Source organism: Ochotona princeps, chromosome 1 (genome assembly GCF_030435755.1).
Source record: "Ochotona princeps isolate mOchPri1 chromosome 1, mOchPri1.hap1, whole genome shotgun sequence".
In the NCBI taxonomy this organism is placed as follows: domain Eukaryota; kingdom Metazoa; phylum Chordata; class Mammalia; order Lagomorpha; family Ochotonidae; genus Ochotona; species Ochotona princeps.
Genome location: NC_080832.1, coordinates 110,604,703 through 110,665,650, shown reverse-complemented (window position 1 = coordinate 110,665,650; position 60,948 = coordinate 110,604,703). Strand labels below are relative to the sequence as shown.

At 53.7% G+C, this 60,948-nt stretch overlaps 1 protein-coding gene across 1 annotated transcript; it reads left to right on the top strand.

The window, feature by feature from the left end:
* The first annotated feature begins 346 nt into the window (after positions 1–346).
* Positions 347–18,328, top strand: FGD2 (FYVE, RhoGEF and PH domain containing 2). Its single transcript, XM_004590483.2, has 16 exons — positions 347–533; positions 2,803–3,037; positions 4,420–4,497; positions 4,843–4,991; positions 7,030–7,186; positions 7,286–7,424; positions 7,818–7,876; positions 8,053–8,199; positions 8,962–9,054; positions 12,886–12,965; positions 13,049–13,079; positions 13,457–13,549; positions 13,989–14,120; positions 16,403–16,549; positions 17,523–17,669; positions 18,010–18,328. The coding sequence occupies exons 1-16, from the start codon at positions 466–468 to the stop codon at positions 18,223–18,225; spliced, it is 1,971 nt and encodes a 656-aa protein (XP_004590540.2). The 5' UTR covers positions 347–465; the 3' UTR covers positions 18,226–18,328.
* Positions 18,329–60,948: the final 42,620 nt, after the last annotated feature.

Genomic DNA, 60,948 nt, shown 5'->3' with positions numbered 1-60,948 from the left:
TTTGTGACAAAAGCAAACTGCTCCTGCAGCCTGAGCAGGGGCCAATGTAGAACTGAAGCTTAACGAGAAAGGGATCAAGGGCAGGCCAATGCTCCACGTGAGGGACAGCGTGGGGCTGGGCTGAGCCTCCCAGGCCAAGAACGTGGCTCCAGAACTTCCTCTGGCCAGGTTGTTCCCAGGAGCCTGGATCCTTGGTGCTGGATGGCGGGGAGGCTACTGGAGTGGCAGGTGTGCCCAGACCAATGAAGGAGGGGTGGGGCTTGAACAGGCTCCACCCCCTGTGGGGACAAGACTGTTTCCCTGTGGGGCTGACTCCCAGGCCACTTCCTCCTTCTCTCTAGAGCCTCCAGAGCCACAGGAAAGATGGGAGTGGATTCCAGGGTGTCTTGAGTGACTGAGCATGCTGACTGCAGGCTGTCCTCTCTGCTCCAGGGGTAGCTGAGAACTGCTGTGTGGGCCTGCAGCATGGAGGGGGCAAGGGAAGAGGAGCTGACTTCTATGTCCAGCCTGGTGACGGTGTTCGAGCACAGCAGGTACTGGGTGGCTGTGGTGGGAAGCGGTAGATGGATAGCACCTTTAATTCCCTTTCCAGAGGTCCCCTGGAGCAAAACATGGGATCAGGTCCAAGGCCATCTTGGCCCCCAGACAGCAAGTATCTGGTGGTTGTACCCACATGCCTTGGTCACGGATGCCTCAGAGAGCCGGAGGGCACTGGGTGTGTGTGTGAGGTCTTGCTCGACACAGTCCATGCACGCATGCAGTGGTGAGCAAGCTTGGGCCCAACCCAGGCTAGGTTTGGGGGCCCTCCTTAGCTCCTCCAGCCCCTCACAGGATCACCAGCTAAAACTTAACCAAGCTCTGACTCCCTGTGGGCAGGCTGGCCATGTAATTCACCACTTAAATCAGTGCCTGACTCAAACTTAAAATCAATATCATTAGCAAAAAGAGGGTAGCAGAGGAAACTGGGAAGAGATGGGGCAAACCAGGAGGCATAGGCACTGTCCATGGGCCATTGATCCAAGCTCATGGCATCATTGCCCTCAGACCCCAGTGGGGCCACACCTGGTCTCCACTCCCATCTTAGAGATGAGGAAGTGGAGAAGTGGGGACAGAGAGACAGGTGAGGAAGCCATGTGGGTATGGGGGAGCAGGCTGGGTGGGGCTGGGTCAGGCAGTGATGGCACAGCCATATCTTGAGTTGGGACTATGCTAAGAACTCGGCACAGGTATGGGGGTTTTGAGAAACAGACTGAGAGAAAGACAGTCACCCATGGAGGCATATCTGGGAGAACTTTCGGGAACTTCATCTGCACGATGAGATAAGGGGGGCAGAGCCAGCAGCTGAACTGCCATACACTTGCAGTGAGCATAGCAACAACTCTCCACTCAGCATCGAGGACAGCTCCTAGAAGTGGCCTTTGTGGCCTAAGGCCCCTTGGGAGACAGGCCCTAGTACCACCTGAGCCAGCTCCAGATGTGGGGTGGACATTCTTGTGGTCAGCCTATTTCATCCTGCACTCTGTCCAGGTGACACCCTCACAGGAAGAGGGCAGCCCTTTGGCCAGCGTGGGCTCAGAGCAGGTGATGCCTGCAGGAGGGGTTGGAGCTGGCTCACCGACTAGGGAGCTGCGGGTCAAAAGCCTTGGCCTGGTTCCCTCGTGAGCCCTCCGGGGCCTTAGCTGATCCGAAACTAGGGCAGGAAGAGGAAACAGAAGCTGGCCTGGGCACGTGGAGAGAAATGCAGAAGCTGAAGTCATCACAGAAGAGAAAACCAAGAGCGAGCTCTCCTGAGGTGCCACATACTCTTGTGCTGAAGAAACAGGCACTGGAGTGCTGCAGAGGGCAGGGCAAGCTGTGAGAGGCGCTGGGCTGGGAAGTCCAGGCTGTCTCCTGTGGAGCCCGCTGTGTGTCTCCTGGCAGGTCATGTGAACCCCTGGACTTGTTTATACTCCAATGGAGATGGGACAGTCTAGGGGGAAGGCATTTGGACCAAGCAGGCTGATCTGAATCCTAACTCCGTGGCTTCAATGCTGCAGTACACTCAACCTCCCCCGAACCTGCTTCCCTAGCTGCAAAGTGGGGGCCACGGACACCGCTCCCTCTGAGCCTCGGAATGCAGATAGCTGTCTGCCTTCCTTCCCCGTTTCCCCTAGGAGGCCTGTCCTAGGCTGTCACCACAGGCTTTGGCACAGCAAAGGGAACAAGCCACAGCCCACTGACTGGACACAGCAACGGTACTGGGCTGGGACCAGAGAAGGGGTCTGAAGGCAGGATGGCGACCTCTGTTGTCCAGAGGCTCGAAGTGGTCTGCAGACCCCCTGACAAAGCTGCCCTGGGAAGCCCCATCCCTGGCATAGCAACAACTCTCCACTCCCAGCCAAGAAGCCCAGCTTCAGCAGTCTTGCTCTCACTCTAGATCGTTCCAGGCTCCCAGCTTCCCTGCATGAATCGGTTACCTGTGCAAAAACTAAAATTAGGGGTGAGGTGGCAGGGTGGGGGTGATCTGGGGCACATTTAGAGACCTCTGTGGGGTTCGTGGAAGTAGCTACATCTTAAACAGGGAAGTTTATGGTTCCGCACCAAATACAGCATGGTCCCACTGACTCATTTTGAGCCCTGAGGTTCCTCCAGGGACTTTGTGGGAAGGGAAGTGGGAGTCCAACCGAGCAAGGGTCTGCAGAAAGTCAGGCCTCGAGGTGTGGGGAGCTGTTGCACGGCCATCTCCCAGCCCCCAGGGACACACCACCACCCTCCCTGGTCTCCAAACAGGAGCCCCCTTCCCCCAATGCTCTGTTCTGTCAGGACCCCTGCAACAGGGCCCAGAGACCACCAGCAGGAAGAGGTGCATCCCCACACTGCGTGCAGGCCTCCCCAGCTCCCAGGGCCATGGGAGAGGCCAGATGTGGAGGAGGCCCTGGCAGCATCAGGGCCCAGGACTGTCAGCAGGAGGTACCTGAACTCCTTGAAGAACAAGCTGTCTGGAAGGGCCTGGAGGAAATCTTGCCAACCTGGGAGCTGCCCTTCGTCAGAACCACAGGTGGGAGCAGCTGTGGGTGGGGGGAGTGCAGGGCACAGCCTGGGAGGGAGGGGAGTAGCCCAGGGTAGCGGGAGGCTCTCCCCTGGCCTCCCCCAAACCAGAGCCAGCAGTTCCCCCAGTGCAAGCAGAGGTCAACTGACCACCACCTCTGGGGGAAGGCTTGCTGCTTGATTTCACCTCTCTTCCTGGAGGAGGGGCCCAGACTAGCAGAGTCAGCTTATGCTGCACCTTCAAGGCTGCCACAGGGCCTCCATCTTGTGCACCGGGAGCCTTCCTGGGCATGGCCTAAGTTTGCCCGCCAGAGACCCCAGTGCTGAACTAGAACCAGGCTTTCTGAGGGCTTCTGCCCTTCCCTTACACTTGAGCTTGGTTTTTCTGCTTCTGGGTGTATTGCTGCTTGTGTCATGTTCAAGGGGTCAAAAGGCAAGGTCCTGCACTCCCCGGTGCCCAGCCCATCCCCTCTGCTTGCTGACTATGTGACTCCAGGCGAGTCACCCCAACCCTGTTGTGCCTCAGTTACTTGTTTGGTTTTAGGGGTACACTGATCCTGAGAGTATGTCCTAGTGACCCTAGCAACTTCACACTCCACCCAACAATGTGCTGGCCACACATGACAGTTACACCTTGTGGAAGTGCCAGGCTAATGGGGGTTGGTGCTGGACATGTGTCCTACTGGCCTGACCAGGGGTCTGTGGGACACTGCTTGGCGCTGTAGCAAAACCCATGTTCCCAATTCTCTGAAGGCTGCTGGTGGAAGGTCATGGTGCCACAGGCTGGTTTTCTCCAGTGGCCCTTGTCCCCTGTCCCTTGCTTGCAGCTGGCCAGCCTCTGGCTGTGTCCTCCCATGGCCTCTACCTGCACGCACGCATTTCCTGCTGCCACCTGCTCTTCTCACCACCACACCTGTTCTATTCCTTCTGGGCCCCACTGCTGGGACCTCCTAATGAACTCCTAATAGGCCCCGTCAATATGTGGATTTGGTGGGAGCATGCATCTCAGCCAATAATAGGGTCTTTTATGGGGCTACAGCCTGACTATGGGTGTGGCTGGGGTGTCTACAATAGCTTGACCTAACATTCCAGGACCAAGGCAGGCACAGAGAAGGCTGGGCTGTTGGGACACTTTGTTGCCCCTGGGAGCCTGGCACTCTCCTGAGTCCCTGCTCCATGATGATCAGCTTGATCGAATGGCTCCCTGCCACCAATGAGCACAGGTGGAAGCTCCCAGGCCCCCTGAGGCTAAGGCCTAAGACTGGGCACGACATAACATTCCTCATGCCACCCCAGAGTCCACCCAGATATGCTACAAGGGCATGAATACCAGGAGGTGGGCATACAATTGGTGGTCCTCCCCTTATCTGTCTCCTCCACCCCCTGCTACAGGAGCCTGAGAAGAGGATTGTCCAGGAGCTACTGGAGACAGAACAGGCATACGTGGCCCGGCTGCACCTCCTGGACCAGGTCAGTGGCCTGGATGTTCCTGGGCCAGGCCCACACGTGCAGCAGTGTTCCCACAAGCTGCTCATTCCCGACATCCTGCTCACATCAGCGAGCTGAGCGCCAAAAGGGTCAAGTCCCTGCACATCAGCCTGATGAAGCCCCAAAACCCTCACCAACTCCCTCCTTTTGGCTGAGTCCCAGCTTGTCCATCTGTAAAGAGGGCCAGCATAGGGGTTTCCCATCCTCCCTGGGCCTGGGTTGTTGAGAGGATGCTGCGAGACGTAGGTGGGGAAAGCATCCTGTGGGCTGAAGGGGACTGGCTGCCCCCTGGGTGCTGGGTGATCCTGTGGCGTGGGGTGGCTGCAGGTGTTCTTCCAGGAACTACTGAGAGAGGCCCGCAGCAGCAAGGCCTTCCCCGAGGACGTGGTCCGGCTCATCTTCTCTAACATCTCTTCCATACACCAGTTCCATGCCCAGTTTTTCCTCCCAGAGCTGCAGCGGCGCCTGGACAACTGGTGAGCCCCTCCGTGGCTTGGGCAGGGTGGGGATGAGTCAGGGGAAGCAGCCCTTGGGGCACTGAGTTCTGTCTGCTGGGCAATTGCCTTTGTTGTGTGGCCAGGGCCCTCTGCCCACTGGGGCTTGGGCCTTCCCACAGAGAGAGGCATGGGTCCTGTTCAGCACGTGTATGTGTCCTGGGGATAGCTGGGCCAGGTCTTCATGGGATACCACTAGAGCTGACTGACGGTATCTTGCATGCTTAGCCTTGAACTTGATTGCCCTCAATGAACTCACTCCAGCATCAGCTCTGCCCACCACATGACAGTAACATTGTGGTTACACAGGGAATCTGATTTGTTTCCAGAGATGACCGCCAATACATTTGGGTGTGAAAGCAGTTTCTCTCTCTCTCCATATATATGTTTTGCCAAATAAATGCTATGGTGTCTAGGACATCCTTTAAAGCTCTTTGGCAAAGCACAACAGTGGTAATTTAAAAAAGGATTTATTAACTTACTTGAAAGTCAGAATTACTAAGAGAGAGAGGAAATCTTCCATCCACTGGTTCATTGACCACAATGGCTGGAGCTGAGTCAGTCTGAAGCTGGGAGCCAGAAGCCTCCTCCGGGTCCCCCACTGAGTGCAGGGGCCCAAGCATGTGGACCATCCTCTGCTGCTCTCCCAGAACAATTGCTGGGATGCATGCAGGATGCCAGCGCTGCAGAAGCAGCTTTACCAGGCACACCACAGCATCTGCCCTGGTATTGGTGGTTATTAAACCCAGTGAAAGATGCAGAGATCTGCTGTTATACTCTTTTTACTTTATGCTTTCTTAACATCTTCACAATAATTTTTATTATTTGAAAGGCAGACTGATAGAGAAACAGGGGGCAATGGAGAGAATCTTCCATCTGCTGGTTCACTCCCCAAATGGCTGCAGCGGCCAGGGTTAGGCCAACCAGGAGCCTCCTCTTGTTCCCCTCATGGGTAGCAGGGGCCCAAGCATTTAGGCCACCTCTGCTGCTTTTCCCAGACACATTAGCAGGCAGCTGGATCAGAAGTGGAGCAGCAGAGATACAAATGAGTACTCAGATAGGTTGCTGGCATCACAGGCAGCAGCTTCATATGTTACACAGCAGGCCAGCCCTCATAATCATGTAAAAGCAAAACAAAGAGCCTGGCGCGGTGGCCTAGCAGTTAAAGTTCTCACCTTGAACGCGCCCTGGGATCCCATATGGGTACCAGTTCTAGTCCCGGTAGTTCCACTTCCCATCCAGCTCCCTGCTTGTGGCCTGGGAAGGCAGTCAAGGACGGCCCAAAGCCTTGGGACCCTGCACCCACGTGGGAGACCTGGAGGAGGTTCCTGGCTCCTGGGTCCAGATCAGCACAGCACCAGCTGTTGCGGTCACTTGGGGGAGTGAATCATCGGATGGAAGATCTTCCTCTCTGTCTCTCCTCCCTTCTGTATATCTGACTTTCCAATAAAAATAAAATAAATCTTAAAAAAAAAAAGCAAAACAAAAATGAGCATCAATCTTGTGAGCTCAGCTGCTGTCATGCTCATTTTTTTCGGGTGAGAAAATCACGGTAGAGAGGCTGAGAGAAGGTGCTGGGGAGGCCTCGGCTCCTCACGGCTCTGCTCCTGCAGCCTCACACCGAGTCCTCAGATCTCACTACAGGCTGCCCAAGGACACCTCCACCCCACCTGGTCTGGCCGCAGTCCCCTCCTGCAGGGCTGAGAGAATGAGACAGGATGGGGCGCACCTGCCAAGGTGACCTCTACCACTGTCACCCAATGAAAGCATCCCACAGCTGCCAAGTCACTCGGCCGGGCCTGGGTAGGAGGACAAGGGCCTGTCCAACTACAGGGGCCTTTGAATCTAACAGGGGAGATGAAGCGCATGTATCCTGTCATGCCTGTATCCGAAGGTGCAGTGGAAAGACTATTTTCAGGAATTCTAGGGGAGGAGAGGTCTGGTTGGGCCCTAAGGCAGGACAGCAGGTTGAGGGAAGTCCCAGTGTCCATCTGTCTGCCCTCACTCCACCCCACTGCAGGAAGGCCACCCCCTGCATCGGTGACATCATCCAGAAACTAGCCCCATTCCTCAAGATGTACAGTGAGTATGTCAAGAACTTTGAGCGTGCAGCAGAGCTCCTGGCCACGTGGATGGACAAATCTCCACCTTTCCAGGAGGTGATCGTCCGCATCCAGGTGAGGGCAGGGTGACCTAGGCTTCTCCCAAGCCCAACGGACAAGCCCCCCAGCCCCAACTCTCACCTCCAACCACACCCCCTGCTCCCCCTCCCCAAGAGCAGTGAGGCCTCAGCCAACCTGACCCTGCAGCACCACATGCTGGAACCTGTGCAGAGAATCCCACGCTACGAGCTGCTGCTCAAAGACTACATCCAGAAGCTGCCAGCCCAGGCCCCGGACCGGGCTGACGCCCAGAGTGAGCAGGCACCCCTGGGGATTGGGGAGGACCCCATCACCCAGCCCCAGGTTGTTAAGAAGAACCTGTCGGAATCACCATCAGTCATTACCACGACCGCGACCCTATCCATACCTTTATCTGTGATAAGAGGGCCAAGGCCCAGAGAGGTCACGCAGTCAGGAAGGAGCAGAGCTAGGATTTGAACCCATACCTGTGCTCCTCTCACAGCCCCCTGCAGGTTTAGCCATGGTTCAAGGGAGCAGTGGGCATCACAGGGCCTGCCCAATGCCTGTTTGCTGCCTCCCAGCCTGGGCAGCCCAGACCGCCCAAGTGCTGGCTGCACTACCTGGGGCCCGCTTGGTTTCAGTCTCCACGACCCTCAGGCTGACTCTGCCTCTGCCCGGTCCTCAGAGGCGCTGGGAGTGATCTTCTCAGCGGCTCAGCACTCTAACGCGGCCATCGCTGAGATGGTAAGCCGGTTCTCCCACCCCGCCCCCAATACACCTGCCCTCCCCTCACCCCACGAAGCTCCTCTTCCATCCTGCCCACCCAGCCAGGCACTACACTCAGACCCTGTGACCTCCCCAAACAGGCAGGCGGGCGTGGGTGGGGCCTGCCTTGGCTGAGGGTGTGCTGCGGTTTCCAGGAGCGCCTGCAGGACCTGTGGGAGGTATACCAGCGCCTGGGCCTGGAGGACGACATCGTGGACCCGTCCAACGAGTTGCTCCGGGAGGGTCCCGTGCACAAGATCTCCTTCCGCCGCAGCGACCCCATGGAGCGTTACCTGTTCTTGGTAAGGAGTGCTGGGAGGGGGTCACTTCATGCCACCCTGGTCCCTATTTGGCACTGCCTCTCCGGGATGCTCAGTTGTGGTTCCCAGGTGACCTGGGACAAAGTCACCTGCTGCCTCCAGGCCTTGGCCATTTCCAACTCACAGAATTCCCAGGCGCACCCTGGGAGCCCAGTGTGCCTGGTTCCCAAGCCTGGAATGCCAACGTGTGCACTGGGAGTACATGGCAGGTGGGAATTAGGTTAGCTCCCAGGAAAAACTGCCCTTGCTTGGCACTGAAGGTGCCAGGGCAGTCTCCCGAGATCTGGAAAGATGGTTCTTGCTCACCTGGCCCTGGAGATGAGGGCCATCTTTTCCCTTGAGAGCCACGGGTGGGCTGGGCTTGTCCTTTGGCATACATCCTGGTGGGGTGCGGGTGGGGAGGGTCAGACAACCCCCCCTTTTTTTTTAAAGATTTATTTTTATTACAAAGTCAGATATACAGAGAGAGGAAGAGAGACAGAGAGGAAGATTTTCTGTCCGATGATTCACTCCCCAAGTGAGCCGCAACGGCAGGTGCGCGCCGATCCGATGCCGGGAACCTGGAACCTCTTCCGGGTCTCCCACGCGGCAGACAACCCCTTTTTATCTCCTCCTGCCTCATTATCCCTGTCACCCCAGGGGCCAGCAGAGAAGGGCGGGGCTTACAAGGGAAGCCCCTCTTCCGTCCTGCCCACCTAGCCAGGCACCACACTCAGGCCCTGCACCCACCCATGTCTCTTGCAGTTCAACAACATGCTACTGTACTGCGTGCCCAAAGTCATCCAGGTGGGCGCCCAGTTCCAAGTGAGGACTCGCATCGACGTGACTGGGATGAAGGTGAGAGGCCTATAAAAAATATATGAGGATCCTTCAAAAACTTCCCGAGAAACAGAATTAAGATACCTTTATCTTGGTGCAAACAATTTTGAAATTCAAGGGAATTCCTAAGAGCTCACAGAAAATGTGTATTATAAGAAAACCAGACATGGATTTCAAAATGTATTGTGCCAGAATAAACCTCATCTTGTACTTCTATCTATCATGAACTTTTAAAGATTTATTTTATTTTTATTGGAAAGCCATATTATACAGAGAGGAGGAGAGACAGAGAGGAAAATCTTCCATCCGTTGATTCACTCCCCAAGCAGCCACAACAGTCAGAGCTGTGCTGATCCGAAGCCAGGAGCCAGGAGCTTCTTCCAGATCTCCCATGCGGGTGCAGGGTCCCAAGGCTTTGGGCCATCCTTGACTGCTTTCCCAGGCCACAAGCAGGGAGCTGCATGGGAAGGGGGGCTGCCAGGATTAGAACCGGCACCCATATGGGATCCCAGGGCAGGCAAGTGAGGACTTTAACTGCTAGGCTACCACGCGGGGCCTTGCCATGAACTTCCTGAAGAGGTTGCTGCTGCCGTGGGTCTGGCCTCCCCTTCCTGGAGGCAGCCCTGACTTCCTGTAGGGCCAGAGGCACTGTTTGCCTATGCAAATATGTTGCTGTAATTATTTTGTTTCCATGGGACAGTGGCTTGGCTGCCTTTCTTAGCCCCTCAACACCTGCTGTCTCTGGACTGGCGGCAGAGTGCCCCTTCGTGTGTGTGCCAGTGATGTGCCTGGTGAGGGCTTGGCTGTTATCAGCCGTCAGTGCTGCAGATGAGGCTGAAGGGCACAGTCTGGCACAGTCAGCCTGTGTGTGACTGTCCTGACGGTTAACACCGTTTTTAAAAAATGCATGGGGTCGGGGGCAAGGGCTGATGCTGTGGCACAGTGGGGTAAGCTGCCACTGCTTGCAGAGTTGGTATCCCATGTGAAGCGCTGGAGTCCCAGGGGCTCGGCCTCTGCTCAGCCAGTGTGATTGGGGAGGCAGCACATGATGGCCCGAGTGCTTGGGTCCCTGCCACCTGTAGGGAGACCAGGATGGAGTTCCTGGCTCTTGGCTTTGGACTGGCTTGAACCAGCTGCTCTGATCACTTGGGGGAATAACCAGCAGATGGAAGCACTCTCCCTCCTCTCTCTTCCCCCACTTCCCTTTCAATTAAATATATTATTTTTTAAGATTTAGTTATTTTTATTGAAAAGTCATATTTACAGAGAGAAGAGACAAAGATCTTGCATCTGCTGACTCACTCCCCAAGTGGCCACAATGGCTGGAGCTGAGCCGATCTTCTAGGTCTCCCATGCGGGTGCAGGGTCCCAAGGCCCTGGGCCATTCTCCACTGCTTTCCCAGGCCACAAGCAGGGAGCTGGATGGGAAGTGAAACAGCTGGGATACAAACTGGCGCCCATATGGGATCCCTGCGCTTGCAAGATAAGATCTTATCTACTAGGCTACCGCACCAGTAAATTACTTTTTAAATTTACCCCATAAATTATTTTTTAAATTGATAGGGGCTAGGTGTTTGACCCACTAGTGAAGACACCCATGTCCCATATTGGCGTGTCTGGTTTTAATTCCCAGTTCCAGCCTCCATTTCCTGCTGCCTGCCAATACAGACACCAGAAAGCAGTGGTGGTGGCTCAGGTAATTGGGCTCTACACCCATGTGGGAGGCCTGGAAGGAGTTCCTGGCTTCAGACCATCCCGGCTTTGGGGAGTAAACCAGCCGATATCAAACCTCTGCTTCTCTCTGTGTTTCTGTCTCTTTCTGTAAACTTTGCCTTGAAAATTAACAAATAAATAAAATCTTAAAAAGAATTGTGAAAACCAAGGCCCTTTCCAGGTTAAGTAATTGGCTCAGAGGGGTCACAAGTGTTGCACAACCACTGTGGCCATCACCCTGCTGTGAGACCTCCTGTTAGCGCTGTAGCCAGGAGCCCAGAGCTGTGGCGGGCTTTGTGTGCAGTAGGGGCTGTGGCAGAGGAACCTTCTTTCTCATTTGTAAGGATTTATTTTAGTCATTTGGAAGGCATAGTTACAGAGACGAGAGGGAGAGACACACAGGGAGAGGAAAAGACGCAGAGAGAGATTGCCATCTGCTCATTCACTCCCAGATGGCTACCACAGCCAAAGCCAAGAGCAGGGAATGTGTGGTCTTGGTCTCCCACCTGAGCATCAGGAGCCCAAGCCATCAGCAGCCCAAGCTGCTGCCTTTTCAGTTGCATCAGCAGGGAGCTGGGTGCAAAGCAGAGCAGTCAGAACTCAAACAAATGCTCTGATATGGGATGTTGGCATCACAGGGGGCAGCTTCACCCACAGAGCCACAGCGCCACCCAGCTTGAACAGTTCCTGCGCCCTGCTGTGTCCCTCCCCACCTCCTCCAGAAGCAGCTAGCCTCTGACCTGTCTTGGCTCTTCCTGTCCTCCTGTCCAGCTTCAGGCTGCAGCTGAGCCAAGACACTCCCTACTGTGACTTCTGGGAGCATCTCACTCCTACTATGACTGAGGTTGCCTGGGGTCAGGTGCAGGCTAAGGGTGATGAAGGCTAGCAGAAGGACACAGTCCCTTCTCCCTGCCATGTCTGAGCTGACCAGGGTCTTTGAGGAGCGTGCTTCCTCAACCTGGGGTAGTCAGCTTTCTGCCCTGAAGTTGTGAGAGAGTCTCAGGGACCAGAGCATGTGGCAGCTGGTGCGTGGGGTTCTGGTCACGTGACCCTGAGAAAGGCAGATGGAGGCATGAAGAAGGGGCCAGCCTAGGGCAGGATGGGCAGATTCAGGCCAGTCTCCAGCAAGGGCACAGCACCCTCTTCTGGATGACATGAGCTTGGCAGGTGCAGAGCCGTGTCTGTGTAGGAACCATTTTCTGAGTCTCAAGGTTGGAGACTTGCTTGGTCTTTGACACTCTCCCTCCTCCAGGACTACTTTCCTGGGGTCAGGAGGGCCTCATTTTCAACAGCTGCCAGGGCAGGCTGTGCACTGCACGAAGATACCTTCTCTCAGAGGGCGCCCTCTGCAGCAGCCTGCAGATTAGCCAGCAGGAATGCGGCATTGGGCATGATACCTTTCTAGTGAGACTTGCCCGGCAGATGGCAGTCAAGCGTCTTGTTCCCAGCAGCATCTGCATATTACACCAGTTGGCCAACAGATGTCAGTAAAGGGTGTTCTAATTAGCACAAAGACCAGGGAGGTGATGAGCAAGAAACTGAGTTGACCAGACCTGCCAGAGTGATTGAGAGTGGGCGTGGTGGAGAGTCAGAGGCCTTTCCTGGCCAGGGCTTCCTGAACACGCTGGGCAGGTGCTCCCTCAGCTCCTCCTTTTCCATCTGAAGCATCGTCTGTCTTCTTGTGCCTGGACTTCAGGCTTTTTCCCTCTCCTTGCCACCCCTGCCTTTGGCTGTTGCTAAACAGCCACCAATCCACTTGCTGACAGCAACGCCCCGTCGCGGGTACCTCTACACAGTCCAGTGGGATCAGGAAGGGTGCTGTGGTGCCAGCATCCCATATGGGCACCAGTTCAAGTCCCAGCTGCTCTGCTTCCGATCTAGCCCCCGGGAGGCAGTGAACAAAGACTGGGATGGAGTTCCTGATTTAGTCTCAGCAGTTGCCATCATGAGGGGAGTGAAGAAGTGGATGAAGATTCTCTGCCCCTCTTCCAGTCTGCCTGTTGCTCTGCTTTTTACAATAAATACATTTTTACAAAAATCCAGATTCAGGGAGGCAAGTGACCAAGCCTTGGGCACTACAGCAGAGCCACGAAGCTCTGACATGCCTGAGCTCACAGCCTGTGCCCTGGCCTGCAGGTGCGGGCACTGCCGGATGCCGAGTTCCCACACTCCTTCCTGGTGTCCGGGAAGCAGCGCACCCTGGAGCTGCAAGCTGGGTAAGGAAAGGCGAGGAGCAAGTGGGGGAGGTGGGAGACTGGGAAGGGCCTGCCCCTCAGCAGCTGTGTTGCTTTCTGAGCAGGTCCCAGGAGGAAATGATGTCCTGGATACAGGTATGGGGAGGTGCCAGGGCTTCAGGCCTGCTGGGGTTGAGGGGGAGGGAGGGCAGGTATGTGCATGTATGTGCATGTGTGTGTATCTGTGTGTGCAGGTGTGTGCGTGTGTATCTGTATATGCAGGTGCACACCCCACACCCGGACATGTCCAGGTGTCCCCTACTCTTCCTAAGGAGTTGTTCTGCATCTGGAACTAGATGCTAGGTAGCCTGGGACGAGCCACTGACCCTCCCTGAGCCTCAGTTTATACGTCTGTCCTCTGGGGCTGAGTGCCCACGTAGGCTTGGCATCCAGGGCTTCTCAGGGTGTTTATGGAATGTGAAGGCAGATGGGCAGATAAGCACACGTCTGCTCCCTCCTTCCCATCACTGCAGGCCTGCCAGGCAGCTGTGGACCAAATCGAAAAACGCAATGAAACCTTCAAGGCTGCGATCCAGGGACCTGAGGGCAACCCCCCCGAGCCAGAGGTATATGGAGCTCAGCTCTGCTCAGCACAAGCCAGCAAGGAGAGACAGGAGGTGGCATACAACAGTGTCGGGTTGGGAATGGGGCAGAGATTTCTCCATCCTGGGACACTTCCCTGGGGAGGCTCCCTGTGCAGCACCCTTGAGGTGGGGCGGCGGGGCAACTTCGGGGTTCACAACAGCAGGTTCAGGGCAGCCAGTCGGTTGCGCAGGGCAGAGCTGTGCCCTCTGCTGGCCGGCTGCTCTGCGGAGTCCCTGGCCTCTCTAGGCCCCGTTTGCTCCCTGTAAAGTGGTTAGCTGACCCAGCACGCAGTCTTCCTTGGTTCTCTGAGAAGATCCCGAGGAGCTTGGCACACAGGCCCCCACGGAGAGTAAATGGGCCATGCGGAGGGCGCGGGCGGGAGAGGGATCCAGACCCTGGCCGACTCGTCCTATTCCACAGCTACAGTCTGAGGAGCTGGGTCTCCGTGCGCCCCAGTGGGTCCGGGACAAGATGGTGACCATGTGCATGCGCTGCCGGGAGCCCTTCACCGCCCTCACGCGCCGCCGCCACCACTGCCGTGCCTGTGGCTATGTGAGTGCTCCCACCGGGGGCTGGGCCCCTGCCTGCTCGCCCCCATCCACATCGGCCTCCACCTGCCCCACCCAGGCCTCCTCCCCCCACCACCCATCCATCTGGGCCTCCACCTGCCCCACCCAGGCCTCCCACCCACGATCCAGCCTTGCCTGTCTCCTTCCTGACCTCAACCATGGCATCCCAGGAGCCAGGCTGGTCTCAGTGGGCCCCCCCCTCACAACACACTCCCATTTCACAGGCGGCAGAATGAGTCTGGGAGAGGCCAGACGACTTGCCCAGTAGTCATTTGCCTGCTCTTGTTTTCCCATTCCCCAAGGTTTCAGTGCCGGAGCTAGGGAAGTATGTCCAGTGTCAGTCTGGGGGCATCGGGCCTTGCCCCCTCCACCTCACCCTGCCCCTCATCCTCCCTTTTCTGTTGACCTGGACTAACTGTCTCTTCCTGCTCTGACATGGCCTCAGCATGCTTGTTGCTCATCCTGTCCGCCACCCCTCACTCAAGCCACTGGGATTATACCTCCCTCAGGGGTGGCTGTGAGGAATTAACAAAAAGCTTCTGTCTTCCTTCCTCCCTTTCTTCATTGCTTTCCTCTTTGTCAAGGGCAGGGCCACCCTGCAGGGGCACCTCCCATCTCCCCATCTCCTGGAAGACCGAATGTCCCCCCCTGCCACCACCACTCATCAGCCAGACCCTTTTAGAGGCAGCGCTTGCTTTGCTCTTGACCCACCTGCTCGCTGCACCTGAGCGGCTGCCTGTCGACCACACATAGGCACACATGCACGCACACACAACGTACTCTGTAGACAGAAGCATTTTGCACGCCCACTTGTGGAGTCCAGTGGGATAGGTTGGGGTCAGTCAGGGAAATGTCCCCAAAAGGCTTTAAACTGCAGCTGGCGCAAACAAGGGTTGGTGCCTTAGACCCATGCTACACCTGCACTCAGGGGCATGGGAGGAGCTGCACCTAGAACCCAACAGAAAGCCCCTGGGTCATGGCTGCTGTTCTCAGTGACTCATGTCCGGTAGCCATCCACACTTGCCGCATCAGTGGCTCCTCCAAAGTCACTTAAATCGGTGACTGGTACAGGAGGCACAGAGGAGGACATGCGCTCTCTGGATGAAATGCTCAATTTGGGGGTGGAGTTAAGAAGCCCCAAGGTCATCACTGAGACCATGAAGGGAAGCTCAATGTTCAATCTGAGATAGACAACAATAAGTTCGCAATGGTGATGAATATCCTGCCCGTGACCCTGACCGTGTGGTGAGGCAGGAGAAAGCCCTGGTCCTTAGCAGGTGCCCGTGACATCTCACAGGGTGTGGCGCCTGATGGTTGTCATTTACTCAGAAACCACTCAGCAAGTTCATGGAAAATGCATCTGATGCATGGATTTCAGAATGTTTTAAGCCAAAATGAATGTATCTTTTCATTTCACTTTCCTACATTTTTGGAAATACTCATGTGTGTGCCAAGAGAAAGAGAGAGAGAAAAAAAAAACCAAATGAGGCAGAAATGCTGATGTTTGATGAATTTTGGCGAGGGCTCTCATTCCTCTAATGTGTCTCTTGATTTGAACATTTTCCAGTGCAGAACATAAACATATGCTAATGAAAGCACACCTGTTAAGCCTTTTAAGGTGAAAGTCAGCTCCTCCTAGGCTATGACCCCACCCCTCCCTGCGCTGGGGTTTCCCACGCCTGCCGTGCCCGCCGTGCCGGGGCCCTGAGTCATGCTTTCGGTGGCTCAGGCACCCAGTTTCTGTCCCCTGTCTGCCGACTGGGAATCGGGAGTGAAGCAAGCCCGGGCCTGGCAGCTGTTAGCCGACTCACAACAAACTCGCTGCTGCAGGGTGAAGACCCTACTCCCTGCGACCCTGGCCCTAGCTCTGTCTGGCCATGCCCCATGTTTCTCTCTGGTCTCCATACTCCTCTTTCACCCACTATACACTTCGAGAGCTTCTGGGGTGGGCCAAGGGTGGGCATTGCTCACCCCATAAATACTCCGGGGCATCTATCTGGCCAGAAAACTTGCCCTCTCCCCACCCCTCACAGGACACCTGGGCTCTGAGGCTACAACATTAGCAGCAATGGGCCAGAGTTGTGGGCCATGGGGTGTGTCCTGTCCTGCTGGCCTGCAGGATCCTGGGAGGTCAGGGAGGACCCTGGGGACGGTGAGTCTGGTGCAGGGATGAGTCCATGCACACCCTGACCCTGCCGGGAACCCACATCCTGCACCCCCACAGCCCCTCCCACAGCCTTCTCCTCCGCCCTGCCCCCTCACCAGGTGGTATGTGCCCGGTGCTCCGACTACAGAGCTGAGCTCAAGTACAATGACAATAGGCCCAGCCGCGTCTGCCTCCACTGTTACACCTTCCTCACGGGACATGTGCTCCCTGGTGACAAGGAGGACAAGCGGCGAGGCATCCTGGAGGTGAGGTACAGCCTGGGTCAGTGGAGGCCTGCAGGCACCGCCCCGGCTGCCAGGGAGCAAGCCATGGGGCACACACCTTCCCTCTGCCCACAGACACCCCCAACACACACTAGAACCCCCTAGTGCAGGCCCTGCCAGGGTGGGTCTGTCAGACAGATGGCTGCAGGCTCTCTTGCCCTTCCCATATGCCCCACACAGTGACGGCATGACCACTCTTGACACTTCTTGTACAGCCATCATGCCTTACAGTCCCAGGGGTGAAAAGAGCTGATGCTACTGAGCCCATTTGACAGATGGGTACTCTGAGGCTCCATTCTATGCAGCTGAGACTCAGAGGCTGCCTGGTCTAGCCCCTGATACCCAGGCCCAGAGGAGTGACTTGGCCAAGATGATACAACATGTTAGGAACCAGATCCAGGAGCTGGGCCTTGGGGTGCACTCCCATGAGCTCCCCACATTATTCAGCTTTGTTCCACAAATGCAAGATTAATTGGTCCAGACACACTTTCCCACGGTCCTTCTGCCCCTCTTTCACAAAGGTCAGAGGGGCCTCCTGCTGTCCCAGGAAGCCAGAGGGGACCCCAGCCGCTTCTAGTTCCAGCTCCCAGGTTCCAGCTGGTTCCTGTCGGGGGTTATTCACCCTTTCCAGTCCTCCCCAAGCTACCAGTCCCAAAGCCAGTTCAAGCCCTCCCTGACCACTTGGCCACACAGCCTGCACCTGGAGAAAGTCAGTCCTGGGACTGTTCACTGGACTTATTCTCAGGGCAGGAGCCCCATCTCTCCACCCCTGCACCTGCCTGCTGAGGGCACTCCCACACTGCAGGTGCTAGCTGGCCGAAGTTTGGTTGCAGCTTGGAAACCCGCATGACCTGTGGGACCACGGGTCCATGACAGGATGTTTCTGAGACCTTGGGACAAGTACTGTGATGGTGGAAGCCCCCAGGCCACACCCAACCCCTCCTTCTGCTTCTAGAAAGGCTCTTTGGTGGGATCCGGCCAGAGTCTGATGTGCAGCTTCCTGCAGCTTGGCGGGGACAAGTGGGGCAAGAGTGGCCCCCGGGGATGGTGCACCATCCCCCGGGACGACCCCCTGGTGCTCTATGTCTATGCTGCTCCCCAGGTAATGCCTCGACCTGCTTCACCCTGGCCAGGGCCTTCCCAGTGTGAGTGTGTGTCCGGGGTTGGGTGGGTAGTCCCAGTGAAGAAAACTCAGGTCCAGGAAGATGGAATACCCTCCTGCCACAACATGAGCTGGGCCAGGACTCCAGCCCACAGCTGTTCCACTCTCTCCATGTCTCCCTTCCACCCCGTACTCCTCCATGGGAACTTTGGGAGTGAGCAACAGTATGGACAGCTGTTTCCCTGAGTGGACAGCGTTGAGTGGAGGGTCAGCAGGCACTGCTCCCTGACCCCATGCATGGGCTCACGCCTCCATCACTGCCCTCACCCCACCTCCCCAGGACATGCGAGCTCACACCTCCATCCCACTGCTGGGCTACCAAGTGACGGCCGAGCCCCAGGGGGACCCCAGGCTCTTCCAGCTGCAGCAATCAGGCCAGCTGTACACCTTCAAGGCTGACACCGAGGAGCTGAGAGACCGCTGGGTGAAGGCCATGGAGCGTGCGGCCCAGGGCTGGAGTCCCCAGGGTCCCGATGACGGGGAACTGTCCAGCTGAGCCACTACACCTGCCCTCTGTCTCCTCACCACGGAGGATGCCCAGGTCCCGGAACAAAGGTGTCCTCTGTCCCGTGCCTTAGGACGCCTAGGGTCTCCGGGGCTGCTCACTAGCACCACCTGGGAAGTTTTTGAAGCTACTGCAACAGGCAATCCCAAGAGCTGCCACTTCAGGCCAGCATTGTTTGGGTTCCACTCCTGGCTGTGCTCCCAACTCCAGCTTCCCATTCCTGTGCTCCCTGGGAGGCAGCAGGCAATGGTGTAAGTCCCTGGGTCTTCCCTGCTGCCCCCCGGGGGAGGCCCAGATGGAGTTCTAGGCTATTGGGCCTTGGCCCTAAGCTGGGAGTCGTTGCATATGCTTGGGGAGTGAACTTTCTGTGCCTTGCAAATAAACAAATTTCAAACCACTAATGCTATGTATATTTTAAAAAGACCAAATGTGTGTGTCCACCACCAAAGATTTCTAGCCTAATCGGTGTGGGGCAGGGGAAGCAGGAGACTTTTCTAGAAGTCTCTGCATAAGTCTAACCTGGGTTACCTGGGACAAAGAAGAAAACAAGCCTTCTAGGAAAGGCTGAAGCCGGATGTGAGGGCGATCTGGCTGCGACATCTGTCACCCCATTGATCGCCAGGGTTGATTCGGCTGATCTGGCTGGCTAGGCGGGTGTCCCCTTCCTCCCTCACCGCTCCATGTGCGTCCCTCCCGAAGCTGCGTGCTCGGTCGAAGAGGACGACCATCCCCGCTAGAGGAGGACCGGTCTTCGGTCAAGGGTATACGAGTTCAGCTGCGCTCCCCTGCTAGAACCTCCAAACAAGCTCTCAAGGAAAGGCTGAAGCCCTGGTAGTGCCGGGCATGGCGAGACTCAGGAATAACAACAAAGAACAGCAGCAATAAGTAGAAGACCCGTGAGGCTGGGTGCTCTCTGTGCATGGTTTCATCTTGCCATTGAGAGCTGTGATCACCTCTTTCTCAGTGAAGACATTGGCTCAGAGAGCTTTGGTGAAGGACTCAAGGTCACACAGCTGGTGCTGTAGCCCAGAAGCCCCCATCAAAGCTCTTCGCTTGGGTAGCAGAGTGACAGGATAAGCAGAGGGGAAAGAAGGGAGGAGGAAAGAGATTGAAGAAAAGGAGGTGGGTAAAGAGAGGGAGGAGTGGCTCTGTTCAGTTTCCTTAAAGACCACCAGGGGGTAGCAGTGCCTCCCACTGCCCTGGACTGGGCCCTCTGGGCCCCCTGGGCTGTTTTCTGCAGGCTGGGCTACAATGGCTGGGTCTGTGCCCTGCAGGTCTGCCTTTCAGCTAAGGCCACTTAGCTGTAGGACACTTAGAAAGCCCTGTCCAGCCTCTCTGTGTTGGTACCCCCCAGGGCTACAGTGGTCATGAGCCCATCTGTGGGTCCTGCCCCCATGAAGGTGGCTTGGAGAGGGAATGCAGATGCCAGGCATTTGGGGGGCTCTCAGTAAAAGGGGCTTAGCAGCTGCCCCTGCGGCCATTGGTCGGCACTGATGGAAGCCCCGGGGAGACGCCCCTGCAGGCGTGTAGGTGGGAGGGTGGTGACTGAGGCCAGGGTGGGAGCAGTGAAGGTGATGTGTGGGGATGGAAACCCAATTCCCTCTGCAAGTGGAATGGACAGGATCATCTTACAGAGTGAATGTGGGGTGGAGGCAGGCAGAGGGGAGGCCTGGGACCCACATACATGGAGGAGGGGACCATGGTGGAGGAAGGAGCAATGTGGGCGGCCGTGAGCATCAGGGGTGTGGACCAGGAACAGCCTCAGGTGCAGCCCAGCAATGGGCAGCTGGGTGTCTGGGCTCTGGGAACAGGCCGGGGTTGCGAATGGACACGCAGGAATAGGCACCTGTGGTGGGGAGTTAAAATACCAGCAGAAGCAGGGAGTCCAAGGACTGAGCCCAGAACAGAGAATATTCTGACCTGACACCACATGACCTCTGCACCGACCCCTGCTCTGACCTGGGGTACTCAGCATTCAGCAACACACCGGATCCAAACCCAGGTCTGGTCACAGCTGGCACAGTAAGTGTGACCATGCCCAGTGGTGGGTGTGGCCACCATCCCCCTTCTTGTGCAGGCTCTCTGCCCCCTGTGGACATCCGTGGCCATTGCCGGTTTCTCCCATCTTGGGATACACCTTAATCCCATCTAGGATGCAGGGTGGGAGAAGTCGTGATCCTGGTTCTAAAGGAGCTCAGCATCGGGGCCATTAGGATCTCCAGCCAGTGCCCTGGCTGTCCCTAGTGCCCAGGATGTTAGAGCCTGCAGGTCAGGATCCTGGGGTCATCCCTGTCCCAGGGCCACTGTGACTTAGAGTGAGGGCAGACTGACCCTGAGCTTGGGCTGGGGGTGTGGGAAAGGACAGAGCTAGGTATGGTGGAAGAATCCGGGAGAAGGGTGCTGGGCGCTCAAGAAGAGAGAGAGAGAGAGCACGCTTCTATCTGCTGGTTCACTCCCCTGAGGATGCTGGGCCAGGCAGAAGCCAGGAACTCCTTCCAGGTTTCTTACATGGGTGTAGGGGCCCAAGCACTTGGGCCATCTTCTGCTGACTCCCCAGGGCATTAGCTTTTTTGAGCTTCGTCCACTGTTGCTGGGGTCACCAACTGACTCCTTCTCATGACTGAACAGTATTCCCTCCTGATCAGTGTCCCGGTTTGCTGTTCCACTTCCCAGCTGCAGGCCACATGGGTCGCTTCCAGTTTGGGGGCAGGTACACATCAGGTAGCTATGAGTTATCAACAGTGCATGCTGTGTGTGTGTGTGTGTGTGTGTGTGTGTGAGTGTGTGTGTATGTGAACATCTGTTTTCTTTTCTCCAGGGTAGACTCAGAATTGCGTCACTGTGTGGTCTGGGAAGTGTGACTAATCTTATCAGTAATGACCCGGCTGGTTTCCAGATTGGCCGTGCCACGTGGCACCCCACCAGCCCTGACCTGGAGTTCCTTCAGCCCGTGACGTTTGGCGTGGTCGGGTTTTTCTTATCTTCAGAAATTCCAGTGGGTGTGTAGCACTCAAAGCCTTCAAAGTGCGCGAGCATCAGGAAGGAGGGGCTTCCCAGACGTAAAGGACTCGGGGCACCTTCCGTAGAAAACAGGGACCATCAAAACACCTATTGCATGCCAGCTCGTATCCTGGCATTTTCTCAGGAACGCTGGCATCCCAGAGTGGGCATCCCCTTGTGCTGCTGGCAGCTCAGGCTCTTCCGCTCTCCATGGCCCCTGGAAGGTGTTTGATCAGGCTGCTAATGTCTATGCTGCCGTCTTGGGTGCTGCACCCCAAGTGCCGTTGCCTGCTGGTACTATCCCTCCAGGAAGGCTTGGACGGCTCTCAAGGGACGAAACTGCCCCCAACACCCCCTACCACAGACAGTGTTTATATAGGGAGGGCCCGTGCCCTCCCCAGGTTGGCTGTCTCGGTTGTGCCTCAGGGACCCTGGCTCGATGGACGGCTGATAGGAGATCCCCCTGCTCTGGTGTTCTGGGCTGGGCAGCCTTAGGTGGTCATGACCCTGCTCTCCTCGGCAACCCCTGTTGCTGTAGCACCCCCCCAAACAATAACTGAGGTATCTCAGCTTCTCCCTCTAAACATTCCAGATGTGGGGGTTGTGCTAGGGTACAGCAGGTCAAGCCTCCTCCATCCTATAGGGGTGTTGGTTCGAGTCCTGGCTACTGCACTTCCCATCCAGCTTCCTGCTTCTGGTCTTGGAAAGCAGCAAAGCTGGCCCAAGTGTTTGGGCCTGTGAACCCACATGGGACATCCATAAGAAGCTCCTGGCTCCTGGCTTCAGATGGGCTCAGCTTTGGCCGTTGTGGCCACTTGGGGAGTAAATCATTGGATGGATGATCTTCCTCTCTGTTTTTCCTGTCTGTATCTCTGACTTCCCTACAAAAAGATTTAAATAATAAATTTTAAAAATCAGCCTCAAAATTTGCTGGGGAAGCTTGGACACATCCCTGAACCTCTGAGTTGGTTTCCTTGTAGTCAATCAGCAGGGCAACACTTCCTGGAGGGGTTGGTGTGAAAACCACAGGCCAGGAGGCGGGAAGCCTCCGGGCCAGCAGTGGTGACTGGGAGCTGTAGCTGTTGTCAGGCTGCTCCAGGGGGTCGTGAGCCACCTGCTGACCTGGGGAGACCTCCCTGGGCAGCGTCAGGTCTCACCAGCCCCGGCTCTGTGGACTCTGCTCCCGCGCGCCCCCTGGCGCTCACGCTGCTCCCTCGCCTCCCTCCCCGCAGGTCCCTGACACCTCAGAGCTCACTCCTTCACCCCGCTCATCTCGCTCAGCCCACTCACACCTCGGCGCCTGTGCACCTGCTGGCCTCCAGGCTGAAAGTTCCTCCACTACTGTCTTCACCTCCATCCCGCATCTGCCTACCAGTCACACTGCCATCCTACTCCTTGACCCACTCTAAGCCTGTCTCTGCCACTACAGTGCCTGCAGGGCAAGGATGTCAATGTGGCTCCCCGCCATTCCTGCGCTGTGACCCGCATAGAGTCCTCAGAAACCAGCTGAGAACTCCAAAAAGAAAGTGTGAGGATCAGCCGTGGCAAAGCCATCCCAGCGCCTCTCACGGCCTCGTCCTAGTCTTAAACTTGAACCATGAACGTCCAGAACACCTTACCCCTTTTACTTCTGTCACAGGCCACAGAGACAGCGACTTGTGCAGATTGTGGGCCCAGGCGTGGGAGCTCCTGGTCCAACACTCCTGGCCTCTGCCTGGGCATCCCACTCTTCTTTTAAGATTTATTTATGTTTATTAGAAATGCAGATTTACAGAAAGAAGGAAAGACAGAAAGATCTTCCTTCTGCTGACTCACTCCCCAAGGGGCTATAACAGCTCAGCTCGACTGATCAGAAGCCAGAAGCCAGGAGCTTCTTTCAGGTCTCCCACACAGGTGCAGAGTCCCAAGTCTCAGGGCCATCCTCTGTTGCTTTCCCAGGCCACAAGGCTGAATGGGAAGTGCGGCAGCTGGGACACAAACTGGTGCTCGTATGACATTCCAGCACTGCAAGCTGGAGAGTTACCCTGTTAAATCACCATGCTGGCCCCTCTCCTACTCCTTCTTCCCCCTGTTATCAGAGAGGCAGAGACGCAGAGAGGCACATGGAGTTCTTCCACCTGCCGGTTCACTCTCCAAATGCCCACATCAGCCAGGGCAGGCAGAGCTGAGGCCAGGAGTGCAGAACGCCATCCTGGTCTCCCATGTGGCCGATAGGAACCCAAGAAGGAGTCGAAGCTTCCCCTGCTGCCAGCTACCCCGTGCCACCCACACCACGGTTGTGCATTAGCAAGGAACTGCCTGGGACGCCCTGGAGCTGGGACTGCAGTGCGTGCTCTGACTGACAGCGGCTCTGGACCACTGTGAGTGGTGAGCTCACTGCTGAGCAAACACCTGTCCCCTGCACCCCCACAGTCCCCACACCTGCCACCCTCGCCCTGGCAGAGCCTGGCCAGGAGTGGAGCCCAGGCCAGCTGCAGCCAGGTGGGGCCTGCTGGCCCCCTCCTTCTCTGTTTCAGCCACTCCCGTGTCTCCTCTTGACCATTCTCGAGTCTCGCTTTCATTTCTCCGGGAATCAAAACAGAAACTTATTTTCCATGAGCACGTGCGAGGTGCTTCCTGTGTGCAAGAACTGTGGACAAACAGCTCAGAATACGCTGAATTGGTGCATTGCTGCAATCTTAGGGGAAGCTGCTCCAAGGACCATCCCTGGGGAGGCACACAGTGGATCCAACTTTCCTACATACGGCAAACTGTGAAGACGCTTACGGAAGGGACCTGCCCATCCCCCCATCCCGAGGCTGGAGCGCAACTTCAACCACTCTGCTTTGGCCCCCTGGGGTGTTGCAGTAGCCCCTGTCACCCGCCAGCTTCTACTCCCCTCCTGTAACTCTCTTAGTCATGATGTCAGAACATTCCACCTCAGCCCAAGACCCATCTGTGTCTGAGTTCCTTGCAGTTAAAAAGCAACTCGCAAAAACATCTTTTTTTTTGAGGGGGGCGGTCTTCAGTGTCTTGTGAAGATCCCAGAGTGTATGGGAGGGGGTGATTTTTTGACTTATTTGAAAGGTAAAGTGACAGAGATTGGTGAGAAACGAAGAAAGAGTTCTTCCATCTGTTGGTGCACTCTCCCAAAGCCAGGGCTAGGCCGGGCCAATGCCAGGAGTCAGGAACTGCATCTAAGTGTCCCACGTGAGTGGCAGGGGCCCAAACACCTGGGCCATGTTCTGCCACCTTCCTGTGTGAAGGATAACAGAGCTGGATCAGAAGCAGGGCAGCTGGCACTAGAACCGGCACTCCCCTATGGCACGCTGGCATTGCACACAGCAGCTTAACCTCCTGTGCCACGACACTAGCCCTGCTACATAGACAGTTCATAAAGTATCTATGCTTCTCCCTTGTTGATTGGCTCTATTACTCAGGGTTCCTAGGCCCACCCAAAAGAACCTTGGGGAGAAGGGACACTTTCCTCCACTGTTCATGCATTGGCTCCCATCACTCTCTCAGCCCTGGGTAGGGCGGAGCGCTGACCAGCAGACACAAGCTCAGCAGCGGAGCTCTAACCACATACCTGGGGACCAGGGTGGCCGTAGCTGACCTCGAGGCCTGGGGACCCGTCCGGGAAGAGGACCCAGGTTTGAGTCTTGGCTCCATGCCCTCCCGTGACTTTGCCCTCTTCCTTCCTCATTCATAAAATGGGCTGACCATCACGGGCCCTGTCCATTCATGGGTTGCTGTGAGGTCAGAATCATGCAATGGGGGTAGAAGGGCTTTGCGGACGGTAACGTGGTAAGCAGCTAGGCCTCACAGCTGCTCCTGGTCTCCGATATCTATGCTGGTCTCTAATCTCTCAGAAGGAGCCCTCACAGTCTCTCTGGCCGAGGATGGGCAGCGCCCAGTGGGCTCGGGTCAATGCCACTTTTGCTCAGTTCCCAGGGGATTCTCATTCCTCAGCACCGGCAGGAGGCCTGGCCACGCTTTCTCTTTTTCCCCATTCTCTGCCACCTGCTGCGTCAGCCTTAGCGAGGACAGGCTTTGTCTGGGCAGGCTCAGGCCCCATGCCTCTCTTTAAGGGGCCAGGGCTAAGTGTACTGCAGACACTGCAGCATGAACCAAGCACAAAGTGCCAGTCACAGGACAGGCCCTTGGCACAGCAGGGAAGACGCCCACATCGCTTATTCCAGTGCCTCGGCTCCATCCTTGGCCTGCTCAGTTCCCAAGCAGCTTCCCGCTGCCATGTGCCCAGGGAGGCCACAGGGATGGCTCCTTGAGCTAGTGGCTGCAAGGCCCAGCCAGGCTGCAGCAGGTACCCAGGCAGGGCTCCAGCAGATGCGAGTGCTCTCTCTCTCGCCTTCCAAACAAATAAACATAATTTTTTTCTGGTGATATCAGAAACATCTACTTTTATGGAGTAAAGGGATAATACAACCTGGATTTAATATTTTTTAGGAGGTTATTTTTAACCTCTTTCTGTTTTTCATTAAAAGATGTTACTTTTCAGAAGGAGGTAACACCCAGAAGAGCAGATCTCCCTCGTTTTGTTTGGTTGGTTGTTTTTAGTCTCATTAATCCACTTGAAAGGCAGAGTTACAGAGACAGGGAGACAGAAAGAGAAGTATCTTTCATCTTCCATTTCTGTTTCCCAATAGCCCCACACTGGGGCTGAGACGGGCCAAAGCGAGCTACATCCGGGTCTCCTAGTTGGGCTCGAGCACTCGGACCCATGTTTTGCTGCTTTTCCCAGGTGCATTAGCAGGGAGCTGGATCAGAAATGGAGCAGACAGGAATTGAACCAGGACCCACATGGGATGCTGCTATTACAGGTGGTGGCTTAACGTACTACACCACAATCCCAGCCCCGAGAGCACAGATCTTTCAGTAAGGACTGAATGACTTTTCAAGAACCTCCTCCATGGAACCACCTGCCATCTCCCTTAGGGCCCTGGCAGTTGACAGCAGCCGCCCACCAGCCGCCCACCAGCCGCCCACCAGCCGCCCACCAGCCCCACGGTACTGATGGGCTTGAAGCAGGCAATGTACTCACTTGGTACAGGAGTCAAAAGGTACAAAGGGGGCCCAGAAAGGTAGCCTAGTGGCTAAAGTTCTCACCTTCCACATGTACCAGGATCCCATATGGATGCCTGTTCATGTCCCATCTGCTCTACTTCCAATCCAACTTCCTGCTTGTGCCCTGGGAAAACAGGATGGCCCAAAGCCTTGGGACCCTGCACCTGCATGGGAGACCCAGAAGAGGCTCCTGACTCCTGCTTCGGATCAGCTCAGCTCCAGCTGTTGCAGTCACGTAGGAAGTGAACCAGTGGATGGAAGATCTTTCTTTCTGGCTCTCCTCTCTGTATATCTGCCTTTCCAACAAAAAAACAAAACAAAACAAACCAACAAACAAAAAAACCCTAATTTCTCTCCTTTGGACATGAAAATATCTTACAATTCGATTGTTGTGCACTTTGTTTTCTTTATTTAAAACATTAGAATAATTTAATAATTGGAAAACATTTTACTAAAGGATCTCCTCTTAGAAAAAATTTGGTTTATAAGTAAGCCCAAGTGGGCATTATCAGACAGTGCCCTGCCCTGCCTTACAGCCCTCCGAGGTCCTCAGGCAGCTAGTCCTGCAACTATGGCTAAACTACACATGCACAGGGGCTGACGTTGTGGCATAGTGATAACGCTGTTGCCCATGATGTCAGCATCCTCATGTGAACACTGGTTCGTATCCCGGCTGCTCCACTTTCCAACCAGCTCCCTGCTTGTGCCCTGGGAAAGCATTAGAGGATGGCCCATACAGAGCCTTGGGACCCTGCACCCACATGGGAGACCCCAAGAAGTTCCTGGCTCCTGGCTTCTGTTTGGCCCATCCCTTGGCTATTGTGAATGAGCTTGTGGAAGATCTCTTGTCTCTCCTTTGCTCTCTGTAAGTCTGATTGTCTTATAAGTAAACGTATCTAAAACAAACAAACCACATGTAGGATCCAACCTGGACAGTGAGTTTCGGGCTGACTTCCACCAGCCCTCTCAGGAAACTGCTGTGTTAGGTTTGCTTGTCCCTGTCCCTACATGTCTCCTATCACTAACAACAGCACAGGTTGCTAGTAGCAGTCACACCTGAGTTTTAAAGGGACAAAAATAAAAGCCGCTGCCATTTCAAGAATAAATTGAGAATTTTCCTTAAGCCCTTGGTTCCTGGCACTCATTGGTCGGGATGAATAAAAGTAAAACCACTGCTTTGCACTGGTAACCACGCCCAGTGGTCCTCCTGGGAAACTGGTCGGGAGAGGACACTGGTCGGACAAGGGTCCTCTGGGGAGGAAGGGCGTGGCTGGACATGAGGTCAGAGTTCACGGAGGCTGTGTGCACAGGGTGTGCACATGGCCTCGGCGTGACCTGGTACGAGCTTTGCTCAGGCTCCGCGTGTCAATCAATGCCAGCCTAGCCCCTGTCTAGCCCATGTTCTGGTGCTGCAATAAAACATTCAAGCTGAGAACTGCTAAAGGTGGGTTGCTGTGGTGCAGCACCTTAAGCTGCCCTCTGGGCTACCTGAACCCCACATGGGAGTGTCCCTCAAGCCCAGCTGTTGTGGCATTTGGGGAGTGAACCAGCAAATGGAAGATGTATCTTTTTCTCTCTCTGTCACAGCATCTCAAGTGGCTGAATGCAAATGGCCATTTTTCAGAAATTGCTTTCCACATGTTGGAGTAACAGCAAAATATCAGAATTAACTTACAGCAGACTGTGGGCACAGCTATGCCTCACACCAAGACCTGGGCATCGTCTGTCATGGAGGGATCCACGGGGAAGGCCCCGGTGGCTGCCACAGCCACAAGACACACTGGGCACGAAGTTGTCCTGCTCCCAAGGCCAGGTGGGGAAAGGGCACCGCAGCATCTGCCGTGGCTTCTCCGATGGCTCCATGGCCACGTCCTGAGGACAGCCGTGAGACTCTGGAGACGTCTGTGTAGAGAAGAACTGAGGTCCCAGCTCAGCCAGCATCCACCTTCCAGCCACAGGTGTGAGCGGCCCAGGGAAGTGCCAATGAGTTGTGGTGCCCATAGCCCCGGCCAACAGCTGACCACTGTCCTGGTCAGTCCCCAAGTGACAGATGGTTGATTGAGTCTTCAAGTCTCTGACCAACACTTTGTGAGAGAAAACCCAGGGTTTTGAATCTTAACTTTTTTTTTCTGTAAGGATTTTTTTTTTTTTTAATTGGAGAGCAGAATTCACAGAAAGAAGGAGAGACAGAGAGAAATATCTTTTATCCGCTGGTTCACTCCCCAAATGGCCACAATAGCTCAGCTCTGGCTGATATGAAACCAAGAGGGTGCAGCGTCTCAAAGGCTTGGACTGTCCCCTGCTGCTTTCCCAGGCTACAAGCAGGGAGCTAGGTGGAAAGTGCAGCAGCTGGGACACAAACTGGTACCCATATGAGATACCAGGCCGAGGCCAGGAGTGCAGAACGCCATCCTGGTCTCCCATGTGGCCGATAGGAACCCAAGAAGGAGTCGAAGCTTCCCCTGCTGCCAGCTACCCCGTGCCATCCACACCACGGTTGTGCATTAGCAGGGAACTGCCTGGGACGCCCTGGAGCTGGGACTGCAGTGCGTGCTCTGACTGACAGCGGCTCTGGACCACTGTGAGTGGTGAGCTCACTGCTGAGCAAACACCTGTCCCCTGCACCCCCACAGTCCCCACACCTGCCACCCTCGCCCTGGCAGAGCCTGGCCAGGAGTGGAGCCCAGGCCAGCTGCAGCCAGGTGGGGCCTGCTGGCCCCCTCCTTCTCTGTTTCAGCCACTCCTGTGTCTCCTCTTGATCATTCTCGAGTCTCGCTTTCATTTCTCCGGGAATCAAAACAGGAACTTACTTTCCAGAGCACGTGCGAGGTGCTTCCTGTGTGCAAGAGCTGTGGACAAACAGCTGGAAGAGAAATGGAGCAGCCGGGACACGGACCAGCACCCATATGGTATGTGGTGCTTGGATCTGGAGAATTAGCCAGTGGAGTCCTGCTCCAGCCCCAAATCCAGCTTTTTATGCACCTATGTTATTTCAAACGTTAATTTTTAAAATTTATGTATTTGTTTTTGCCAGAGCAAGAGCCACTGGCTTGTTTCCCAATTGCCCACAACAGAATCAGCCAAGGTCCAGATCTGAGCTCCATTTGGGTCTCCCACATGAGAGCCAGGAGCTGTGATTTCCCAGCGCACAGCAGCCAGCAGCTGGGCAGGAAGTGGAGGAGCGGGCCTGTGAACCCAGTGCTCCGACCTAGGATGTGGGCTTCCCGAGCAGCATCTGGATCACTGTGCCAAGTGGCAGTATTGCTACATTTTGAGCTAATTTGTGAATCAGCCATAAACAGGCTAATATGGACCCTATGGTCTCCAACAGTAAGGACTAGCTAAACATACTACAATAAATGTATAAAATTAAATAGTAACCAATGGAGACTTGGAAACACTTCCAAAATATTTGTTAAGTGAAAATGCGAAATGCAGAATAGCGTAAAAGATGCTACTCTTGGGCCCATCAGCGTGGCCTAGCGGCTAAAGTCCTCGCCTTGAACGGGCCGGGATCCCATATGGTCGCCGGTTCTAATCCCAGCAGCTCCACTTCCCATCCAGGTCCCTGCTTGTGGCCTGGGAAAGCAGTTGAGGATGGCCCAATGCTTTGGGGTCCTGCACCCGTGTGGGAGACCTGGAGGAGGTTCCTGGTTCCTGGCTCTGGATTGGCACAGCACTGGCCGTTGCGCTCACTTGGGGGAGTGAATCATCGGACGGAGGATCTTCCTCTCTATCTCTCCTCCTCTCTGTATATCTGACTTTGCAATAATAAATAAATCTTAAAAAAAGATACTACTCTGTTAAAGAAAATTATACGTATATATTCATAGAAAATATTTGCAAATATAAACATAGAGATATAGAAAGATAATAACTATATGCTTCATATAATTAGTGTGTACCCACATAGGCATGCACATAAGAGAGCTTCAAGTCCGTGGAGATGTGTGTGTGTGTGAGAGAGGGATCTGCAGAAGAGCCTGACCTTGGTGACAATGATTGTCTCTGGGGACAATGCCAGGGTGAATTATGAACAGGAGGTGGGGCGATGCCTCTTTTTAAAGATTTATGGGCCTGGTGTGATAGCTCAACTGGCTAATCCTCTCTTTGCAAGCACTGAGATTCCATATGGGTTCTCCATTTGCGTCCCAGCCACTCCACTTCCCATCTAGCTCCCAGCATGTGGCCTAGAAAAGTAGCAGAGGATGGCCCAGAGCCTGGGGACTCTGCACCCACGTGGAAGACCCAGAGGAAGATCCTGGCTCCTAGCTTTGGATCAGCTCAGCTTTGGCCATTGTGTCCACTTGGAGAGTGAGCCAGTGGATGGAAGATCTTTCTGTCTCTCCTTCTCTCCATAAATCTAATCTGCCTTCCACTAAAAAATATAAAAATCTTTAAAAAAATTTTTTTGAACCTCATGAATAAAGCATCTATTCAAAAATCAAAGTAACGTTTGGTAAATTGTGCTTTCTGACTCTGAAATTTTACTTCCTGGAATTTACTCCTAACAAATAATCCCAACCAAAAGGTAGCTCAAAGGATGCCATGAGGGGCTTGGTTCACCATCATGCCAAAGGTGTCAGGCCCGGGCTACTCAGGGCAGAAACCCTCTGCACTGTGGGAGATTCCGTGCCCCCGGAAGAGCTCACGCTACAGGCGCTGATAAGCAGTTATGAAATGTTCCTATGCAGGCTGATTGGCAGTGAATTTCTTTACACAAATGAACCTTGAGATGTAGATTAAGCCACAGACCCATAAAGATAGACCCAGAAGCTGAAATGTGAACAGTGGTGACCTCTGGGAGATCTGCTGATTACTGATGTTATTTTCATCTCTTTCCAACAATAACCTGCTACTTTGTAAAAGCATACACACAAAAGGTTTGTCTTCTTTTCCTGAGTCTATAAATAGCAGCTCTGGCTAGAGAATCTGAAAGTTTGTTTTCTAAGAGGGCAGAGTTTGCCAAGGACACAGATTTCCCCGAGTATTTCATTGGTTCCTGAGGACCCCAGGCCTGCTCCCAGGAGTCCCGACACATTTCTGTCTCCACCCTACCCCTCCTCACCTGGCAGGTCAGGAGGAGGTAGGAGCATCCTGTCTACACTTTACGTCCGTATACTGTCCGTGATCAGAATTGTATGGATGGAAACTTCCAGAATTTCTAGAGAGGAGGGTGGCTATCTCGAAGAGTGGTTTAGGAGCCAGTGGACAGCTTGCATGTCAAAACCATCACATGATTATGGAATAAAAAGCACCAAGGGGGCCCGGTGGCGTGGCCTAGCGGCTAAAGTCCTCGCCTTGAAAGCCCCGGGATCCCATATGGGTGCCAGTTCTAATCCCAGCAGCTCCACTTCCCATCTAGCTCCCTGCTTGAGGCCTGGGAAAGCAGTTGAGGACGGCCCAATGCTTTGGGACTCTGCACCCTTGTGGGAGACCCGGAAGAAGTTCCTGGTTCCCGGCTTCGGATTGGCACACACTGGCCGTTGTGGCTCACTTGGGGAGTGAATCATCGGACGGAAGATCTTCCTCTCTGTCTCTCCTCCTCTCTGTATATCTGGCTGTAATAAAATAAATAAATCTTAAAAAAAAAAAAAGCACCAAGGGTTAGAGAGTAAATCCTGTCCCCCTTGTTAAAGTCTTAGCCCCTGGATACTATGGAATGGGAACAGGGTAAGATGAGGTCAGAGGGACACACATGGGGTAGGGGAGGAGGGGGACGTTCCAGGCAGCAGGGAGGAGGTGGCTAGGTGGAACCTGCCTTGCCAACACGCAGACTGCACATTCACAGCCCCCAGACCCACAGTTTGTTTGAAGCCCCCCAGCTCTGACGTGCGGATGTTGCATCCCCAGGAGAGCATGCACCCTACCCTTGAGGGCCCAGCTGCTAAGGTGCACCCCTCTGCCACCAGAACCTGGAGGGGACCCCCCCCCGAAACACCCTCTCTGGGCTGCGGGGTGCCCACCAGCCCCTCACAGATAATTCACCTATGCTGGGGTTTAGTTGTGGCTGTCTAGTTCACGTTGCCTAGACACCTGACTGTTCAGTCTTACAAGATACTTTCAGCCTACACTGTAACAGGCTTCTAATTCTGGAGCTAATAATGAGCGCTGCCCCTGGGGCTCAGGTGTTGCTACTGGCTAGTGAGACATAAGACCTGGGCTCCTCAGCAGTCAGAGATTCAGCTGTGGGGTCCCCCCAGGGGACCCCTTTCCACCAGGAAGGTCTCCAGGTGCACTGGAGCACCTGCTCCCAGCAGGGGCGCTAGACCACAAGGCCCTGAGTTACAGAGTGTGCTGTTTGTCTCGGCTTCTTGGCTGGTTCCCCCCTCACCCAACCCCAATCCCCAAAATGAGTGTGCAACTGGACCAGATAAACTCAGGGCCAGGAGAGTCCCAACCTCCTTCCTACCTATTACAGAGATGAAATCATCGAGGCCTCCCAGGAAAGGCAGAGTAACCTGCAGGAGCACCTGGCATTTGGGAGGGATTTCTGCCCTGGGCTCCTTCTAGAGAGAACCCTAGAAGCAGAACGTCCCCATCTCTGAGACTCCCAGGCTTGTCCTCCCCCACATCCACTCTCCCACGACCCCCACACTCCTGCTGTGTTTCTCTCTGCAGCCCCCTGCTGAAGCTGGGGCTGTCCAGGTGCATAAACAACTCTTTTTTTTTTAAAAAAAAAGCATAAACAAGTTGTTGTTTACCTGTGTTGGCTGCACCTGGCTTCCCTCCCAGCAGCCCCGCCCACCAGCGCCTGGGAGGCCGTTGCTGGGGAGCTTCAGGCAAATGGTTTTGAACGGAACATTGCGTCATGGCTCGGGGAATCCCCCCACTCTCCCCAGCACATATGCAGTGGCAAGGTAGAAACCCCAGAATAACACCGGTGAAAGGACAGAAAAATTGACACGAGTTTGGAAGGCCCCGATGCCGGTGTTTCTGTTGAGGAGGGTGCTGCCTCCTCACCTCCAGAAAGGTCCCCATCTACACTGCCATGCTCACTTTGGGACCCCCAGGGTATGGCAGACCATACTCCTTCACCCCGCTCCTCCTGGACACCTTTCTTTTTTAAAGTAAGTTTTATTTGTTTACATTTTAAAGGCAGACAGAACACAATCTCCCATCCACTGGTTCCACTCTCCAAATATCTGCAACAGCCAGGGCTGAGCCAGGCCGAGGCCCGGTTAACTCCAACCGGATCTCCTACAGGGGATGGCAGGGACCCAAGTACTTGAACCACCACCTGCTGCTGCCCTCCCAGGGTACACATTAGCAGGAAGCAATGGGGGTGGGGGGACACCCCCAGAGGGTGTCTCCATTACTTCGCCAAACACCTGCTGCTTCTGCTGCCTTTCCAAGAAGAGGTCTACCAGGAAGGGCAGGTTCCTGGCCAGGTGAGCAGGAGCAGGTGTGTGGCTTCCTCCCTGGGAGGATATGGAGCAGGATATGGGGGGCGGACAGGGGCAAATGGAGCCCTGGGCATTGGGTGCACAAGGGTGGGGGGCACAAGGGGGTCCCTGGGGAAGGGGCTCTGAGTGCAGTGCTCTGCACTTCCTGAAGTGGCCATTGCAAGCAATACTGGGACACCCACAAGCAAGCTTCAGTTGAGACCAAGGCGGGACAGCCCCCAGGAGCGGAAACTCACTTCCTTGTATACTTGGCTCTGTGAAGGCCTGGGGGCTGGGACACCTCAGCTTCGTAGAAAGAAACTGAAAGCCCTTAGAAGAAATGCCACCACTTCCCCTTCCTTCGTAAGAGGAACTTGGACTTGCCCTGACCGGAAGGCTCAGTGGGCTTCTCGGAAGCCAACCCCAATGCACTACCAAGGAAAACCGCAGGCCTGAGGCCAGGCAGGGGGTGGGGAGTTGCCAGGCGGTCAGAAGACCATGGGTTTTACATGTGCCCGAGGACAGACTTGGGAAGTTGCCTATGTTTTCCCTTTAGTTGTCACCTCCTCCTTGGAGGCCTCTGTGCTTGCCTTAGGTTCCCTCCTTATTGCCACTGTCCTCCAGCCAGGAAAGTCCAGCTCAGCCACCGCTGCCTGGTTTGCTTACTTGTGCACTGGGAAGCAAGTCCTGCCCTGGACAGCCATGAGGGCGGCTGCTGCAGCAGGGGGGTAGTACACAGGGGCTTAACCTAGCCAATGGCCAGAGCAAAAAGAATGCCCCAAAAGCCCCGCTCTCCACTCCTGCTTACCTGCAGCTCTGCTCCTCCACCCAGCCACTCCCAGCCACCTCCTGATGGGAAGGGATTCCAGTCTCCATAGTCACACTGGATGCACTTCTCCAAGACACTGACCCACATGCTCTTGATATGGCCTTGTCTCCTGGCCATCACCAGCCTGGGGTCTCCTGCTGGACGGCCGTAGCCGTGAGCTCTGCTCCTCTCCAACATTTGATGTGGGAATAAATGGACGCATGGGTGAATGAAGTGCTGTCTCCTGGGGTTTTTGGCTGACAGCCCCACATGTCCACAGGCCCAGGTAGCCACGTGTGGATGTGTCTGCCCACGTGCAGCGAGAGGCAACACGTGCACGTCTGCCCTGAAGTTTGCCTCTGTGGGTCCCAGCATTGATGCCCCAGGGTTGCCAACCACATCTTCTAGACAGCAGGTGGCGCTGTGCCCCTCCTCAGTGGTGTTGGTCCAGCAGTTGCCCTGGAGGCCATGGGGCCCACAGGGACCTCTCTGCCATCCCTCAGAGGGTCAGGGCTGCCCAGGTGGACCACGTGGGGGGAAGGTCTCCATCCAGTCCTCCCACGGAGCAGCCAAGGCTCTGACAGTCACACTCCCACCCAACCCACATCAGTGACGGGTAGTGTGCTTAGCACCCAGCTGGACTCAACAGGACATCAGGGGTTAAAAGCGTGCGTTCAAGGTCCCAGCTACATCTCAGGCTGGTTGTATGGCCTGGGGAAAACACCTCGGCCTCTCTGAGCTCCTCTCCTTGTCTGCACAGTAGGCATGGTGGCTATCTGGAAGCTGACCTCACGTGAACCCTCGGCCACAGAAGTCAGCAGCGAGGCTGGGGCGCTCGATCCGAGCCCTGCAGGCTGCTGGCAGAGTTATCTGCTGTGGGATGGGCCCCACTTCCTAGGTGCTGCTGTTGCTGCTGCTTGGAAAGAGTCCCTGGGTGCAAGGACGCTTCCGTACCCTCAGGGAAGACACACAAGGTCCCAAGGTTACACACAAGGCCTCGGCAGCCAGAAGGCAAGGGCTCCACTCCAGGAGTCCAAGGAGGGGGAACACACCCCCAATGCGGCCTGGAGAGGGAGGAGGAGGAGGGGAGGGGCCATCGGACCTCATCTCCCGCCACAACTGTCAGCACCGCCCCGCCCCGCCCCCTCTGTGGCGCCAGCCCGGAGGAGGTACACCCAGGGCCCTCCGGGCACTGTGCCTGCCTCCCTCCACGTGGCTCCGGCCTGGGCCTGGAAGGAATGGGTCACTTGGTTCTCTGCTCCTGGCTCGGCCTCTTCCGTCGTACTGCAGTTCTGGGAACTCACTTGTCTTCCCCCGCTCCTTTTTTTCCCCCTTCATTCTCTTTTTAAATTAGTTTATCCTAAAGGTATCACAGGCTTCCTGGGAACAGGAAGGCAATGGCACACCGATGTGTGAGCACCAGCCCGACCCTTGGGTATGGAGACGGCTTCTGGCAGTACCAGGTGCAAGGTTTCTGCTTGACTCCAACAGTTCTACAGTGCTCATGCTGGTGGCCTTCTTATCTCATTGGCTGTTCTGAAGAAGCCCACCCATGAGGAAGGCTGTGCATAGGATATCCCATGACTGGGCCAAGTGCCTGGGGAGGCCAAGGCCTCCCTGCTTCCCCTGCAGAGCACGGGTGTGGACTGGGGTTCCCGTCCAGGGTGGCACAGGGATGATGGTCTGCTTGGCTGGCTCCGTGTGGGCCATGGAGATGGACTGAGGGGGGCTCAGAAGCCCCCAGGGAACTAAGGAGAGTCTGGCCTGCCCCAGGACCCCCTCTGGTTGGAGAGTACAGCCTCTTGGGCTGCTCTGAGTCGGCCGTGCTCTCTGACTCCGCACTTCCTCCCATGTCCACATGCAGAACTGGTCTGTCCTGGCTACCCTTGAACCCCTCCAGCCAAGTCCGCTGCTCCCCGCTGTGGCAGCACTATCCCCCACCCCGAGTCTGAGCTGCACAGCAGCCAGAAAGAGGTCAAGTCAGGTGACTGGCTCCGCAGCCCCACACGCTCCCGGGAAGCTCTCTCAAGGTGAAAGTGCAGCCTTGACTAGCATCTTGGAGGGCTTGGGATCTGGGCCATGGCCACTCTGACCTCACTTCCTGCCGCTGCTCCTGGACCTGCTCAGCTCCCAGATGGCCTTCAGGATGCCTCCAGGCACAGCCTGGCCTGGGCTGAGGTGGGTGGGCCGGGAGGGGGTAGCCGCTGCCACTCTGTTCCTCTGCCTAGCTGATGTCCTCAGATGCATGCACAAAGCTCCCCACCCCACTTGACTGTCAGTTCAGACACAGCTACAGAGGAAGGTTTGGAAAGTGCCTTTCCACTCCCATCCCTCAGGGGTTCAAGGCCACAGGTGGTGTCCTCCTCATTCTCTCGCCCTGTGTCACCCCTGCCTGTGGGCCAGGGGAGAAGGAGGCGGCTGGGGCCGTGGGGGAGGGGGTGGGAGCAGCCCTCGGCTCAGAGGGGCTGTCTGCTGAACATCTGCCCAAGGCATGGATGCTGGGAAGAAAGATTCTCCAGTCTATGCGTGTGTATGTGCATGTGTGTGTGTGTGACGTCCTCCCACACTCAACCTTACCACTCTAGGCCCCAGGCCTGGACATGGCGCCCAGCACCCAGAGACAGGACCCAGGTCACATGTGCCGTTCCAATGAGGTCATGAAGGCAGGAAGGTACTGAAGGCTGAGCCTGCTTGCTGTAACTGGAGGGGGGTATTCAAGAAACTGGAGATTAAGATGGGGTACCTGCCACTCCTGTCTGGTCATGCAACGAGATGGGGCCACACCCCACCATCTTTGCTTCCATTCCCTGCCACTGTGTATGCCTGGCAGCTGGAGGTGACCCCAGGGTGGTGGCTGACTGTGTAGCAAGTTCATTGACAGCTTTGGGCGTGCTAGCGTGAATGCAATGCCATGGCTGCGGGAGATGTCAGACCTCAGCAGGCAGCTGGACAGGGACTATTTAGGTTCTGCAATAGGAGGGCCTGGTGGGACACCCCCTGCCCTATTCTGAGTGCCCCCTGTCCTGGGGAGGAAAGGAAGGAGGTTGTGACGCCTTGGCTAAGTTCACGCTAGGATGAAACCCCACCAGCCTCCTCCCTGGACATCCGCCATGAGGGCTGCAGCTTGGGAGAAGTGGATGAGGCCTGGCTACCTACCTGCATTCCACCTGCCCCCTCCTACTGCCCCATGGGCCCATGATCTCACCCTGGCCTTGCAGCCACCCAGAAGGATGAAAGCTCTGCTGATGCAGAAATGAGGCTGGGGCAGCCAGGACAGCCACTCCACCTGGGGTCCTGAAGGGGACCCCCACCACCTTGTGGGCTTCATCAGCCCCACTGGTCCCGTCCACATCCATACCTACACACCGCATCTGTGGTGGTCAGCTGCACCTTGCTCTGTCCCTGGGCAACCCACGGCTGGCCAAGCTCGGGTGCCTTCTCCTGGCAGGGTCAAGGACCTACCCAGGCCGGGTTGACAAGCAGGCTCTTCCCTGGGTGGGGCGTGGGACGGGGCGGGCAATCGAAACTCCTTTTAGGAAGGAGACATTCTCGGAGCCAAGGTGGAGAAACCAGCCCAGTGGCCAAGGCCTGGGGGCTGGGGGAGCCCAGGTGAGCCAAGTCAGTACTCAGGAATGGGTGGGGTCCTAAGGGAGGCACTTCTTCCGCCCCAGCCCAGGGTCCTGCTCAGTTCTATGGAGGAGCTTCCTGGGGACAGGCAGTGACCTGCCGGCTGCCTGTGTGGGAAGCCGCTTGGCGTGGCCCTCACCATCTCATTAGCGGTGATTCACCCAGGACTCACCTGGCTGTCAGGGACCTGTCCCACTGCCACAGGAACTAGCTCATCAGGCATCCCTGGAGCGGCAGAGACCTTGTTCGCTCCCCTAGTATACCATCTCCTCCACGGTGACCAGGGCATGGCCTGCCAGGCACACATGAGTCAGAACTCGGGATTCTTTCTTTCAACCACCAGGCATCTGCCGTGCACCTGCCACGCTCTCCTGCAAAGTGCCATGCTAGAAGCCAGGGACGACACAGACCAAACCCAGCAGCTGTAGGTCCTGGCCTCCCAGGACTCACATTCCTGTGGGGGAAAGTCAGACAGTAAACAAACAAATGAGTGAATCACACAAACTACAAGACAGCGAGTGCTGGGCAGGCGAAAACAAAGGCAGGGTGGGGAGTGTGGAATGGGACTTGTGGGTTTCAATAAATTGTTCAGGGTGGGTCTCTCCGGGGAGACGACCTGGCAGCAAAGCTGGTCAAGAGAAAACTGAAGAAGGGGCTGTGCAGAAGAGGAAGGAAAGTTGTGTCCAGGAGCAGCAAGTGCAAGGGCACAGCGGTGTCTCGGGGACAGTGAGTTCAACACGGCTGACAGTGGGACAGCCACGCTCAGCAGGGGCCTTCACAACTTTGATTTGGAGGGCAGTTAAGCTGCCGGCTGCAATGCTGGCATCCCCTGTGATGGCTGGTTCTATCCCAGCTGCTCTGAATCTGATCCAACCTCCTGCTAGCACACCTGGGAAGCAGCGGAAGATGGTCCAAGTGCTTGGGCCCCTGTTACCCAGGTGGGAGGTCCACATGGAATTCCAGGCTCTTGCCTTCAACCTGTGTACAAGGGCTAGCTTGACCATCTGGGGAGTAAATCAGTAGATGGAAGATGGGTCTCTCATTGGCTATTAATTCCCCTATAAAATAAGTAAAATAGGGATGGCATTGTGGCATGCCAGGTAAAACTACTATGGCCAAAGTACTGATATCCCATATGGACACCAGTATGGGGCTCCGCTGTTCCACTTCTGGTCTAATTTCCTGCTAACAGCTTGGGAAAGGAGTGGAGGATGGCCCAAGGCCTGAGAACCTGCACCCATGTGGGAGACCTAGAAGAATGTCCTGGCTACCAATGTCCGACCAACCCAGCTTTGGTCATTAGAACCATTTGGGAAGTGAACCAGTGGACACAAGATTTCCCTCTGTGTCTGGCTTTGTCTCTCTCTGTAATTCTGACTTTCAAGTCAAAATACAAATAAATAAAAGCAAATCTTTAAAATAAAAAACAGGGCACTATTGTGTGGCAGGAAAAGCCACTACTGCAGCCTATGGCACTGGTATCTTATGTTGGCTGGTTCAGGCCATGCTACTTCTTTTCTTTTTGTTTAAAGATTTATTTTTATTGGAAAGTCAGATATACAGAGAGGAGGAGAGACAGAGAGGAAGATCTTCTGTCTGCTGATTCGCTCACCAAGCGGCCACAGTAGCTGGAGCTGAGCAGATCCAAAGCCAGGAGCCCACAGCCTCTTTCGGGTCTCACACACAGGCTTTGGACTGTCCTTGACTGCTTTCCCAAGCCACAAGCAGAGAGTTGGATGGGAAGTGAGATTAGAACCGGCACCTATATGGGATCTCGGCGGGTGCTGTGTCGGGGCTACCATGCTACTTTTGGTCCAACTCTGCTAATGGGTTAGGAAAGCAATGGCAGATGCAATTATCTATACTGGCCGTGGAGGCTGATGCCGAGTTCAAATCCCACTTCCTCGGTACACCCAGCGTGCAGGTTTCTCTACCACTCCGAAAAGCCAGGATGGTGGGGTGGGGTGTGGTGGGGAGGGTGACTTTCTACACTTCCTGGATCCTGAGGCTTCCTGCTCTGTCACTGCCATCATCAGGGTGGTGAGACCTAGAGGCAGAGTGTACCTTCAGTGAGCAGCCCTCAGACAATGCTCTGAGCCTTGAAGAGCCCCAGGCTCTGGTGCAACAGCAGGGCTGCTGGCACATGGGCTCTCTCCTTCTCACCTGGTGACCTGGCTCCTGCAGTATCATTCATCCAAGGTCAAGGTTTCAAAGGCCACATAGGAGTGAAAAACAGATGCGATTTGAAGCTAAAAGAGAAAAGAAGCTCGCTCAGAAACAGACGCAAAGGCTAGGGTCCAGCACAGTGGCTCAACAAGCTAATCCTCTACCTGTTAGCGCTGGCATCCCATAAGGGCACTGGTTCGTGTCCTAGCTGCTCTACTTCCCATCCAATTCCCTGCTTATGGGCTGGGAAAGCAGCAGAGGATGGCCCACGTTGTTGGGTCCCTGTACCCTTTAGAAATCTGGAGGAAGCTCCTGGCTCCTGGCTTCTGATAAGCTCACTCTGTCCAGTGTGATCATCTGAAGAGTGAACCAGTGTATTGACAATCTCTCTCTCTCTCTCCTTCTCTCTGTAACTGTGGCTTTCAAATAAAAATAAATCTTAAAAAAAATAAACTTATAAAATAAAAACAAGATTTTAAAAGTTAATCGTTCCTTCCCTCAAAAAAAACACCCCATGCCTCAAGTGCTTCCTCTGAAAGTTCCCATAGAATTCTGCCAAAGTTCCCGAGAAAACCTTGAAAATCCCTCCGCGGGCGCTCAGGGGCCCAGTGACCGGCAGGGGGAAGCAGGGCTGTCCCCGAATGACTCGGGGGTGTTCCCTGTACCGTGGCTGAGTTTCCTGAGTCACTGTCACTCCAGCAGGGAGCGCGCAGGACAGCGGGTGTGAGGTCCAGCAGGGCACGGTGACCCTCACCGGCGGCTTATTTTTTGGCCTCCTCCCGTTTTGGGTTCCTGCCTCTTGCCTTGGTGAATCCCGGGCAACTGGCCTTGTTTTCTCTCTCTGCTTAAATACGCGGCTGGAAAAAGCCTCCACCCCTGCAGACCCCGCAGGGTGTGGGGGCGGGGAAGGCGCTGGCTGGCCCTGGCTGTGCACAGAGACCCTGCCCTATGAGGCCCAGCCCCGCTGGGGTCAGCTACGCTCCCCAAAACGTGTGAGACAAGGGACTGCTAGGGCCACCCTGGTGCTGTGGGGCTTCCACAGCAGGGAGACAGGATTCGGGCTGGGAGGGGATGACGTCCGGATGTGGTGCGCACCGACGCATCTCACAAACCACGCGGACCCAGTGGCACTATTGTCCTCATGGAGCGCTCTCAGCCAGGTAGGAGGCAGGACAGGTATGCTCAGAGCACTCTTCAAAGGACAGATTCAGCAGTGATCAGGGCTCGGGCACTAACCACCAGAGTTAGTGCCTGGCTCAGTTCTGCCACTTCATTCCAAAATGCTAGGCTGTCTCCCTCCCCAGTCATCATCTCACACCCCTCCTTGGGGCAGAGAGGACCTCAGGGCCATTGGCCACCCTCAGTGCCTTTGTGGCTCGGAGGGGTTTGCACTTGCACTGGGGGAAAAGAAAGAAATTGATGCATGTTGGGCTCCACCCAAGAGCCACAGAGGCCCAGGGGAAGGTGTGCCCTGAGGAAGCTGGAAGCATTGCTTTAAGCCGAGCCACCTCTGTCCTGCAGGAAGCCCCTTTGCCAAGGTAGCCTCCGGCCCTGTCACTCCCACTCTCCACCTTGGCTGCTGTTCCCCTTCTCCCTTCGTGTCTGCAGAGATGAGCTGCTTCCATGTCTGTAGGGTCCACTCGCACCTGATCTCTGGCACCCACGGGGATGTCCAATAACTATCCCTAGCCCAGGGCTGGCCTGTAGTAGGCCTGTTAGGAACAGCCCTACACAGGGGAGCCCCCGACTCTATGTGACGGCTCCCCAAGGCGCAGGTCAAACTGGGAGATGCATGTTATAATTCTCATTCGTCACCCAATTTTCTTTTTTTAAATATGAGCAGATGGTGAGGCCCAGGGAGAGTAACAACCTTGTGCGAGTGCCCGCAGTTAGGAAGTAGCAGATCTGACCAAAGCAGAGAGAGCGCCTAGTCCTTTGACTCGATAAAGCAAATACCCACAATGGACCAGGGCTGGGGGGCCAGGGACCAAGGTCAGGAGTTCAATCCTGGTTTCCCTAGTTGGTGGCAGGAAGCCTGTTACTTGAGCCATCACTATTGTCCTCCCAGGGTCGCACTAGCAGAAAGCTAAAGTCAGAAGTGGAGCTGGGTAGCCAACCAGGTACTCTTACGTAGAAGGGAGGCATCTTAACCAGTGTTGTGGGCTAAGCTGAAAAGCCATCCTTGCATTTTCAAATTTTTTCTTTTTAAAAGATGTCTACTTAATTATTAAAAGGGAGGCAAGAGGAAAAACAAAGAAAACAACAGAGAGAATTTTCCCATCTTTCTATCTGCTGGTTCCCCTCTTAAAATGCCCACTACAGCCAGGTCTGGGTCAGGCATAAGCCATAATCCAGCACCCAGGCTACCATCTGCTGCCTCCCAGGCACACCAGCAGGAATGTGGACCAGAAGCATGGAGTATTGAAGACTCAAACCAGGCATTAGTGCACATCATGTGGGTATCCCAGGTGGCACCCCACCTGCTGAGCCCTCACTCTAGACCTTGGTACCACACTATGTGCCTAAAAGATGCTGACACATAGAAGGTGCTTGTCTGACAAATAATAGTTGCTTTAATAAATACTAGTGATGGGGGCACCAGGATGCAATAAATAAATACATAAATAAACACTGCTGTCACCTCTCCTTGCTAAGGTTGCATTTCCATTCCCATTGCAAACATAAGAAAAACATGGCACAGAAGTTTGGATAACTTGCCCAGGACCACAGTTACCAAGTGGCAGAACTTGATTGGATTTTAATTCCACGAGCTGGCTCAGGAAGTGTCTCCTGCCCTGCTCCTTGACCCCTTCCCACCCTCCCCAGGGATGGGCTGTGTTCTCTTTCCAGCATTCTTGTATCTAGAATTTTTTCAGGCTCGTTGCTTTCTCCTGAGTACCATCTGAGCTTTCACTCTCACTTCCCGACCAGAAGCCAAGTGCAGGACTTGCTGAGACATACACACACGCTCTTACCTTTGGCGCCTGAGCCACCTCCTGGCCCTGTTCCCCTCCCAAGTGTACTCAGCAAAACCTAAACAGCCCTAGCTTGGATCATCTCCACAGTCCCCCAACCGTCAGGGTAGCCTTGGGAGATAGCGCCTGTGAAGAATGGAGGGGAGAGGCCCCAGAAGGTAGGAAGAAATCTGGCCCACCCCACAGCGGTACCTTGGCACCTCTAATGCACAACCCGTGGGTGGACAGCTCAGAGCAGCCCATAGGCCCCGACATCTCTGCCAGCTTTGCTGGGATCCTGGGGATCGCAGAGAAAGCAGACTATTTGGACTCGATGCTTGCTCAAGCCCGTAATCACACTCATTAGAAGCATTCCTGGGAAGGTGAGAAAAATTATAATAGTTTGTGGAAAAAAAAAAAAAAGAACTGTGTGTCTTTCACACCTATTAGGCTACAATAAAAAAAAAAAAAAAAAAACAATTGGTAAGGCTATGAGGACATGGAAACCCTGGGCACTGTGGATGAGATTGCAAAATGATGCAGCCAGGCTTGGAAGCAGCCTGAAGCAGCTCCACACGAAATTTAAAATAGAATTCCCATATGATCCAGCAGTTCCACTTCTGGGGACGTATCCAGAAAGAGTGAAAATCAGAATCTGGAAGAGGCATATTCACTCCCCTATTCTTAACATTATTCACCCTCACACTGTGGTATAGTAGATTAAAGCAGTATCTGTGGTGCCAGCAGTTCAAGTCCTGGCTGTTCCACTTCCTGTCCTGCTCCCTGCTTGTAGCCTGGGAAAGCAGCAACAGATGGCCTAGGTCCTTGGGCCCCTGCACCTGTGTGGGAAACCCGGAAGAAGCTCCTGGTTCCTGGCTTTGGATCAGCTCAGCTCTGGCTGTTGTAGACATTTGGGGAGTGAGCCAACAGACGGGAGATCTCTTTCTGCTTCTGTCTCTCCTCTCTCTCTCTGCAAATCTGTCTTCCAAATGAATAAATACATCTTGTAAAAGAAAAACCATTTGCAGAAGTCAAGATAAAAAGCAAACAAAATATCTGTGAATGGATGAGCAAAATGTGGCATATGGGAACCAAAGTATTGTTCCAACGCAGAAAGGAAGGAAATTCTGACAGAAGCCGCAAGGTAAATGAACCTTGAAGACATTATGTGAAGTGACAGAAACCAGTCACAAAGGAAACCCCCCACAGGACGGGTCCAAAGTAGCCGGATTCACAGAAACGCAAAGTTACAACGGTGGTGACCAGTGACTGGAGAAGAGAAGTGGAGAAGGCTTGAATGATGAAGTTTCAGTTTTGTGGCCTAGAAAGTTTTGGAAATCTGTTGCATAGCAACGTGAGCATATGTCCCATAGAACTGTACACTTAAAAGTGATTAGGGTAGAGGCTGGCATTATGACACTGCAGGTTAAGCCTCTTAGGATGCCAACTTCCCATCCAGGACCACTGATTCACGTCCCCGCTGTTCCGCTTCCCATGCAGCTCCCTGTTAATGGACCTGGGGAAAGTTATGGAAGGTGACTCAAGTGCCTGCACCCTTCCTTGCCCTGCACGGTGGGAGATCTTGATGAAGTTCTGGGGTCCTGGCCTCAGTGGGCCCAGATCTGATTGCTGCAGCCACAGAGGGAGTAAATCAGTGACTGGAAGACCTCCTCTCTCTTGCTCTGTCATTTTGCCCTTCAAATGAATAAATAAATACTTTAAAAAGAAAGAAAGAAAAAGGTTGAGGTGCTAAAATGTATGCCATTATTTCTCAACAAATTAAAAATACATTTTTAGGAGCATGCATTTAGTGAAGCAATCAAAGAGGCCACATTCCACATCTGAGCACCTGGGTTCAAGACTTGGCTCTGTTCTCAGCTCCGATATCCTCCTAACCCACAGCCTGGGAGGCCACAGGTGATGGCTTGAGTTCTTAGCCACCAGCTATGACTTGGCCCAGCCCTGGCTGTTGTCGGCCTGTGGGAGTGAAACAGCAGGTAGAGGTTGCTCTGGTTCTGCCTTTCAAAGAAATAATATAACTACATTTTTTAAAAGAAAGAATGGGTCTCACTTCGCAAAATTTTTTTAAGATTTATTTTACTTTTATTAGAAAGTCAGATATATGGAGAGGAGGAGAGACAGAGAGGAAGATCTTCCATCCGATGATTCATGTCCCAAGCAGCCACAACAGCCGGTGCTGCACTGATACGAAGCCGGTCCAAAGCCAGGAACTTCTTCTAGGTCTCCCACGCGGGTGCGGGATCCCAAGGCTTTGGGCCATCCTTGACTGCTTTCCCAGACCACAAGCAGGCAGCTGGATGGGAAGCTGGGGGTTGCCGGAATTAGAACTGGGGCCCATATTGGATCCTGATGCTTGCAGGGTGAGGACTTTAGGCGCTAGGCTACCACGCCAGGCCCACTGTACAGAAATTTGTAATAGTGATTGCACTGGGCAACTGAAAGACATTACTTGTTTTCATTCTTATGATGACTTAATGTGGTAGACACCATCATTTCTCCTCAGTGGTGGAAACTAGGCCCAGTGCGAGAGATTGACTCACCAATGGCCTCAGGGGATTAAGAGAGGGGAAGCGGCCACCAGACTGATACTCAGGCCTGACACCTCCCTGGTTCCTGCCCCAGCCACCCACGCCAGCTCAGCATCTCTTGACTCAGGAATGGAAAAAAAATGAACTTGTCATGAGAGTGAGTGCCCCACATGCTCAAATTGAGCATCAGTTGCTAGGCCATGAGTCACAAGCACCATAAGATTTATGTATGTATGTACATATGTATGTATTTATTTATTTGAAAGGCAATTACAGAGATAGCAGGAGAGACAGAGGAAGTCTTCCATTCTTTAGCTCAAGCCTCGAATGGCAAAAATGATCAGGCCTCGAGCCTGGACTCTGCAGGTCTCCCAACCAAGAACTTCGGCCGTCCGCTGCTACTTTTTCAGATACGTTAGCAGGGAGCTGGATTAAAAGTGGAGTAGCCAAGACCCAAATTGGTGTTGATATGGGACATTGGCATTGTAGGCAGCAGCATAATTCATTGTACCACAGTGCTGGCGTGCTGGGAAATTAAGTATTAGGCATGTGTGTCTAGTGGGGATTGAATCCTTGAGAATCAAGACCTTTTTTTCCCCCCTTTGGGAACCAGTTTTGAAAGCTTTTTTTAAAAAAGTATCTTTCTTGGGCCCGGTGCCATGGCCTAGTGGCTAAAGGCCTTGCCTTGAATGTGCCAGGATCCCATATGGGTGCCGGTTCTAATCCCGGCAGCTCCACTTCCCATCCAGCTCCCTGCTTGTGACCTGGGAAAGCAGTGGAGGATGGCCCAAAGCCTTGAGACCCTGCACCTGCATGGGAGACCCGGAAGGAAATTCCAGGCTCCTGGCTTCGGATTGCCACAGCACCAGCAGTTGTAGTCACTTGGGGAGTAAATCATCGGATGGAAGATCTTTCTCTCTGTCTCTCCTCCTTTTGGTATATATGACTTTACATAACAAATAAAAAATAAATCTTTTTTAAAAATTATTTATTTTTATTGGAAAGAGATTTGTAAAGAGAAGGAGTGACAGAGAGAAAGATTTTCCATCTATTGGTTTACTCCCCAGATGGATATCGTGGCGGAGCTGAGACAATCTGAAATCAGGAGCTTCTTCCAGGTCTCCCATGGGGGTGCAGGGGCTGCTGAAGGCTTTGGACCATGCTTTGCTGCTTTCCCAGGTCACAAGCATGGAGCTGGAAGGGAAATGGAACAGCTGGGACACCAACCGGCACTCTATGGGATCTTGGCGCTTACAAGGGAAAGATTGGGCCAGTTGAATCATTGCACTCGGCCCATCTCTTAAACTCTTAAATTACCAGGAGGGGTTTCCACTGGAAATCCCACATAAGTACTTTTGACTTCACAAAGTGTCACATGCAGTGACCTGTTTGTTCCTGGTGAGTAAAAGACACAATTCTTGTCTCTGTTTTCCAGATGAGGAAAGCAGAGCTTGGAGGAACAAGCTCACACAGCCGGGACTCCCCTTCCTGGAGGACTGGCTCACAGGTGTCTTGGCACATCCAAGTATTGATGCTTTTGTAGGTGGCCTCCTGGACAGCAAGCCCAAAACCCAATCTGGCTCCCGGTTCCTTGTAGAGTTTGTGCCGTGCTCACCTGCTGGCCTAGAGAACCAGCCTGGATTCCTACAGCCAACAAGCTCTGCAGGGTTCTGGGAACCAGAGGTGCCTTCTTCAGGTGGCATTCACAGCCCTGACTCCGCAGCCAGCAGCACATGCCAGCCAGAGTCACGCTGGGGCATTCCCGGTCCAGGAGAGGGCTGGCCAATAAGTTCAGGCTGCTGTCCAGCCAAGCGGGAAGCCGGCAGCTGGCACGGAGCAGGGAGGCACAGATAAGGTCAGACTTGGGGACATGTGGCCATGGTGTCAAATGTAAGCTGACCACATCTGCTGCCCAGAGGGGCTGTCACGGTGTGAGGAGCCATGGCTGCTTGCTGTCTACCTGACTGGCCGCCTTGGTCAAGCGTGGGCAGTAGGAAGCTTCCTGGAGGATGCTGATCTAGAGAGGAGGGGGCCTAGGATGGCCTCCCGGAGCCCTGCCACCTCTCCTCCATGCTTTCAGTGTGACAGTTTTCCTCCCCTAATAACATGATTTCCCTTGCTCACAACTGAAAACCTCAGGACCCCCAAAACCTGCATGTGCACACAAGAATCGCTCCCCGAGTAGCCTTTCCGGTTGGTACAAAGGAGAGAAGGGTAGACGCCAATGACGGCACGCCCACCCTCTGGGGCTCCCCAACCTCAGGTGGAGCTGCTGATCTCCAGCAAATACAAACGTCTTTCCCCTGTGGCACTGTTGTTCTGTAAGTATGCAGATGCCAAGGTGCCTCCCTTGGCCAGGGTCCTGGTTCTGCCACCCCAACATTGCTACCTCCCATACCTCTTACCAGTGAAAAGAGAGCCCTTGGAGTCTGACATCAAGGCAGCCAGAAGGCCTGGCTGTCCTCTATACACCTCCAATCAGACTACTGGGATCCAAAATTACACAATTCAAGTGTTACACTCGCAACACAAGTCCTTTAAGATTGGGATTGGAGCTGAATTCTTTAAGAGTGTAGGAGAACAAAAAACGAGTGGTGGTTTTCTTCCCTGAAGAGGAGTGCAGGTTCGTTTCATTAAAGATGTATCTTATGGGTTCAGCGTAACGCTCAGTGGCTAAATCCTCACCTTGCATGCACCAACATCCCATATGGGTGTCAATTCGTATCCCAACTGCTCCACTTCCACCCAGTTCCTGCTTGTAGCCTGGGAAAACAGTCAAGGATGGCCTAAAGCCTTGGGACCCTGCACCCATGGGGGAGACCCAGAAGAATCTCTGGGCTCCTGGCTTGGGATCGGCTCAGCTTCGACTGTTGTGGTCACTTAGGGAGTGAGTCATCGGACAGAAGATCTTCCTCTCTGTCTCTCTTCCTCTCTGTATATCTGACTTTGCAACAAAAAATAAATAAATTTATCTTAGTTATTTGAAAGATAGTGTTGCAGAGAGACAAAAAGAGAGAGAGAAATATTCCATTTACCCACTGGCTCACTCCTCCAAATGGCTACATTAAGCAGGGCTGAGCTACACTGAAGGTAGGGGGGTCAGGAACTTTATTTGGTCTCCCACATGGTACAGGGGCCGCCAAGCACTTGAGCATGTTCCGCTGCTTTCCTTGGCACATTAGCTGTGACCTTGATTAAAAGCAGAGCAGCCAAGACGTGAAGCAGTGTCTATGTGAGATGCTAGTGCTACAGGCCATGGTTTAACCCATTGTACCACAGGGCCGGTTCCAAAAAACCTAAAAAAAACTAAGTGGAGCTGAGTGTTTGGCTTAGTGATTGGCATAGCTAAGATGCCCAAGTCCCACATCAGAGTATGTGGATTTCACAGCCAACTCCCAACTCCACTCCTGACTTCAGTTCCCTGCCAATGCCGTCACTGGGAGGAGGCAACAATGATGGTACACATAACTGGGCTCCTGCCACCCCTCTAGGAGACCTGGATGAGGGATCTTGGCTTCAGAGCTCTGGCACTGTTCCCATCTTGGTCCAGGCCCTTGGAGCATTTCAGGAGTGAAGCAGTAGAGAAGAGTTCTTTTCCTTCTTTCTTTCTCTCTGCCTTTTGAATAACTTGTATGAGAGAGAGAGAGAGAGAGAGATGTTGATTTAGTGCAAAAAGTTTGAAATTCGGGTCTGGTGCCATAGTTTACTGACTGAAGTCCTTATCTTGCACGCTTGGAATTCCATATAGGCGCTGGTTCGTGTCCCAGCTGCTTTGCTTCCCATTCAGCTCCCTGCTTGTGGCCTGGGAAAGCAGTCGAGGACGGCCCAAAGTCTTGGAACCCTGCACCTGCATGGGAGACCAAGAAGAAGCTCCTGGCTCCTAGCTTTGGATCGGCTCAGCTCCAGCTGCTGTGGCTATTTGAGGAGTACATCAGTGGATGGAAGATCTTCCTTTCTGTCTCATCTTCACTCTGTAAATTTGACTTTACAATACAAAAATAAAAGAATCCTTAAAAAAGTTTGGGGCCTGGTGCGGTGGCCTAGCAGCTAAAGTCCTCATCTTCAATGCACCAGGATCCCATATGGGCGCCAGTTCTAATACCAGCAGACCTGCTTCCCATCCAGCTCCCTACTTGTGGCCTGGGAAAGTAGTCAATTATGACCCAAAGCCTTGGGACCCTGCACCTGCGTGGGAGACCTGGAGGAAGTTCCTGGCTCCTGGCTTCAAATTGAAGCAGCACTGGCCATTGTGGTCACTTGGGGAATGAATCATCAGACAAAAGATCTTCCTCTCTGTCTCTCCTCCTTTCTGTATATCTGACTTTGCAATAAAAAATAAATAAATCTTTTTTTAAAAAAAGTTTGAAATATGCAGTTTTTCTTTTTTTAAAGGTTTATTATTATTATTATTATTATTATTATTATTATTATTTTATTGGAAACAGGGATATACAGAAAGGGTGTTCACAGCAGCCAGAGCTGAGACAATCTAAGGCCGGGAGCCTCTTCCATGTCTCCCACACGGGTGCAGGGTCCAAGGCTTGAGCTGTCCTTGACTGCTTCCCCAGGCCACAAGCAGGGAACTGGATGGGAAGTGGAGCTGCCAGGACACAAACCCGAGCCTATATGGGATCCCAGCAGATGCAAGGCAAGGATTTAGTCACTAGTCTATCACGCTGGGCCTGCAACTTTTCACAAAATATATTCTCATTAACTTTTAAAAGATGTATTATTTATTTTGAGAGTGAATTACAGAGGTAGGCAGATACAGATTCTCCATCTGCAGATTTGCTTTCCAGATGACCGCAACAGCCAGAGTTGGGCCAGACCAAAGCCAGGAGTTAGGAGATTCACCAGGTCTCTCACATTGAGTGCAGGTGGCCAAATGCTTGGGCCATCCTTCATTGCTTTTTCTGGGATCATTAGTAGGGAGCTGGATTTCAAGTGGAGTGGTTAGGACTTGAACTACACCCTCACTGGTATTGTGCTATAATGCCAGCCCTGATCAACAGTTTTTTCAGATGCTTTGTAGGTAACAGTAGGGGCTATGGTCCCCTTATGAACTGGCCCTATTCTCTCTCCCATGTCCTGGGCTGAAGTAAACGCCCTCTGGAGAGATGCCAATGACAGGGGTGGGGCCCACATGCAGTAGTGGCAGAGTGGTAGCTGGCAGAGAGGGCCTGTGAGAAGGGTGTCATTCCCCAGGGATACCACCAGAACACTGAGACCCAGGGCACTGTAACCTCGTTGGATTGCACATTGCAATCCTCGTGGGGTGGCATGTGAGCTGTGACGGGCAGGTGCAGTTTGCCAGCCAGATAAGTTGCACTAGGGCCCTCCTCCTCTACAAAAATAGCTTGGGCCAGGCAATGATGGATGTCTATGCTGCTTTCTTTGAGGGTGAGCTGTGTCCACAGCCCCTACAGGCGTGCCCTTGTGCTGCTGGGGCCCAGGAGCCCACACCCTGGCCACAAGTGCCAGGGCCAAGGCTTGGCCTGCCACAAAAGCAGCCATTTACAGTCTGGCTATGCGGGAGGGGCAACCTGGCATTGAGACTGCCCGGTGAGGCCTTCTAAATTGAACAGCAACTTAACTCAGCCAGCCAGTCTCCCTCGGCATGGGCAGGCTTGCAAACAGCAACACAGCTATGTGGGTAGGAGGTTGGGGATGGCACACGAGGCAGGGGGCCACAGCCACAAAAGCCGCCAGGTAGAGTCTGTATTTAGTGTCGGCCTGGGTGTCCATGGGGGTCCCATCCTGCGACAAAGGCGGCTCTTTGTCCCCCAAAGGCCCTCCGCATTCAGTTCCACAGCCCAGCGGTCCATATGTGCCCTCCTAGAGCCAGCGAGAGCATCTCTGTTTTCCATTTGGTGCCTTCCACGGGGTTTTCTCATGCATTTTTGCATCACAACAACTTGGGGTGAGAAGGGGAGAAAGCACCTCTTCCCGCCTCTCAGATGCACACACTGTTGTGCAGACAGGTGTGGGCATGGGGTTCACATCTGGCCTCGCTGTCCCCACCCACACGCAGGCTGCCTGCATGTCACCAAGGGACATCGCTGTGCTGTGGTGACACTGTTGCCTGCCTTCTCTGTTTGAAGTGGAGAGGTCTCAGTGTTTCAGCTGCTCAGCATTGTCATGCATCAGGACTCTGGGCTCCCAGATTTGCTTGTCCACTGCGCCCAGCGCTTGGAAGCATACAGGAGGTGCTCAACAAGTGCACTTCAGCACAGTGCAGACATCTCTGCCCCAACCTCGTGTGGGGAAGAGCTTTCTTTTCAGGTTTGGAAAGCTCCCCTGGGAGTCTGATCACGATCCAGTTTGAGAACAGATAGATACAAGAATCTGGTCCCTCGGTCTCAAAAACACATCCACGATCCAGGAAAAACAAACATGTAAATGAGTGGCCAGGTTGAACCTCCTCAGTGTCAGGCATGAGAGCCGCCGGAAGCTGTCTTAGAAAAACTGCTGTGGGGCCCAGTACTGTAGCCTAGCGCCGCAAGTCTTAGCATTGCACGTGCCGGGATCCCCTATGGGCGCCGGTTCTAATTCCGGCAGCCCCATTTCCCATCCAGTTCCCTGCATGTGACCTGGGAAAGCAGTCGAGGATAGCCCAAAGCCTTGGGACTCTGCACTGGCATGGGAGACCCAGAAGAAGCTCCTCACCTTGACCATGCTAGGATTCCATATGGACCATGCTATGTTCCATATGGGACATTTATGTCCTGGCTGCTCCACTTCCATGCCAGCTCCCTGTTGTGGCCTGAGGATGGCCAAAGGCTTTGGGACCCTACACACTTGGGAGACCTGGAAAAATCTCCTAGCTCTTGGCTTTCAATCAGTGCAGCTCCGGCTGTAGCAGCCACTTAGGGAATGAACCAGCAGACAGAAGATCTGTCTTTCCTTCCCTCTGTAAATCTGTCCTTCCAATATAAATAAATAAACCTTTTAAAAAACTTTCTGAAGAGTAGTAATAATAGCCTTGCATGATCAAGTGCCATGGGAAGATGTGCAGGGTTTATTAGGAAGAGTGACAAAAGAAAACCAGTTGGGGTGCTCTGTGGAGAGAGTTGAGGGCACCTTGCCAATTCTCCCTGTGCTAAGAGGAAGCCCCGCCCTCCCTGCGGGTGCCAGCATCGCCTGTTTGACCTGGTAGAGTGATTGCTCCATCCCATTGCACTATCTAGGCCCAACCCTCCATCTGGTCTTTTGGATGGCAGTTAACAGCTTGGATTCCAGAGCCAGGCTTGACAGCTGCCAGTCCCGGCTCTGTCGCCCCAGGGCCATGTGACTTTGGGTATGTTGCTTGGCCTCTCTGTGCTTATTTCCCTACCTGTTGCCTGACAACATTAATAGCATGCATCTCTGAATTGGATCTGAATGACACCCTCTCATCCACGCTGAATGTCAGGAATGCAGAGCACAGGCCCAGAGTGGCGACAGCAGACTCAGTGTCTCCGAGCTTCCTGTGCACATCAGCATGTGAGGAGCCCTGGATACTTTGCCTGGAGTTACAGGAACAAACAGGGGCCACAGGGCCAGCTCTCAAGGTACCAGAGCAACCTGACAAAGAGATTATGGGGGACGCTGGGCCCGCACAGAACTTGTTCAGTCACTTTCTTTCTTTTAAGATTTATTTATTTCTATTTGAAAGGCATATTTAAAGACAGACAAAGATCTTCCATCAACTGGTTTATTCCCCAAATGGCCACAATGGCCAGAGCTGAGCTGATCCAAAGCCAGGAGCCAGGAGCTTATTCTGAATCTCCCACACGGATGCAGGAGCTCACGCACTTGGGTCATCCTCTGTCTTCTCAGGGAGTTGGAGCAGCTGGGATTTGAACTGACACTTGTACAGGATGCCAGCGCTACAGGAGGAGGAGGCCCCAGCCCCTTGATCCTTTCCCCAGCTGGGCCTCAATACCCTCCTCTCTGAAATGGAGCAGTCAATGCACATCTTCCAGGGCTGTAAATAAGAGGACAAGTGGGGACGAAAGGCCCTGCACAGGGCATGCTCACATCCCTTCTTTGAGAACACCAGGCCATGATGGAGAGACTGACACCATACAACACCACACAGCAAGGGCAGCACTCCCCAACCCAATTCAGACCTCTCATGGTTCTGCAGCCAGCTGTGTGGGCAAAGAGAGTTGGCTTCAAGCCTTGGGCCAAAAGAGGCAAGGTGTAAACTTTGTGGGGAGGCCTTGGAGTTTTCAGGTTTCAGAATGTTGGTGAGCAAGGGAGCGTGCACTCAGATGATGCTGGGGGAGGGGCAGCCTTGCATGGGGCTGAGGAGGAGGAGGAGTGGGGAAGTGAGTTGTTGTTTGCCCCTCTCCACAGGAAAAGAAAGGCAGGCGGCAAGGCTGGGTAAGGAGGCCACCAAGGTCAGGGTCTGAGCAGGAGCGTGACCTCACCAAAGCCAGAGGGCAACAGATCGGTCAGGCTCACAAACCAACAGGAAGAGAGCACCGCCCTGTCACCCCTCTCCCCCTGCCCTCCTAATTCCCTTGCCCCACCACACACACACACAAACACACGTCTGGGGAAAGGTTTCAGCATCCCACCAGGAGGTCAGGGTCAGCCCTCAGTGCCTTATCTATTGCACAGGCTTGGGTAAAATTACAATAACATAAACATAATGAGAGTCCCGCGTGCCAGGCGCCACCGACGTGTGGCCTCTAATTGTCACAGCAACCCCTGGAGGTACGAATGTTTGTCCCATTTATTGAAGGGGATGCCAAAGTTCAGGGTGACTAAAAAAGTTCTGGATCTCGTGGTTGGTTCATCCAATGCCAGTGCCTGTGCATCTTCCATTAAGCCATGGTGCTGGGCAGAAGAGGCTTACCCCCTGAGAAGGCCAATGGGAGAGAGAGAGGAGAAAAGAGGAGGGAGAGGAGATAAGAGGAGAGGAGAGGAGAGGAGAGGAGAGGCGAGGCGAGGCGAGGCGGGGAAGGGAGAGGAGGGGAAGGGAGAAGAGGGGAGAGGAGAAGAGGGGAGGAGAGAGGAGGGGAGGGGAGAGGAGAGGAGGGGAGAGGAGAGGAGAGGAGAGGAGAGGAGAGGAGAGGAGGGGAGGGGAGGGAAGAGGAGAGGAGGGGAGAGGAGGGGAGGGGAGAGAAGAGGAGAGGAGAGGAGAGGAGGGGAGGGGAGAAGAGAGGAGAGGAGGGGAGAGGAGAGGAGGGGAGAGGAGGGGAGGGGAGGGGAGAGGAGGGGAGAAGAGAGGAGAGGAGGGGAGAAGAGAGGAGAAGAGGGGAGAGGAGGGGAGGGGAGGGGAGAGGAGAGGAGAGGAGAGGAGAGGAGGGGAGGGGAAAGGAGAGGAGGGGAGAAGAGAGGAGAGGAGGGGAAAGGAGAGGAGGGGAGAAGAGAGGAGAGGAGGGGAGAGCAGAGGAGAGGAGGGGAAAGGAGAGGAGGGGAGAAGAGAGGAGAGGAGGGGAGAGGAGAGGAGGGGAGAGGAGGGGAGGGGAGGGGAGAGGAGGGGAGAAGAGAGGAGAGGAGGGGAGAAGAGAGGAGAGGAGGGGAGAAGAGAGGAGAAGAGGGGAGAGGAGGGGAGGGGAGGGGAGAGGAGAGGAGAGGAGAGGAGAGGAGGGGAGGGGAGAGGAGAGGAGGGGAGAAGAGAGGAGAGGAGGGGAGAGGAGGGGAGGGGAGAAGAGAGGAGAGGAGAGGAGGGGAGAGGAGAGGAGGGGAGGGGAGAGGAGGAGAGGGGAGAGGAGAGGAAGGGAGGGGAGAGGAGGAGAGGGGAGAGAAGAGGAGGGGAGAGGAGAAAAGGGGAGGAGAGAGGAGGGGAGAGGAAGGGAGGGGAGAGGAGAGGAGAGGAAAAAGAGAAGGGAAAACAGTAGGCTCTGAGGTTGTGGGTTGCACTGTGGCTCTGCCTGCAGTCTCTCTGTATCCTCTGTCAATGGATCCCTTGTGATCCCATTGTGATAGAATTTGTCTTTTATCTATTTTGACAACTTATTTATTTTATTTGAAAAGCAGAATAATAGCAGTTTCCTCAACTTTGGGAAAATTTCTTGCTTTCTTTCTTTTTTTTTTTTTTTAAGATTTATTTTTTTTTTAATTATGAAGTCAGATATACAGAGAGGAGGAGAGACAGAGAGGAAGATCTTCTGTCCGATGATTCACTCCCCAAGTGAGCCACAATGGCCGGTGCGCGCCAGTCCGAAGCTGAGAACCAGGAACCTCTTCCGGGTCTCCCACGCGGGTGCAGGGTCCCAATGCATTGGGCCGTCCTCGACTGCTTTCCCAGGCCACAAGCAGGGAGCTGGATGGGAAGTGGAGCTGCTGGGATTAGAACCGGCGCCCATATGGGATCCCGGGGGCGTTCAAGGTGAGGACTTTAGCTGCTAGGCCACGCCGCCGGGCCCTGCTTTCTTTTTTAAATAAAGATTCATTTATTTGTTTGAAAGGCAGATCTAGAGAGCGAACAAGATCATCCATGTGCGGGTTCACTGGTTCTGCTCCAAATGGCCACACTGGCTAGAGCTGGGCTGGTCTGAAGCCAGCAGCCAGGAGCTTCTTCCAGGGTCTTACACATGGGTGCAGGGATCCAAGGTCTTGAGCTATCCTTTGCTGCTTTCCCAGGTGCATTAACAAGGAGCTGGATGAAAAGTGGAGCAGCTGCTGTCTTCAGACCAGAGAGGGTATACCTAAGAAGCCGTTGAACTTGACGGGACAATAAGATGCTGGACTTTATGTTTGGTATACGCTTGCAATGGGGGAATCTCAACTGAACTTGAGCTGTGGTTATGCAACAAGGTGGAGGAATCCACCATGGTGGGAGGGTTTGGGGAGGGGTGGGGAGAACCCAAGTATCTATGTAACTGTGTCACATAATACAATGTAATTAATGAAGTTAAATAATAAATAATTAAAAAAAAAAAAAAGAAAAGTGGAGCAGCTGGGACTTGAACCAGCACTCATATGTGATGCTGGCATTGCAGGTGGTGATATTGCCTATTATGCCACAATGTCAGCCTCTCTTTCTCTCTTTAAGATTTATTTATTTATTTATTTATTTATTTATTTATTTATTTAAAAGAGAGAGGGACAATCCGAGAGGGACAGGCAGAGATCTTCCATCCACTGTCTATTCCCCAAAAGGCTGGGTGTGCGGGACACACTGAAGTCAGGATCCAGGAGCTCCATCTGGGTGGAAGGAGCCCAGGGACGCAGATGATCTTCCACTCCTTTCCTAAACACATTACCTGAATCTGAAGTGGAGCAGCCAAGACTCAAACCAGCACTCCAATACGGGATGTGGGAATTATAAACAATGGCTTAGCCTGCAGTGCCACCCAAACCCCATCTTTATCTTCTAATGAGAGCATGTCGTCTGTTTCTATTTCATATAATTACTAATATGCAGATGAGACTGAATCTATCTGTGCTTTTTCTTTTGTTTCTTTGAAAAGCACCATGACATAGAAATCTTCCATCGCTGGTTCACTACCCAAATGCCTACAACAACCAGAACTGGGCCAGGCCAAATCTGGGGGCCTGGAGCTCCGTCTCAGGGCTCCATAGGGGTGGAACAATCACCTGCTGCTCCCAGGCTGTGCGCTAACAGGAAGTTGGATCAGAAGCCGAGGTAGGATTCTAACCCAGGCCCTGTGCTGTGTGCTGTACGCCCCATGCAGGCTTGGCTCTTATCTTGTGCCTTCTACTGGTTCCACCTGGTCTATGCTCCTTCCCATCCCTGCCCCCTTCTTTGGAGTCACTGTTTTGGGTGTGTTTGGTGTTTTTCACCATGGAATTTCCCCTCTGCTAGTTGGGAAGTTATTCACCTTTCTCTGCTAGACCTTGCCCCAGCTCATGAGTTAGAGCAGCGGTGACTATGAGCATGGGTGTGGGTATATGCTTTGTGTCACGAGTCACGCAGCTTGGGATGATCTTTAAAAGCAAAAACAGAAAAGCTCTGGCTTCAGGCAGCCCTGGGTTGGAATGGGGCTCTTTGCAGTTGCTGGTGATGTCTTCCTTCCTAGCTGTATCATGTATATCTCATTACAGGCCTTTGGTGAGCTAAGGGCTGCCAGATGCCCTTCCTAGAGCTTGGCATAGAGCAGGGAACTGGGGAGACCTCTGCCCCTCTGCAGGATTGCCTCTCTGTGTCTTTCATCCTGAAGGGAGTCTGCCCCAAGAGCCCAGCTGCCCGGAAAACCTCCCAAGAAGTACATTCTCAGGTTTGAGATGTTCACAGAGTCCTACCAAGTTGCAGCATCCCCCATGGACCACACAACCTTGGTCTAGGAAGTGGGGGGGTTGTGGGAGACTCCGCAGGAGTGCAAAAGCGGATCCAAAGAGTCCTGAAGGGGTCCTGAAAGAACTGGGGGAACTAGAGAGGAGTTCCCAAACCATGACCCTTGTCTGCAGCTTTGTCAGGCGTGGTGGCCTCCCTCCTGTAAGGCAGGTGCGCCCCTTGAAGAGCCTGCAGTGACTCACCAGGCTGCCGCAGCTTGTTATAAATATTCCCCGTAGACACCTAACTCCCTCGGCCCCGTTTCTATATTAGCACAAGTGACACCCCACACTTGCATAATTAATTAGGTTTCCTAGGCACCTCAAGATTGGAAGAGGGTGTCCCAACCTGGGGACACACGTATCACCCACTGTACCGCCCCCAGTCATAACTGGGAAAGCAACCCCCCTCCCCGCCAGCTCTGATCTGTTCACTCCTTTGCTAATTAGCCCTAGGTGCATGATGAGAGTCCAGTGCCAGCGCAATGTCCCTATTTGAATCATTCTAAAACTTCAAGAGAATTGCTTTGCGCCCAATAAGCCATAGCAGCTCTTCTCATTTTCATAAGCCCTTTGGGTAAGCTGAGGCCCACAAAAGGGAACATGAGTGGCTGGGTGGTCCCCCGTTCCGCTTTGTTCCCACTCCCTGTCTGTGAACAGAGTAAATGCTTGCCCCTGCACAGGCGTTAGGGACGCAGATGGAGGCAGGCAGAGGGAGGTCTGGAAGTGACAGCCCAGCTTATAGGTTGGGGGGGGCTCCACTTGTCTTCTCCCTCCCTGGACCAAACACCTTCTCTGCATCCTTTGATTACTCTCAGCCACTGATAAGCAAGGACATCTTCATTAGTGAGATCCATTACAAATTGAATTTCAAGGGTCTGGAACAGTGGCCTAGCGGCTAAAGTCCTTGCCTTGAACGCCCCAGGATCCCATATGGTCGCCGGTTCTAATCCCAGCAGCTCCACTTCCCATCCAGCTCCCTGCTTGTGGCCTGGGAAAGCAGTCGAGGACGGCCCAATGCATTGGGACCCTGCGCCCGCGTGGCAGACCCGGAAGAGGTTCCTGGTTCCTGGCTTCGGATCGGCACAGCACCAGCCCGCTGCGGCTCACTTGGGGAGTGAATCATCAGACGGAGGATCTTCCTCTCTGTCTCTCCTCTTCTCTCTGTATATCTGACTTTGTAACAAAATAAATAAATCTTTAAAAAAAAATAAATCTTAAAAAAAACCAAACTGAATTTCAAGAAAAATTTAAAATAAAATAAAATTTTTAAAAAGATTGGATTTCAGGGGTCGGCACTGCGACTCAGCACGTTAAGCTGCCACTTGCAATACCGATATCACATATCAGAGCACCAGTTCAAGTCCCATCACTCTGTTCCACTCCCTGCTAATGTGCCTGGGAACACAGCAGAAGGAGCTCCTGGCTCCTGACTTCAGGCTGGCTCAAATCAGGCTATTGTAACCATTGAAGTGATGGAGCTGACGGAAGATTTCTCTCCTCTCTCTCTTCCTCTTCCTGTCTCTCTTTCAAAGTAGTAAATTAAAAAAAAAAGTAGAAGCTTTCTGTGTGGAGTAGTCAGTTAAGTGGCTGTCTATAGTCCTGGCTGCTCCACTTCTGCTCCAGCTCCCTGTTAGTATGCCTGGGAAAGCAGCAGGAGACAGCCCAAGTGGGAGACCTGGAGGAACTGCCTGTCTTCTGGGCTTGGCCAAACTGGTCATTGGGATATATGAGGAGTGAATGAGCAGGTGCAGGATTTCTCTCTATATATCTCTCCCCCTCCATACTTCCATAACTCTGCCTTTCAGATAAATAAATCTTGAAAAGTAATAATGATAGGGGACGAGCACGACAGCTTACCTGGCTACTCCTCTGACTGTAAGCACTGGTATCCCATATGGACATGGTTTGTGTCTTAATTGCCCTATTTTAGATCCAGAACCATGCTTGAGGCCTGGGATGGAAGAAGAGGATGGCTCAAGTCCTTGGGCCTCTGCACCCATGGGGGAGACCCAAAGGACACTCCTGTCTCCTGGCTTCAGATTGGTTCAGTTCCAGACATTGTGGTCATCCGGAGAGTGAACCAGCAGATGGAAATCTGTGTGTGTATGTCCTTCTCTCTATAAATTGGCCTTTCCAATAAAAATACTTCTTTAAGATTTATTTATTTTTATTGGAAAGTCAGGCACCCGTACGGGATTCTCGCACATGCAATGTAAGGGCTTTAGCTACTAGGCTACTGTGCCGCCCCCCAAAATAAATAAGTTTTTAAAAGGATTCAATTATATATTTAAAAATAATAATACTGACAACAACTGTTGTTATTCTTGCATTGTCTCATTTAATTCTGTAAAACCGAACTGTTTAACATGGTAGCCACTGGCTGAATTGGATCACTAAGAAAATGAGCCAATATTCAATTCAGTTATTGAAATAACTACGATGCATGAATCTGCTATTTCAAATAAAAATTTTGTGGAAATCTAGCTGCAAGCCAAGTGCATCCAGAACAAAAATTAGCACTCAAATCAGAATGTGCTGTAAGGATAAAATTTACAGTCATTTCAAAGACAGCAAAAAAAGAAATGTGAAGTAAGCTCATTCGTAATGTTTTTATTATATACTCTTTTTTTTTTTTTTAGTTTTGCTTGTTTCACTGAAAGGCAGAATTTCAGGAAAAGAAGGATGGAGTTTGCTGGTGTACTCCCCAAAGGCTACAACAGCCAGGGCTGCACCAACGCCAAAAGTCGGGAGTTCCATCTAGGTCTTTCACATGGAGACATGAGCTCAAGCACTTGGACCATCTTGAGCTGCCTCCCCAGGCACATTAACAGGAAGTTGGATCAGAAATGGAATAGTCGGGACTCAAATAAACATTTTGTATGGGATGCCAGTGTCACAAGCAGAAGCTTAACTTGTTGAGCCACAAT

Coding starts and splice junctions, on each gene's coding strand:
- FGD2 (XM_004590483.2), top strand. CDS start 466: ATGGAGGGGGCAAGGGAAGAGGAGCTGACTTCTATGTCCAGCCTGGTG. Junction 7,877..8,052: donor ACGCGGCCATCGCTGAGATG/GTAAGCCGGTTC, acceptor TGCGGTTTCCAG/GAGCGCCTGCAGGACCTGTG. Junction 14,121..16,402: donor ACTGCCGTGCCTGTGGCTAT/GTGAGTGCTCCC, acceptor CCCCCTCACCAG/GTGGTATGTGCCCGGTGCTC.